Below are 68,493 nucleotides of genomic sequence, written 5' to 3'. Positions count from 1 at the left end.
TTCTTCCACCCCTGAAAGCCCAGAGGAGGGAGAGGAACACACATTAGGCCTGAAAGAGAAGGGACAAAGACAGGCCAGAGGGTGCCCAGTGCAGGAAAGGACATCAGACGCGAGTGCTGCGGGCCCGTCACCACCCTCTGGCCCTCCAGCACCCCCACCTCATCCTTCCCACCCCAGCAGTGCTTCCTGGTGTTCTAGACTGTTCTTGGATGGACAACAAGCCCAGGCCAGGGGCAGCAGGAGCCCTGCCAGGCCTGCGATGATGGGGCAGGGAGAGGGAAGGCCTGGACCCTGCCCTGGGGGAGACAGGCTCATGACTGAGCGCCCAGATTAGCCTGCAGGGAGGGAGGCAGGGAGCAGCCAAGACAAAGGCTGAGAGCGCTTTCTGAGACAGAAGGAGGGCAGGAACGCCCCTTCCTGGGGGAGTGGGGGTCAGAGGGAAGCTGGCAGGAGCCAAAGGGGCAGGAGCAGGCTCTGGGCGAGGCAGCCCCAGCTTCGGGGAACCTCAGCAGGAGTGGGGGATCCAGATGTGCTGCATGTGGCTTGGCACCGGCTCCAGGCAGAGGAATGCGGATGCAGAGGGGTGTAGGGAGAGGCCCTCGGGAGAAGGGTCCTCAGTCTCCCTTCTCCTGCAGGATTCAGACCTCCCAGGGAGGGAAAGTTTGCTGAGGCCTCCTGAGAGCTTGGTGAACGTGGCTGCTTCTGCCTCAGTCTCCCCGTCAGAAGCCACAGTGTTCTGTGGCTGAAACATCTTCATTGGGAAAGGCCCTTCGCTGGCTGCTTCCTTTTTCATGTGCTCATTCAGTCACTCAACAAGTGCTTGCTGAGCGCCTCCTGGAGGCCAGAGGCGAGCTGGGAGAGAGCAGACTTCGCGAAGGCTCCCGGGAGGAGGGGAAGCCGGTGCTACCTTGTGAGACACAGCGGACACCACAGAGCACGCGGAGCACACGTGTACAGCCGATGAGAGTGACCGAGGAACGCACGCATAAGCACCAGCATATTGGAGACCCCCTTGGTGGTCCTGTGCAGAGCATCCCTCCTCCCCACCAGAGGTATCCACTTTCCTGAATTGTGTGTTTGTCGCTCCCTTGCCTTTCTTTATAGCTTTACCACCTATTGATGCATCTCTAAATAATATATTGGGTTGTTTTTCCTCGTTTTCGACACATGGACGTACGGCTGGGCACCCCACTTTTTTCACTCACATTATAATTTCGAGGTTCACCCCTGTTGACATTGGAAGGTACAGTTCATTTACTCTCATTGCTGTATTTCCATCGTGTGCATATACCGAAACTGACATGTCACCGTGCAGCGGGCGTCTGGCTTCAGGCTCTGGCTGGGGTTGCCGCTGCGGGCATCTGCACGTTGCCAGGCGTTTCTCTGGGGATGCCCTGGGAGTAGAATTGCTGTTATGCTCGATCCACGCGTTCAGCTTCACTAGAAAATTGCTTTCCAAAACCACACTGCCAGTTGGCAGTCATGAGCGTTTGTGACAGTCCTGGTTGCCCCACGTCCTTGTCAGCCTTGGCACTGTGCAACTTGCAGGTTCTGAGGGTGAGATGGCATCTCCTGAGACTTCTTGACCAGTGCCTGGTCAAGTCTTTGGTTTATCTTGATCTTACTGACTAGCGGGCGCTCTGCGTATGTTCTGGACATTAGTGCTTTGGCAGTTCAGTCATGGAAGTTCTTCCTTAGTCCGGATATATCCGTTTTCTGCTTTATCATTTGCTCTTTCAGGATCATCTATGAGTCACCTACTCTGAGGTCTCAGAGACTGGCTCTTCTGCTGTTTTCTAAAGGCTTTGTGAGTTTGCTTCCTGCGAGCCTTTGATCCACCTGGAAGCGGTTTTGTGTGTAGGACGCAAGGAAAAGACTCCAATTCCCACTTTCTCATATGGAGAACTGGTGGTCCCAGCACTGCGTATCAGGTGGGCACATGGTGTAGCGAGTGCATGACCCCCCACCTCACCCCTGTGCCATCTCTACGTGGGGCTCTGCTTGGGGGTCTCCATTCAGGAGCCTGGCACCCACCGACACTCAGCATTCGTCCCCAGAGACGTAGGACAAATCTCGATCTCTGGGAAGAAAGCCCTCTCTGTGTCTTACCTTCTAGTTTCTGGACTATACTATACCCTTTGCTATTCCATGGAAATTTTAGAACCAGCCTGCCAAGTTCCTTGAAACACCTGATTGGAATTGCAGTTGGAATTACGTGGAGTCTGTACATCAGCTGAGGAGAACTGACCTCTTTAAAATTGAGTTTTAAGGGCCGGCCCGTGGCTCACTCGGGAGAGTGCGGTGCTGATAACACCAAGGCCCCGGGTTCGGATCCCATATAGAGATGGCCGGTTCGCTCACTGGCTGAGCGTGGTGCTGACAACACCACGTCAAGGGTTTAGATCCCCTTACCTGTCATCTTTTAAAAAAATAAAAGAGTTTTATCAAAAAACATGGTGTATTTCTACGTTTACTTAGGTTTTCTTTTAGGTCTGTCAAAATTTTTTAATAATTTTCTCCTTTAAAGGTTTTGCATATTTTTGCTTAGATTTAGTATTTGGTACATTATATTTTATTGTTGTAAATTAAATTTTCAAAGGATTTTTTGCTGTTTCATAGAAATTTAATGGACTTTTAAATACTGATTTTGTAATCACCACCTTGTTAAACTCTTAATAATTTCAATACTTTATCAGTAAAATTTTAAATAGAATTGAAGATAATAGACATTATTTTATTCCTGATTATAAAAGAGAGTGCTCCCAGCATTTCACTGTCAATCATGTTTGCTGAAGGTATTTTTGTAATTCTTAGTGTCCAAAAAAAATTCTTTTTTGCTGCTGGCAGGTACCAAAAAATTATTTTAAAAACAAGCAAACATGAATTCACGTTGAGTTTGTTGCTGTTGATGCTGTTGTTGTTGGGGGGTTTTCGGCGCTGGCAGGTACAGGGATCGAACCCCGGACCTTGGTGTTATCAGCATCACGCTCTAACCAACTAAGCTGACCATCCTGAATTTTGTTTTGTTTTTTTTTTAAGGCAATTTTTTAGAGCAGGGATAGAGTTTGGATGTGTTGTCCCTCAAAGCTCATGTCAGAATCTGCTCCCCACGTTGGCCCTGTTGGGAGCGGGTTGGGTCCTGGGGGAGGATCCGTCACGGGTAGATTAATGCCCCGGGGGGTGGGGCAGTGAGTAGCGCTCATGCTGCTAATTCCTAGGAGAGTTTAAAGGACCCCGGCACCTCCCCCATCTCTCTCTTGCTTCCTCTTGTCATGGGATCTGCTTGTACCCACAGGCTCCCTGCCACTTTCCACCATGAGTAGAAGCAGCCTGAGGCCCATGCCAGATGCAGCTGTCCCACAATCGTAAGCCAAATAAACCTCTTCTCTGTATAAATTACCCAGCCTCAGGTGTTCTGTTACAGCAACACAAAGCGGACTAGCACTAGCAGTTTCCTGTTCATAGCACAACAGAGGAAGGGACAGAGATTTCCCATATACCCCTGCTCCACACATTCACAGCCTTCCCATTGTCAATATGCCCCCCCAGAGGGGTGCACTTGTTACAACTGATGAAACTGCATTGACACGTCTTTGTCACCAAGAGTCCATCGTTTCCATAAGGGTTCACTCTTGGCGCTGTAAGTTCTGTGGGTCTGGACCAATGTATGATGGCGTGTATCCATCACTGCAATACCATGGAGTATTTGCACTGCCTCCGTCTTCCGCCTGCCCATCCCTTCCTCCCACCAGCCCCCGGCCACTGCTGATCTTATTACTGTCTCCCTAGTTTTATCCTTTCCAGGATGTCACACAGTTGGAATCACACAGTGTGCAGCCCTTTCAGACTGGCTTCTTTCACTTAGTAATGTGCATTTAAGGTTCCTCTGTGCCCTTCCATGGCTTGATAGCAATGAAAAATAGCAATGAAAAATATTAATATTAATATTAATAGCAATGAAAAATATTCCAGACACTGAATTTTATTTAATGCTTTTTTTTTTTTTTGCATTTCTTGAGAGAGCCATATGATTTTTCTCATTTAACCTGTTAATATAATGAATTACAGTACATTTAAAAATATTAAACTATCTTTGCATTCCTCAGGATTAATCCAAGTTGAACGTAGTGTGTTATCTCATTTCATACATCATTGGAATGTGATTAGGCTGTGTAAGGAAAATGGACAAATGGTCAGATTCCCTCAGCTGTTTGGACTCTTGCCGAGCATGAACTAGCCTGTTTAATGTAAATATGTTAACTGTGCATGTGCTTCCAGGTGTCCCTGGGTTATATGACTTAAGTTTAAAGGACAAACAGCTCTGATCCACAGGGCCCCCAGGATGTCACAGGAGGCCACCAGAGTGGCTGCAGCTGCTGCAGGGCTGCTGCTAGTTTCCTGAGCTCGCATCCGAATTAAGTCTATCAACTTTACCCATGGCTCCCAGGATCTTTTCCAGTTACCTAGCTCACAACCTGCATGTGAGTGGTCTGTGACCCAGTCTGTACAATGGGTATGAAGGGTCTGTGACCCAGCCCGACAGGCTGTATGTTTCCTCTCTTGTAATGTCCCTCTTTGGTTTTGATATCAAGGTTATGCTAGCTTCATAAACTTATTCTCTGGAAAAACTAGCATAGTATTTGAGTTATCTGTTCTTTGAATGTATGGTAGAACTTGCCTGTGAAAACATCTGGTGTTCTCCTGTGGTAAGATTTTTAAACTACTACTTTGATTTCTTTGACGGTTATAGGACTAGGTAGGTTTTCTATTTCTTCTTGAGTCAATTTTGTATTTTCCTAGGAATTTATCCACTTCAAATAGATGGGCATAATCTTGTGTAGAATGTCCACTCGGCATCTGTTTAATTTCTGTAGCATGTGTGGTTATCTCCCTCTTATTTATTCCTGGTGTATTTGTGCCTTATCTCTTTTTTTCTTGACTGATCTAGCCAGGTATTTATGTACTGTATTAGTTTTCTCAACCAAGTTTTTGCCTTTATCGATTTTTCTATAATGTTTGTTTGTTTTCTACTTCACTAATCTATACTTTAATCTTTATTATTCCTTCTAGAACATAAGCTTTATGTGAGCAGGAATTTTTGTACCTGTTTTGTTTGACTGTTCCCAGCACCAAAAAAACTGTCTGCTACACAGTATATGCTCAAAAAATATATTTCAATATAATTTGATATAATTTTTTTCCATATTCTTGGTATTTATTCTACTTCTTTTTCCACCTGCTGAAGCACAATGCTTAATTCATAACTTTTGAGTCTTTCTCCTTTCCTAATGTAAATATTTAAGTATCTATATAAACTTCCCTCCAGTCTCTAGTTTTGTTTTTGTTTTTTGTTTATGTAATTTTTTTTATCTCCATTCTGATTTGTTATTTGACACCTGAATTGTTCACAGGTGTGTGTTTTAATATCCAAAAGTCTGGGCTTTTCCTAATTCTCTCCATTGTGGTTAGATCATGTGGTCTGTATAAGAGCAATCTTCTGCATTTGTTAGATTGGCTTTTTGGCCTAGCACATAGTCATAAATAGTTACAAATGTTCCCTGTGTGCTTGGGAAAAAAAGTCTATTCTCCAATTAATGAGTGTATTGGTCTATATTTGTTCATTAGATCAACATTATTAATAATGTTTGGATACTATATTCTATCGATTATTAACAGATCTATGTTAAAATTTCCCACAGGGATGGTGGATTTGTCAGTTTTTTATTATAGTGCTGACAAGTCTTGCTATAAATATATATCAATATATATTTGTTTTTAATGAATTTATGTTTTACCTCACCTTTTCATTTGAAATAATTATGGGTTCATGGGAAGTTGCAAAGCACTGTAGACAGATGTCCCCGGTACTCTCCACCCAGCTTCTCCCAATGTTCACATCTTTTGTTTGTTTGTTTGTTTTGGTGGCTGGCCAATAGGAACAATGTTAACATTTTATGCATTAACATTTTATACAACTATAGTACGACAACAAAACCAAGAAATTGATGTCGGTGTAATCCAAAGAACTCATTTATATTTCACCAGTTTTACTCACGTACATGTTTGCAGTTCTGCAGCTGCATCTCATTGTGCAATCACCACCACAACCAAGACGCTCAGCTGCTCTGTCACCCCAGAACTCTCTCCCTACTACCTCTTTCTGGCCACACCCATTTTCAACCCCTGGCAGCCAGTAAGCAGTTTTCCTCTATGGTGATGTAATTTCACAACTGTTATATAAATGGGATCATGTGTAATATATCCTTTTGAGATTGGCTCTTATCACTCAGCATAATAACTTCCCTGAGGTTCTTCCAAGTTGTTGCAGTAGATGTATCACGAGTTTGCTCCTTTATAGTGTTCCTGGGTGTGGGTGCACCACAGTTTGTTTGATCTCCCCTAGAAAGACATTCAGGCAGTGTATTAGTGTATTAGTCAGGGTTCTCCAGAAAGAACCAACATATATAAGAGGGGTCCTCATAAAGTTCAAGGAAAGTGCATATTATGAAAAAATGATGCATCAATTTAAAAAATTTTTGCACCAAAATAAACTTGTACTAACTTGTTATGACATGTCTGAACGGGATCTAGCTTGAGGCACTAAGAAGGATAAGGCATCCCTTTGAAAATAGCCCCTATCAGAGCAACGTGAATTCTGCTAAAATTAAAGCAGAAACAGACATCAAATTTATGGTGAAGTTTGGGTGGAAGAACGTTGAAATCATTGATGCTTAATGAAAAGTTTATGGGGACAATGCCCCAAAGAAACCAGCAGTTGACAAATGCACAGCTCATTTTAAGAAATGCTGAGATGATGTTGAACACCAAGCCTGCAGCGGCAGACCAGCCACGTCAGTGTGTGAGGAACCGATTAATCCTGTCGGTGCCACAACTGAAGAGACCGACGATCACCAGCAGCAACAGCGGCCAGCACCACCGACATGTCAAGTGGCTCAGCTGACACACTTCTGACTGAAAGATCAGAGCTGAGCAAATTTCTGCTCATGGGGCCAACACTGTTGTGCCCGCATCAGCTGCAGACAAGGGCAGAGCTCTCAATGGAAATGTTAACCAAGCGGGATCGAGATCCCGAGGCATTTCTACGAAGAACTGCAACAGGGGATGAAACGTGCCTTTACCTGGACGGTCCTGAAGATAAAGCACAGTCAAAGCCATGGGCCACCAAGAGGTGGAAGTGGTCAGGTCCAAGCAGAAGTGGACCAGGCAAGAGCAAAGGTCACAGCAACAGTTGTTCGGGGATGCCCAAGGCATTCTGCTTGTTGACCACCTGGAGGTTCAAAGAATGATAATATCTGCTTATTAGGAGAATATTTTCAGGAAGTTAGCCAAGGCTTTAGCAGAAAAACGCCCGAGGAAGCTTCCCCAGAGGGGCCTTTTGCACAAGGCTCCTGCTCGTTCCTCTCATCACACAAGGGCAGTTTTGTGAGCGTTTCCGTGGGAAGTCATTAGGCATCCATGCCCCTTACAGTCCTGACGTGGCTCCTTCTGACTTCTTTTTGTTTCCTAATCTTAACAAAACCTTTAAAATCACCCATATTTTTTCCAGTTAATAATGTAAAAAAGACCGCACTGCCATGGTTAAGTTCCCAGGACCCTCAGTTCTTCAGGGATGGACCACATGGCTCGTATCGCTGCTTACAAAAGTGTCTAGAACTTGATGGGGCTTATGTCGAGAAATAAAGTTTATATTTTTAATCTTTATCTTTTAATTCCATCTTTCATGAACTTTTTGAAGTCCCGTATATGATATAAATATATGTGGGTGTATTTACATGTAGATGTATGAGAGATTTATTAGGGGAATTGACCCACACGGTTACGGAGGCTGAGACGTCACAAGAGGCCATTTCCAGTTTTAGGCTATAAAATAAGGAAGGCTTCTATGCACATTCATGTACATGTTCCTGCATGAAAATAACTTCTTTTCTCTGGGGTAGATGCCCAAAAGTGCAATTATAGGATGGATTAGTCAGAGTTCTCCAGAAAAATAGAACCCAGGTTTGGAGGGCGGGGAGTATTTATTTTAAGGAACTGATTCACACAACTGCGGAGGTTGCAATTCTGAAATCTGCAGGGCAGGTCGGCGGGCTGGGGACCCAGGGAAGCATTGGTGTCCCGGTCCTGAGTCCAGTGGCCGTCTGGGGACAGAATTCCTGTCTCTTAGGTGGAACTCAGTCTTTTCTCTTAAAGCTTTTAACTGATTGAATGAGGCCCACCCACGTTGTGGAAGGTATTTGGCTTTACTCAAAGTCTACTGATTGAAATATTAGCCCCATCCCAAGCAACATCTAACCTGCTGTTTGACCAAATGACCGTGCGCCAGCGCACAGCCACGTGAACACACACAATTAACCATCGCATGTGCTAAGTCGATTTTAGTTTTGAGAGGAATCACCAAACTATTTTCCACGGTGGCTGTACCATTAGCGTCTTTTCCACCAACAACATGCGAGTGATTCAGTTTCTCAACATCCTCACCAGAATATGGATTCGTCACTATATATATATATTTTTAAGATGACCGGTAAGGGGATCCTAACCCTTGGCTTGGTGTTGTCAGCACCACGCTCAGCCAGTGAGCAAACCGGCCATCCCTATATGGGATCCGAACCCGTGGCCTTGGTGTTATCAGCACCGCACTCTCCCGAGTGAGCCACGGGCTGGCCATCACCATATTTTATTTAGCCCTTCGACTGGGGTGTAGTGATAGCTCATTGTTGTCTTAATTTGAAGTTTTCTAATGGCCAGTGATGTTCAATCCCTTTTCGTGTGCTTATCTGCCACTGGTATATCCCATTCATAGGGCATCTGCATCTTCTGTGATTTATGCATTTTGAGGCTGTTATTGGGTGATTACAAGGTTAGGATTATTTTATCTCCCTGACGAATGGAGCTTTTGATTGTTAGGTAGTGACCTCTTTATAAATTTTATCCGTATCTCTTGCCTTAAAATCTATTGTTTTATATTAATACAACTGCTCAAGCTTTTTTGTTTCTTGGTGTCATATTTTAGGCGTTCTTAAAACAGCTTAATCTGAATTTCTAAAAATCCTATCTGACAACTTTCTTTTAATTAGTGAGTTTAACTCATTTACATAAATTATGATTACTAATGTATTTCTACCTTTTTATTATATATTTTCTTAATGTTTTACTTATTCTTCAGGTTGAATTTTTTTCCTTTCCTTTTCTTGCATTCTTCTGCCCGTCCTTTGGCAGGTATATACTGTTTTATTTTTCTTGGTTGTCCTAGTTGTTTTAACATACAAAATTAATAAAATCTGAAGTTAATACATTTTTCCTCCTTATGAACAATCAAAGTACCTTCAACGGCTTTAGCTTCAATCACTTCTTCCTACTTATAGGCCATGACTGGCATTATTTTAGTTCCATTCTGTTTTCCCCCCACAGATTAAGCGTTATTGTCACACAGAATGTTTGCTTAGATTTTTCTACATATTTAGTGTGTGTGTGTGTGTGGTTTTTTTGTTTGTTTGTTTGTTTTGCTTTTTTTAAAAGGTGACCAGTAAGGGGATCGTAACCCTTGACTTGGTGTTGTCAGCACCACGCTCTCCAAGTGAGCCATGGGCTGGCCCCTCTTGTGTGGGTTTAAAATATGTCCAGATGAGATGCTAAAGGCGGAGCCTAATCCATCCCACCCACCTTGAATAAGAACTGGACTCAGTGACTGCCTTCTTACGAAGAGAAGATTTCAGAAGTGACTGCTGAGACGAGGTCATAAAAGGCGTATGGCTTCCTTCTGACTGTTTCTCTTGAGTCTCTCCTTCTATGGAAGCCACTGCCATGCTGTGAGAACAGTCAAGCAGCTCCATGGAGACAGGAAATGGGTGTTGCCAACAGCCCTGTGAATGCACCATCGAGAAGGTGGGTCCTCCAGCCCCAACTGGGCCTTCAGCTGACAGCAGCCCCAGCCAGTACCTTGACTGCAGTTTCATGAGTTTCCAAGTCAGAACCACCTGATACAGCTGCTCCCAAACTCCTAACCCACAGTAACTGCAAGAAAATATTTGTGGCTTTAAGCCACTAAGTTTTAGGTTAATTTGTTATGCAGCAATAGATAACTTGTCTTTACTCATGATTCCTTCTGAATTTTACCTTCTTCCTGAAGTTCTTCTTCTGGAATTTCCTTTAGTGAAGTTCTGTTGGCGATAAACTCCCAATTTTTGTTTGCAAATATTTTTATTTTGCCCTCATTCTTAAAAGATGGCTTTCTAGGTATGGACTTCTAGGTTAATAATTATATTGTCTCGACCACTGAAGACATCATTTCACTATCTCTGGCCTCTGATGTTGTTAGGGCAGTTTCTTTGCATTATTATAATAATTTTTATATTTTACAATCTGTCTGAACTATTTTACAATCTCATAAAGGAAAGTGTGCATTTCTTTTTATTTATCCTGATATTTGTTGGGATTTGTGGTCTGAGAATTGACGTTTTTAGACAAATCTGGAGATTTCAGAGCCAGTTAATCCTCCTGTACCGCCCGTCCTTCCCTGTCCTATTAGCTCTTTCAGGAAATGCACCCAGACACGGCCCGGCCTCTCCAGCACCCCAGCCCCTGACCTCCCCTCCGCGCCCTCCGCGTCCTCCGCGTCAACTGTCTGGGAGGAGTTCTGGGTAATCTCGGTTCATTCATCTTTTGCCTGTGCTTAAAAATTTCATCTGATGTTTAGTCCATTTGTTGAGTTTTTTCAGTTTCATTATATTTTTTATTTCTACAAGTTCTTTTTCACACTAGACCAGTCTTCGTAGCATAAGATTATACTTTTTATGGAATAAGAGACTGCAAAGACTATTCCTTGTTCATATTTTCAAGGACCTCTTTTCTTTCTTTAGATGTTGGGAATGCCGCTACTTTATATTCTGTCTACAGTTCCAGTGGCCGAGTGTCCAGTCTGTCTGCGGGCCCCGTGATGTGGCTCTTCCTGTGATGTCGTGACATTTTTTTAAACTGGAGATGCTCACCTTCCTTGGAACTCGATGACACGAAATCTTTGAGGCCCAATGAAGTCATATTCCCTTAGAGCCATGATTCTCAACCAGGGGCAATTTTGTCCCCCTGGGGACCTTTAGCAATGTCTCAGGACACTCCTGGTTGTCTGTGTGCACGTGTGCAGGTGCTACTGTCCTCTGGTGGAGAGAGGCCGGGGCTGCCGCTCACACCGTGTGACAATGGGACGGCCTCCGCAGCGCAGACTGGCCACACTGGACGTCACACGGCCAAGGCTCTGGAGAAGGGCCAAAGGCTCTGAGACCTCACTCACTAGCTTCTGCCCCCTCGCCTGGGCCTGCCAACCTGGGACCACTTTCAATTCTCCCTCGAGGTCCCTAGGGCCGCACAGGAAGCTTGATTTCAGGCTGCAAACTCGGAGGACGTACTCTTTTCACCCAGCATGGAATCCCGAGGCCGGGAGAGGCCGCTTCTCCAGCTCGCCAGCTCACCTCACACCTCCCCTTCGGCTCGAGGGGCCAGCTTTATTCACGTGGGAGGTCTACTGACGAATGTCACCCTGGGGCTTCACAGGCCTCCACTGGTGAAGGCGTCAGAAGGGAGTGCAAACCCCCCAGGGTGTGGCAGACTGTGGGGGTGGGGGCTGCCAAGCTTGCTCACTGCTGAGACCCCACCTTCACCCTGTTCTGGCCTCTCCAGGACCCTCCCCTCTGTGGAGGGCTGGGTGGGACTTGGCCAGGTGAAGCAGAGAGGGGAGTTGCAAGGAAATGGAACAGCAGGTGCAAAGCCCAGAAGAGGGAGAGGCTGACTGCTCTGCCATAGCCTGGCTACCTGAAGGGCTTGGAGGGGCCTGGGGTCTGCCCTGAGTCGGATTTCAGAAGGGTTAGGAGTGCAGGAGGGTGCAGTCAGGTTCCAGTTCTGGAAACGTCGTGGGCTGTTTGTAGAATCTACTAGAGGGGCTGGTGAGTGTGGCCTCAGGGCCTGGGCGCATGTGAGGCTGGGTCAGAGGATGGAAGGGGTGAGGGGCAAACCCAAGAACCTTGAAAGAGACACACTTGGTGGGACTTGGGGAGGTCCTGGTGGGCAGGCCCCAGCCTGTTGACAGGGAGGATTTCTTCCTGGCTGGCACTAGTCCTCTGGACACTGGAAGTGTCCTTTCCCCACCCAAACCTGGGGCCATGATGGGTGTGGGGGTGTACGGTGAGAATAGGTCCCCAAGTCTTGGGAATCTTAAACTCTATAGGGCCGCCCCAGAGGGCTTGTCTGGAAGATCCAGGCTGACACCCCCCTGGGGGCAGGCACATTTGCCCCCCTGGTGGCCATGAGCCTGCCCTGAGTCACAGGTTGTTCTGTGGGACACAGTCTAAGGTAGAGCCCTGGCCCAAGTCACCTGAACGTCTGTGGTCTGCTGGGAGGGCGTAAACAGGCCAAGCTCTCTGTCCCACTCCAGGAACCTGCCCTCTTGTTCTGGCTGCAGCCCAAGTCCTTCTCAGCCTTGGTCCTGACACGAACCCTGACCCCATCCCTGGGCTCCCCCCCACAACAGGCACAGGCAGGAGCCCCACCCTTCACAGGCCATCCCCTACTCCCCTTCCTGTCTGAGTGACAGCCACCTTGTCTTGGGGCCCTCAGTTGAGGGAAGGAAGCTGCCCTTGGACCCCTGGGCCGAATCACCGGTCCCCAGGTCTCCCAGCCCGCCCCCGGCTCAGACCCCCATCTGAGACCCCCGGTGGAGCCCCGGGGCTTGCGGGACCAGCTCTTGCTGGGCGCCCTCTGCTGGTCGTTGTCGGAAGTGCAGCCAGTGCGACCAGTTCCTTTTACTAGAGACCAAGGGCTGGGGCTCAGGGAGGAGCGAGCAGACTGGACAGCTGAAAACGTGGGGGCGGGGCGCCCGAGACCTGGTAAACACGAGGAGGGGTCCCAGTCCGTCCACTGATAGGGACAGTAGCAGCTTCAAGCCGTGGCCGCGCGACGGAGCTTGGCCCCCAGTCAGCACCCGAGGCCAGAAGTCAGTGTCTGGGGCACGGGCCAGCCTGGGCCAGGCCTCGGGGTAGCACAGTTTCCTGGGAGGAGGGAGGGCACCCACTCAAAGACCGAGTCCAGGCCAGCGGGGTGGTCTTCGGCCAGAGAGGCTGGGCTCAGGCAGGTGCCCGCCCAGGGCTGAGGGCCGGCCAGGCCCGAGGGGCCCCTCTGTGCACACATCCGGCTAGATGAAGGTGGAGTCCAGAGGCCCAGCGTCCTGCTGGCTCAGAGCTCGGGCCTCAAACAGCTGCTTGATGAGGGCCGACTTCTCCTGCTCCAGCTGGGTGATGCGCTCGCTCTTGTTGGTCACCTCCTGGGCGGGCAGGCGGGCGGTCAGGGCCTGCCGGGCCTGCAGCCCCAGCCCACACCCCTCCCCGCACCTCACCTGGGTGAGAAGGCGGTTCTGCTCTTTGAGCATGAAGACAGTCTGCTGCTGCCAGCCGGGGGCTGAGGGCGAGGCAGGGGCCAAGGCAGGGCACAGGGGCCCCAAGGAGGAGGAGGGCGGAGCCTGCGGGAGGGCATGGTCATCGGGCACAGCCTCCAGGACAAGAGCAGAGGGTGGCACTGAGCTGTGCTTGGGCATGGGTGCCAGGGGCTTGAGGGCACTCACCCTGCCAGCGCAGGCTGCAGTTAGCAGCTCCCCCAGGCATCGGGCCACCTCCTGTACCTTGGGCAACAGGTGCCCTAGAGAGCGGGGGCTCCCTGCAGCCCCAAAGTCCTAGAATGAAAGCACGGGAGGGGTGGTCAGAGAGAAGGGCCAGCCTGGGTCCAGCACAACGCCTTGAGGGGGGTTCCCTTAGGTGGCACTCCTGCTCCCCAAGTTGCTGCTCATAGCCTAGAGGGAGCCCAGGGGTGTTGCTGATGGGGGAGGTCTGCCCCAGGGCACCTGAGATCCTTGGAGTGGGACAGCCACAGTAGGAGGAATGGGCGCAGTCGTAAAACCTGCGGGACGTCTGGTGGTGGTCACTGTGTATGGGGGAGGGGCACTCTGCCTCAGGACAGGGGCAGCTTAGAGCCTGGGCTGGCAGCACTCACGATGCTGGCTCTGCTCTGGCTCAGGCTGCGCTGACGCTCCTGCACGCGCTGCAGCTGCTGCTGGTACCAGTCGCGGCCCCGGGCCATCATGTCGAGACCCTGCAGCAGCACCTCCTTCTCCTGCTCCAGCTCCTTCATCTGCTTCAGCTGCAACACGTGTGCACATGGGAACACACAGGTGCCAGTAAGCACACACGCATACATGCATGCCTGCGTGTGAGCACCAGGAACCACAGCTGTGCAAGTTGAGATGCGTGCAGACCAGCACACATGGGCACAAGCACGTTGGCGCCCATGCAGGTTTGCAAGCACACATGGATGCACAGTGGCACACTTGTGAAGACACACCTGCAGGTGCCTGTGCACTAGGGAGGGCGGCCCATTCCTCCTCCTGTGGTGGGGCTGGCTGCTCTTGGCCCCTCTACAGAGGACTGACCAACCTTTGAGCTCAGCACCCTTTTGGGGGGTCTGCCTGTGGAAAGCACACCACTGGTGAGCCTCGGGGAGCAGGCCAGGCAGGGCCCACTCCCACTGCCACTCCACATCCCTGAAGGACCTTTTGACCTCCCTCTGCCAGACCTCGGACCATCCCTCCAGTGGATTCAAGCTCAGGTGGGGAGATAAATGTTTAGAACTGACTGATGCTCCCACCACAGGCTCCCCTAGATCCCAGGCCGGCTGCCCCTCCCAGCCTCCAGCCTCCAAGATGAGATGGAGAATCCCTCAGAGCCCCCAGCCCCCCCACTCACCAGGCCACAGTCCACGCCGTTGGTGATGGTGTGCCTCCGACGTTCCCCTCGGGCTCGGGGGGCCTGCCGGGCATCCCCCGCACCTACCTCTGGGGCCCTGCAGGCCACTGCACCTGTAGCAGGGAGGCACCAGCCAGGCTCACCTCCAGGTCTGCCTAGACAGCTTGGGGACCCAGCCCAGCTTCTGGTCCATCCTGGACCCCCCGCCCCCAACCAACCCCAGTGCAAACCTGTAGTCCAGGCCTGCATACCCTGGGAGCCTCTGCCAGGTGCCTCCCCAGCTTAATCCAGCCTCCAAGGTCTTAGGCTCCAGCCTGGCTGGTCCACTCGTCACCTTGTGGCTGGCTGGGGTCTGGCTCACTCCCCTCACACCCACCTGGGGAAGGCCACATGGGCCAACCCGGCATGTTTGCTCACACCTCCCCTCCCATGCCCCATGCCCCAGGCTGTGAGCTGCCCAGGGGCAGGGGCTTCGTTCTTCATTCAACCCCAGTGCCTAGAACACTGCAGGCACAACACGGGTGTCAAAGGCTGCTGGGTGGGAGATGAGCGGGTAGGGGCCTCTGGTCCTCTGTTCCTGTCTCATCTGCTCAGGGCCCTGTAAGGGGAAAGAGTTCGTGCAGGCAAGATGGGGACGTGGATGATGGAGACCTAGCTTTTCCCAGTAAGGGTGACTGCAGTGTGAAGTTAGTGCCATGCGTATGTGCACAGCAGTGCATTTAGTCGCCAAGCTACAATGTCCTCAGCACTCACCGACTTACCCTGACGTTTGCAGGGCTTCTGTGTGAGTGCCCTGAAGGCCTCCCCCAGGGCTGTAACAGCATGGCGCGGGTGCTTCCCTAGCCCAGCTTCCTTGGTGGGAATAAGCCCAACTCCCCCATCTACAGGAGAAGCAGGGTGCAGGCGTGGAGGAGGGTACCCTCCCTCGCCCCTCCAGCCTGTCCCCAGCAGCAGGTTCATCCTTAGAGGCCATGTCCCCGGCACCCAGGCCACAGAGAGTGGGTGATGCAAGAACTGGGCCCAGGTGTGCGCGGCAGGGCCTGTGTCCATGTTCTAGCCTGCTGTCCAAGTGGCTGCAGCCCCAGGGCAAGGTGGTGGGAGGGCGCACAGCCATGCCCCTGGGGGGTGGGGACAGAGAACATACAGGCAGAGGGAGACTGGGGAGGAACCTCCAGGGACACCTGGGCGTAGTATGCACAATCAAATCCATAAGGCGGCACGCAGGTCCCCGGATGATGACCGGTAGGTAGAAATAGCCCTGCCCCTCCTGGGCCCTGAGGTAGCCTGCACCACAGAGCTGGGCCAGCGTGGGGTTCACACCCAGCCCCAGCCTTGAATCTCTGGGCTGGGGGCTTGGGAGGCTGTGTGTGTTGGGAGGGCTTTACTGGGGAGTTGGAGTGGTCTTGGAGCTACAGGTTTGGCACCCCAAAAGCCAGCTGTCAGTCAAGCATGCCACACCCCTCACCTGGGCCTTGGTTTTCCTGTAAAAGGATATAGCTAGAGTCCTAACCTGAGGCCTGTGGAGTGCCCAGTGTGAACGCTGCCCATAGTGAGCATTGGCCACATGGCCTTCAGAGGGGTACAGAAGTGACACAGCACCACACAGGGCATCAGAGCGGAGCAGGGCTGGACCTCAGGCCTAAGGCCTCCAAACCCTGAGCCTGTCCATCGTACACAATCCCATGGCTGATTTCAAACCACGGCCACATGGATGACATTAACTCTGCATTTGGGGCCAGCTACACCCAGAAGCGTCCCCTACCATAGGGACAGGGAGGCTGGGCAGTGAAGCCGGGGGGGAGCCTGCAGCCAAGCAGGGGGCTGCTGGATCAGTTCACCAGGGAGGATGGGGGCCACTGCAGCTCCAAGTGCCAGTTATAAGACTGGAGAATATGGCTGAGGCACGGGGAGAGGGCCAGCGAGGCTGGCAGAGCAGTGGGCAGCATGAAAAGGGACTGGCAGCTGCCACTGATGGACAGGCCTGCACCTGGTGGGGCACGTGCACAGGCTGAATGGGCTGAGGGGCCTGGGAGGGACTTGGGCTCCTCTGGGAGCCTGGTCCCCACCTCCACCATAATGCAGGTCCTGTTCCCAATGCAGGCACTGGGGATGTAGACAGGGGGCCATTCAGCAGTCTCCTGTCCCTGCCAACTGAACCAGAAGCCAGAAGAGGAGCCTGCCGGTTGTCCCCAGAGACCATCGTCTGTGTCTCTCCATGGCCTCCACGGTGGCACAGCCCCATGGGTGGTGCAGGAGACCCCCCACCCCTCTGCTCCTCCTGGAATCAGGGTCAGAACCTCCTGGGTCATCTCCAGCAGCTCCTGCCTGCCCTGGCCCCGGTGGGGTGTAGTGGGTCCAACGCTCTCAGCTGAGCTGCCAGACTGAGAAGGAGCCTTGGGCCACTCAGCCAGTCTCGGGGACCCTCTCTTCTTGAGAAAAACGCCTCTGCCTGAGCAGCCACAGACATGTGGCTGAGGACTCAAGTGTCCTCAGGTGTGGGCAGGTAACGGAGGTGGACAGCCCTCCCTCTCAGACTAGGCAGTTGTCCCAGTGCCCAGCTCACGCTTGGTATAGGGTGGGTTCCCGATAGGTTTTGGCAGTCACCCACCGGTCCCGTGGCCCTGGTGGCCTCTCTGTGGCGGGGGAAGGGCTGGCCCGTCTCCTTAGGCCCCCGAGCGCTCCGGGACAGGCACGAAACCCCTTTCCCTCCGGGCCTGCGGACACGCGCTCCAGGCTCAGGTGCCACGAAGAGACGGCCCCGCCCGCGTCCTTCGAGCGAGACGCACGGGCCGCAGCCACCTCGGGGAGGCTGCGAGGCGGGGCCGGGGCCGCCGCGCACTCACCAGCGTCGGTGTTCGGGCCCCGCTCCAGCGTCGCCTCGGCCGGGCCGCACGACCGCTCCGGGCTCCGGGCCGCGCCGCCGGGGCCGGCCGGCGGGGGGCGCGCGCCCAGGGGCAGGGGCTTCCTCTCCAGGACGGTGCGCGGCTCGTCGGCCGGCGCGAACACCAGGCGCGGCGGCGGCGGCGGCGGGTCCCCGGGCCGAGCCGGGGCCTGTGCCGGGGCCCGCGGGCCGCCGTCGGCGCTCAGCAGCGAGGTGCGCAGGCCGGCCACGAAGCGCTCGAAGGTCAGGTAGCCGCTGGCCGGGGCCACCTGGCGCAGGCCCTCGAGCACGCCGCGGGGCAGCTCGCGCGCGTCGGCGCCGCGCCAGCGGGACTCGATCTCGCGCAGGTGCACGCAGCCGCGCCGCCGGTCGTCCAGGATGTCGAAGAGCGTGCGCAGGCTCTGCAGGAAGGCGCGCGGCGGCCCCTCGGCCATCGCGGCCCGGCCGTGCCGCCCGCCGCCACAATAGCGCCGCGGTTGAACGCGCCGGCCTCGCCGCGCCGGCCCTCATTAGCATCCGCGCCGGCCATTGGCCGAGGCTGGTCCGTCTGCTCCCCGATTGGCTGGGAGGCCGCCGCCCCGGTTTGATTTTCCGGCCCGCGGCTGGCGCCGGGCGCGCCCCCTCTCGGAGCGGCGGGGCCCGGTGCTGGCCAGGTAGCCTCGTGGGCTGAGGCTGGGGGTGCACCCCCGTCCAGGGACACCCCCCTTTCCCTCTACCTCCGGCCACAGGCACCGCCAACTCTGCGGCCCCCTTCTCTGGCAGCAGGGCCCCAAGAGGATCGTAGGCTCCAGCCAGCTGGGCGCTTCCGCTTACAGAGGCCTCTCTGTCCCTGCCGCTGCTGGCTCCTCCTCTGGCCCCTAGGGACAGTCTGGCCTGTCCTGCCGGCTGCAGGACAAAGCCACTCTCTCCTGTGCCCCCAGATCCCCTTAGCTCTCATGGTCCCCTGCTTCAGGCAGCCCCGTCCTCTGGCTGGACACCCTTCCAGCTGCTCTTCTGGCTCTCACAGCCCTGTGCCCCCTGGGCCTCTGCTACGTTTCCAGTTGGGATCCAGTCACTCTGTCTCCAGCTGGTCAGTCCGGATGGAGGTGGGCACTGGGGAGCGACCAGGCCTTAGACTGTGTTCCCACACTGCAAACCCATCTCAGGACTGACCGGTAGGACCCTCCAGAAGCCAGGCAGGTGCTCAGTGTACCGTCTGCCTGACCCCCTGCCTCCACCTTTTCTTTTCTTTTTTTTTTTTAAAAAGATGACCGGTAAGGGGATCTCAACCCTTGGCTTGGTGTTGTCAGCACCACGCTCAGCCAGTGAGCGAACCGGCCATCCCTATATAGGATCCGAACCCGGGGCCTTGGTGTTATCAGCACCGCACTCTCCCGAGTGAGCCACGGGCCGGCCTTGCTGCCTCTGCTTTCTAAGCAGACTGTCCATCTTCAGAGCTAAGTCAGCTGTTGCCAAACACCCTCCAGACACGCTGCTCACATGGGGGCCTGCCTTGGCCCTTGGCCGGCCTCCCTATAATCCCTCGTGGCTTAAGGTGGCTGTCTCCCCAGGAGTCTCAGTGCTGTTTGGGAGCAGGGTGGGGCCGCCCCTAGACCTAGCATTAGCCGGGCCCAGAGTGTGCCCAGTGGATGGCTAGTGCGCAGAAAATCTTACCTGGAGAGGTTACCTGGGCCTGTGTCCTTGGGCTTGAGGCACTGGTGCCTGAGTCTCAGCTGTAGGGGCAGCTGCCCTGGCCAGCGAGTGTCCTGGGTCCACTTCTCTGGAGTTACCCACTCAAATTCAAGGCTCCTTTGTGGTAAGGAATTTTGGTGGGGGAGACCTAAAAAGCAATAAGCTTGGTTTCACCCCACGGAGCTTGGTTACGGGGGCCCATCCCTGGCTTCCCCTTTAGTGGCAGGTCTGGTCAAAGACCCAGCACAACATGCAAGCGTTTGTTCTGGAGTCTCTTGTCCGTTCCACCCCATCCCCCGCCCCCTCATCCTACCCTGTTTCTGCCATACCTGCTCCCCAGCCCCAGTCCTAAGGTACTGGCATTCTCTCACCTCTGGGCCCTTGAACCTGGTGGCTCTTCTACCAGGAAGATCCCTTCTCCATCTGCTTCTGGCTAATTGCTGGGCATCCTTCAAAACTCTGCTCAGGTACCTGATCCCCCATCCCCTAGAAAGTCTGGCTAGATGCCCCCACCTTTAAAGCACCAGGTAGCTTTCATCCTGGCTAAGGTGGCTGTCTCCCCAGGAGTCCCCATGCTGTTTGGGAGCCAGGCTGGGCTGCCCCAAGACCTGGCATTGGCCTGACACACAGTGGTGCCTAGTGGATGGCCAGCACACAGGAAATTTTTTCTGGAGAGGAAACGCCATCTTATCTGGAGTGGGACACCAAGCCAGGGTGAGGCCTGTGGGATGGGGAGGCCTGAGGACAATTCTGTGGGACTGGGGTGGAGGCTAGTGTGGGTGTGGCAGTCAGCGGTTAGCAGTGATGGATGCTGCTGAAACTCAGAATAGCATAGCCAGCTGTGCCCTGGCCAGGTCAGGGCCACTTGTGAACCTGAGCCCACCGTGCAGAGAAAACAAGGGCTTGGCTTGTCAGACTGTCCAGAGCCCTGGGGGAGGCAGCCCCACTGGCCCTTAGTCTGTGTGCTTCCCTGTGGACCCTGCTGGGCACTGGAGGAAGAGGTACAGAAGAGACTGGAGTCAGTGCCTGGCTTTGGCTGTGGGACTGAGGTGTGGCCTGTGTCCTTCCTGTCCTGAGCTCTGACCACTTCCTCATTCCACTCTGCTTTCCGGCCTGGCCCGAAACCTTCCCCACCCTGTAGCTTTCAGTTTTGCTGTTACCCTGGGGGGTTTCTGGAGCCCAGACCAGGTCTGGAGGTCCCGTGCAGCCCCTGTACTTTTCGAGACACCTATCCCGGTTGTAATTATGTTCTTGCTGTGCCAGCCCGGAGCTCCTTGGGGAGAGGTGGGCAGGGGGACTGGGCCCCTCTGTCTCCTGAGGTACTCCCAGCACTGGGCGTGGAGTGAAGGACCAGCAACTGCTGCCAGTTTTTGAGCCTTTCCCAGGGTTCTCTGGTCTCCACTCCTGTCCTCTGGGCTCTGCTTCCCTGAACCCCTTGGACAAGGCCCTAAGGCACAAGGGAGGTGACTGCTTGGCCACAAGCCTGCCCACGGCAGGGGTCCAGGTGGTGTTGCTTCCTCGGCCTGGCTGACACCCCCACTGTCTACACCCCGTCTGCTCAGGTAGGGTGGTGGTGTCCCCCCAACCTGGCTGAAACCCCCACCTCTGCCTGGATAGGCTCACTCCTCTCCTGGTCCTGCACATGCCTCTGGCTGCACAAATCTTGATTTTCCAAACCCTGTTGTTAGCCCTGTCCCCACCTTGAGGTGGATTTAGGGGTCGCCCTGAACTAGAAGACTCAGAGTTCATGTCCTACCTTCAATGGACACATGCAGCCTCTGCTGCCCAGCCTTGCAGGGGTGATAAGGCTTCCTGTGGACTCTGGCCTGGGGCGTGGAGCCGCTCTGCTCACCTGATTCCCTACCTCCCATCCCTACCCTCACCTCCAAAGATTGCCCCAAACTGCCTTTTTAACACCACAAACTACTGGAGCAGACCGGACCACTCATTCATTCACTCATTCACTCATTCACTCATTCATTCAGCAAGCACTCTCTGATGTTTACTGTGGCCCAGTCACGGTGCTAGGCTTGTGACCCCACACTCTTTGTTCGATCAACAAACATTTACTGAGTGTCCACTGTGTGCTGGGCACTGATCTAGGTGATGGAGGAACCAGCAGACCCAACTACATCCTGCCTTTGTGCAGTTTACTTCTCATGGCAGAGTCAGGAAGCAGAGAATGCAGAAAGGCAGGAAGGAATCGAGGACAGTAGGGTGCTCTCTGAGCTGACATGACCTGAGAGGGTCTCCTGGAGGAGCTGGGACCTGATAAAGTGGGGCTGTGAGTCATGTGACTTTTTGGGGACAAGCTCCAGGCAGAAGGAGGCAAATGCAAAGACCCTGAGGCAGGCCTAAGCCTATCCTTGGAAAACAGTCCTTTCAGGTGGGGAGAGCCTGCAGTGGGCCTCACCCCTGCGGAGCTCCAGCTGCTAACTCAGTGGGAAGCGTGCGTGGAGGCGGCATCCGTGTGCAGAACCTGCCTGCAGGGAGACGCATCTGCCCTAACCGGGGTTAGCCAGGGGCGGACCTGAGGGGGATGTTCCTTTTCATTCGGGGTCCTAAAGTGCCATTTGAAAAAAATTTTTTTTAACCGTGTGCTTGTATTACTTCTAGACTTAAACTAGTTTCTAAAAGAAAGTTTTGTCCCAAAATGGCCAAAGCTACCCTTTCATATTTTTCACAAAGGAGTTTGTAAAAAGCAAGATACTTAAAACTTCATAGTAGGCCACTTCCAGCGTGGCCACAGCAGCAAACGCTACCACCAGCCCGTCACAGCTGCCGCCAGCAGGGCTTGTGAACGAATGTGTAAGACCCGGAATTCACACTGGGATGAAGTGATGAGAAAATCGTTATGAAGTCACCCCAGGAGGAAGGGTTACTCCATTGGGTCAGATTGTGCTAAGTGGAAATAATATGACAAGGCCGGTGCCTGGAGAAGGACCTGAGCTGTGACTGGGATCCCTTGAATGATGCTCGGTTCTGTTTTGTCTGATAAACCAACAACATAGAATTTGTTTCACCTTTTAACGTTTTAGATTCTCTAAAGCTGAATTTCCCTTTAAAGGGAAGCGCTTTAAAGCTGCAGGCCCATTTTTCTAAGTTAATCGTGATTATGTTGTAAGAAGAGTTTCTTCATTGAGGCCCCAAATAAACATGTTTTTGGTTAAAACGAACAAAAGCCTGACAGTTAAGGCAAGCGAGGGGCCTCGGAGCCGCGCTGGTCCCGCAGCAGCCGCGCCCACGCCGGCCCGCGCTCCCCACGCGCACAGCCGGGCCAGGCAGGGCCGCCGCCGCCCTCCGCCACCGCCCAGCGGCGCGGCTGCTCCGCGGCTCCCGCGGGCGCGACCCGGCCCGGGCCGCCTGGGGGGCGGGGACGGGGCGGGCCCGGAGAGGCCGGGGGCGGGGCGGGGGCGCACGGGTCCGAGGCGGGGCGCCCTGGGCCCGCCCCTCCGGGGTCAGCGCCGCCCGCAGGGTCCCGTGACGCTGGTCGGAGCGTGCGGGTCAAGGGTGCCAGCTTGGCCGGCGGCGGCGGCGACATGGCCTCGGAGCGGGACGTGCGCGCCCGGCTGCAGCGCGCCGGCCAGGAGCACCTCCTGCGCTTCTGGGCCGAGCTGGCGCCGGGACAGCGCTCCGCGCTGCTGGCCGAGCTGGCGCCGCTGGAGCCGGAGGCGCTGCGCGAGCACTGCCGGAGGGCGGCGGCGGCCTGCGCGCGCCCCCACGGCCCGCCGCCCGGTCTGGCCGCGCGCCTGCGACCCCTGCCCCGGGAGCGCGTGGGCAGCGGGAGCCGCTGCGACCCCGAGACGCGGCGGCGCTGGGAGGAGGAAGGTGGGCGGGCCGGGGGCCGGGTGACGCGCCGCCCCTTGCGGGCCGGAAGGGGTCGGGCGCAGAGTGGGGTGGGGAAGAGCTTGGGCTTGGAGCTCAGTTGGCCCTACCAGGCCCAGGTGTGGCTCGCTCTTGAGGGACGTGGCCGTTGGGTGGCAAGTCCAAGACGTCCCCTCATAGCGCCCCTTGCCCCAGGTTTCCGCCAGATTGCCCTGAACAAGGTGGCCGTCCTGCTGCTGGCCGGCGGGCAAGGCACTCGCCTGGGCGTGACCTACCCCAAGGGCATGTATCGTGTGGGGCTGCCCAGCCAGAAGACCCTGTACCAGCTGCAGGCGGAACGGATTCGGCGGGTGGAGCAACTGGCCAGCGAGCGCCACGGGACCAGCTGCACCGTGCCCTGGTGTGTGCTTCCTGCCCTACCTGGGCCTCAGAATGACCCCTCCTCATGTGGCCCCAGGCCTGCCCCACGCCAAGGCCTGAGCCCTAACCCCAGCCCTGGACAGAGGCCAGCATGCACCCAGACTGAGGCCTGACCCGGCCCGGTGGGTGGGACCACTCTGATCCCCACCTCCTGAGGTCCCAGGCCCCCTGGAGGCCGGCTCACCCCTGCCTCCCCGCAGGTACATCATGACCAGCGAGTTCACCCTGGGGCCCACAGCCGCCTTCTTCAAGGAGCACAACTTCTTCCACCTGGACCCCGCCAACGTGGTCATGTTTGAGCAGCGCATGCTGCCTGCGGTGACCTTCGATGGCAGGGCCATCCTGGAGAGGAAAGACAAAGTTGCCATGGCCCCAGGTAAGGCCCACCCCTGAGACAGGGAGGAACGGCCGAGCCTAGAAGCCGGAGTGGAGGTCAGGAGGCCTGGGTCAGAGTTCAGAGTGTGCTGCGGGGAAGCTGTGTGGTCCTAGGCAAGTTGCCTCCCCTCTCTGGGCCTTGATGCCCATCTGTCACCTGGCGCAACCATGGGATTTTTTTTTTTTTTTTAAAAAGATGACCGGTAAGGGGATTTTAACCCTTGACTTGGTGTTGTCAGCACCACGCTCACCCAGTGAGCAACCAGCCATCCCTATATGGGATCCGAACCCGTGGCCTTGGTGTTATCAGCACCACACTCTCCCGAGTGAGCCACGGGCCGGCCCAAACCATGGGATTTTTTGGATGTTGACCGAGAACTGCCTTAGGCAGGAGGTCGGGGCTTCCCTGGGACTAGCAGGCCGGGGCTGGTTCCTTTCTTCCTCCGCAGATGGCAACGGGGGCCTGTACTGCGCACTGGCGGACCACCAGATCCTGGAGGACATGGAGCACCGTGGAGTGGAATTTGTGCACGTGTATTGCGTGGATAATATCTTGGTGCGGCTGGCTGACCCCGTCTTCATAGGCTTCTGTGTGCTGCAGGGTGCTGACTGTGGCGCCAAGGTGAGCTCCCTGACCCGACTTGACCCACCCCCTCTGCCCAGCCCCACCATGCCCAGCCCTCCGTGCCCACCCCCTGTCGCGGCTGCAGGTGGTAGAAAAGGCATACCCGGAGGAGCCCGTGGGCGTGGTGTGCCAGGTGGACGGCGTGCCCCAGGTGGTGGAGTACAGCGAGATAAGCCCTGAGACGGCAGGGCTGCGCGCCCCCGACGGGGGCCTTCTCTACTGCACTGCCAACATCTGCAACCACTTCTTCACCAGAGGCTTCCTCCAGAGGGTCACCAGGTGTGGGCACAGGTGGCCCTGGAGCATAGCTAGAGCAATCTGCGCTGACTAAGGACTGCCAGGACCAGGCCAGGCTGAGGCCTCTGGGCTGCAGCATGGAGGCTGGGCTCGGCTGGGCTGCGGTGGCAAGTGGTTGATGGTTTGGGGTAGAGAAAGCTTCTCTTGTTTAAACAAGCCAGAGGCACTGGAGGTGCGATGTGAGCTGTGCCCTGTGAGCAGCTGGTGGAAGGCTCTGTAGTCAGGTCTGCCTGCCCTGTCTGTGGTACTGCCCTGTTGCCCACAGGTGCCACCTCTGCCCATGGCTTGCCAATTTCTGTTAACCGGGGCAGGGACTGATGGCATCTGGCCCACTGGGGGTGCAGGGAAAAGACCTGTGCTTCCCCAGGGGTCTGGCTCGGTTCCTGCTGCTTCTGTGCCCTGTGGTGTCCGTCTGCCAGCCTGCCCCCCCCCGGCTGGGTGTGCCCAGAGGTGGGGACATAGTTCCCAGGGGTGTCCTCTCTGAACTGTGACTTTCCCGCTTTTTGCCCTCCTGCCCCCCAGGGAGTTTGAGCCCTTGCTGGAGCTACATGTGGCTGTGAAGAAGGTCCCGTACGTGGATGAGGAGGGAAACCTGGTAAAGCCGCTAAAGCCGAATGGGATTAAGATGGAGAAGTTCGTGTTTGACGCGCTCCGGTTTGCTGAGTCAGTGGCAGAAGTCGTTTGTTTTTCCTTCTCTCTCCGTTTTGGTGGTGGCTTCTGAGGCCCAGCCGGGAAGGGAAGTGGCGGCTCGGTGAGGGCACCGAGGGGACTGGAGGGCTGCAGGCAGGTCTCGGGAGAAGCCAGAGGGTACTTGCCCCAAGAGGAAGCCCCCATGCCATGCGGGGCAGGGAGCGTAGGGACCGTCTGGGCAGTTAAAGGTCTCGGGGGACAGTGGTTCCACCTCCTGGGCCCTCCCTTCGTTGCCCTCACCCAGGGTTAGGTGTTTCCAGGCCAGGTTGCTGGGATGGCTCGCAGGGCATTTGGCCCTCAGTCTGGGGTCCCAGGGTCTGCGCCTTTGGCAGGTGGGATGGGAGGGAGAGCTTGAGGCATCCCTGGGATCTCCGGAGCAAAAACTCGGCCAGTGGGGCCTCTCCTCAGCCTGCTGCTCACGGGACAGACCCAGTCAGTCACGGTCAACTCCGCCCAGCCCTCGCCTGCCCACAGCAGGTCCTCTGGGCTGGGACATGGGATAACCAGCCCTTTTCCCCACCAGGAACTTTGTTGCTTTTGAAGTGCTACGGGAGGAGGAGTTTTCCCCGCTGAAGAACGCCGATTCGGCTGACAGGGACAACCCCTCCACCGCGCGGCGGGCGCTGCTGGCTCAGCACTACCAGTGGGCTCTGCAGGCTGGGGCCCGCTTCCTGGGTGCACGTGGGACCCAGCTGCCCGAGCTGCCCTGGTGAGCATGGGCCCTAGGGTGCAGCCCGAAGTGGGGAGTGGTGTCAGGGCCCAGTCCTTAGCCCCAGGGCCATGCTGGCTCTGCTGCTGTCTGAGCACCATACCAAGTGCAGGTGGCCATGTGCCAGCCAGCCCCAGGTGGCACAGTGACCACTGGTTCAGCCTCTTGGCCTAACTCCTCAATTTCTGCTCAGGGTTCTGGGGGATGCTGGGGATTTAGCCCTCCCCAGCTTATTCATAAGCTTTGAAACTGAGACCTGGGCATGCCGTTGAGAAGACAGCAGGGCAGTTTCTTTCAGGGCTGGGGAAAAAAGTACATTTGATTTTCGTCTTCCCAATTGTGTGTAGCCACCATACACAGATAGACACATAAGTCTATCTGCCCGGGCCCTGCACGCAATGCCTGTGAGGGTGCCTTCTGCCCTAAATCAGGATTTGTCACTCAGCAGGGGAAAGCTTGCTCAGGGTTTAGGGTGTCCAGAAAAAGGGGTTGCAGGAGCCAGGTGTGTGGAGCTAGGCCTGCTGGGCTGGGCACTGGGCCACCTCCTCTTAGGGGGCTGGGGGGACAGCCCGGGACATGCACCCCCAAGGCAGATGCTGACAAGTGGACTCCCTCTAGCTTGCCCCAAAATGGAGATCCTCCGGCCATCTGTGAGATATCACCCTTGGTATCTTACTCTGGAGAGGTAGGTGCCCAGCCCTGTCTGGGATTTTTCTGGGTCAGGCTTGCATGAATCACAGGAATACTGTCTGGGCTGGGGTGAGGAAGTCACAGCTCTGCCTCAGTTTACCAACAGGGTAAATGGTCCCTTAAGTTGCAGAGGATATTCCAGGATGTGGGGTGAGGTGGGGTGACGTGTCCAGAGGCCTTTGTAGGTTCTGGGAGGGTATGAGGTGGGGGCGAGTCAGGCTTCTGTGGGAGCCCTGTTAAGGGAGGAACACCAGCTCTCTGCTGACTCTCTGACTGGGGCTGGCTCTGTGCCGCTTGGGTCAGGTCAGGCCTGAGTTTGTTGGGACGGTCTCATGCTGGTTTGGGGTCTTGGGTGGCCTTAGGATGTGCATTCCGTCCTTACTCCTGGAAGCTTTCCTAAATGTGCCCGTCCCTGACTCCAGGCAGAACTGGGATCCTACCCTGGGCTGTGGTTCCTTGGTGCAGCTGGAAGGGCTGTGGGTAGCCCAGAGGTGGACACTTGGCTACAGTGACTTGCTCATTTCCAGGGCTTGGAAGTGCACCTGCAAGGCCAGGTGTTCCCATCCCCGCTTATCCTGGATGAGGACCAGGCCAGGGTGCTGCGGCCACAGGAGTCCTGACTCGCTCCCAGACCTGCCACCCTAGGGTCCTCTGCTTAGGAAAGCAGGGTGCTGTGCATTCCCAGCCTGTGGAACGGAGGGAAATGCTCAGGTTTACTCCACGAGGGCAGGACCTCTCCTGTCACCCATGGACACAAGAGACCGTTGGCCTGCTGCAGGATCCAGCTGGGAAGCAGAGGGACTTGGGAACTCGGAGAATGAGGCTGAGAGGAGGCTTTAGGGTGGGGCCTGAGGGACTTGGGGCATCGTCTGGGGAGAGCAGCAGAGGGGACTTCCCTGTGGAAGCCAGCGCTGGCCAACAGATGTCCACTGTATTCTCAGCCGAGGATGAGCAGGCGCCACTGCCACAGCCAGGACGCCGTTCTGCAGACCACAGAGGAAACAGAATGAGGTGAACAGGTCTCATTCCTTCACAGGGGTCATGTTCAAAGGTCCTGGTTGGCAGCCGAACCAGTAACTGGGGGGTCACAGCTAATCCCTCCACCCATCCTGCATGCCCAGCTAAGGCCAACAGTAGGGACCCACAGTCCACGATAAAGGCTGGCTCCGTGAGCAGCTGGGCGCACGCCTGAGACGCCTGCCGCCTTCTGTCTCTCCCCAAGGCCTCGGCCTCTCAGCCACATCTGTGGTGGGTTTCTATTGCTGAGTTGTATGCGCTTCCCCCAAGAACCAGGGGACCTGTACCAGTGGCTCCTGTGGTGGCTGATGATTGATCTGGGAGGCAGCTGGTTCAGGAGCTCCAGCCCCACCCTGGCCCACCTGGAGCTTGTCACAGATCTTGGTGCTCAGGCTCCTCCCATGCTCTTGGGATGGGGCCTTCATATCTGGTGCCCTGGTCCCTCCTGCACTCCCGTGAAGCTGGGGTGGACCAGCCAGTCCCCGGTCGCTTCCCCTGCGTTGCTGCTCTACAGCACAGAGCTTCTGTTGATTGGCACCTGCGTTCCCACCTGCTGAAGTGAAGAGCAGCATTGAAGTGCAGTCTGCTGCCAAATCGTTGTGTCCCCTCTGCCACAGCCCCCAGCCCTGGACTGGAGGGGCTCCACTCATCCCCATATGCTTCCTCAGGGGAGGGGTGTTATCTGCAAGGCTGGGTTCGGATGCACCCGATTGTACAGTGGCACACAGTGACTTGGCAGAACGGCGTTCAGGCCCACACTTGCCTCCATTGGGAATGAAGCCAGAGGACGACTTCTGCTTCCACCCAGGCTCTGCCAGTCTGCTCGCTGCAAACCTCATGCCTTAGGGCCCTTCTCTGAGCTGCTCCACAGGCAAGCAGAGGACCCAGCCGGGGTCCTGCCCACAGCCACTCCTCAGGCCATAAGTGGAACAGTTAGTGACCTGTTTGCCACACAGTGCCATTAGTTGGGTAAATTCTTGAAACAGCTCACTTTTTAAAAAAGTTATTAATTATATTTCACAGAGAGTCGCAGAGAAAGCCTTGAGTTCCTGTAAACATTTCACCCAGATTCCCCCTGTGGTTGCATCTCACATGATGACAGGCCGATATCAAACTCCAGAATGTGACACTGGTCCTATGTGAAGTCACCACATGTAGTGATTAGTGCACCCCCCTCGGCAATCGAGATGCACCCCTGTGCCAACACCACAAAGATCACACGACCCACCAGCCCTAACCCAGGGGTCCACCAGTGGGACAACTGAGTTTTAAAAGACTGTTGACTTCTTGGTTTTCTGTGTGACTTTCTATGGGCCATCTCCGGTAGATAAGATGCTGCGGTTGACCGCCACCACGGCGAGGACAGTTTTTGACTAGCGCACAGTGGTGGGGACAGAGACCAGGTGTCCAGGACTCTGTGGCCGGGGGGTGGTGCCCGCCAGCGTCCACGCAGGAAGCCGGGGACCACTCCGGGGTGCCCAGGAATCCTCGTGCTGGCGTCCAGCTCCTCTCCAGGGTCTCGGGGGCCTGGCAGGGGTGGGCGTCTGCGCCCTCAGCACCGACAGCTGGTGAGTCGCCTTCCTGCACTGCATCCTTGAGATGCCACCGTTTCGCTGGTGACCGAGAGCCGCGGGGAGGCCGTGAACCAGGAGCCCTGGCACGCACGTGCGCGTAGCAGGACTACACGCGAGCTCTCCGGCCGCCGTCTTCCAGACGAGCGCTGGCAGGGTCGGCTCGCGCCAGCCCCCGCAGAGCCCTTGCTTTCGGAGCAGCTGAGGTGGAAGAAGACCCCCCCGTCCGCGACCCCCGGATATGCCTGTGGCCCGCGCCCGCTCGCGTGCCCGAGTCGCAGTCCTCTGCCATGCCTCAGTGCATTCGCTGGTTCTGCAGCGCCCGGCCCTGGGTGTCTTTTCGGGCCACACCACCGTGCGGGAGGGATGCTCGGGGGCCCTGCGGGTCTTCCGGGGCAGACTCGGGCGAGCCGGGCGCCGGGTGGGGTCCGCAGGGCGGAGGTGGAGACCCGGCGGCCGCAGGCGCTGCTGCGACGCGTGGGTGCTTCCCCCGGGGCGCTCCCCGCAGCCACCCGGAGACGGCGGCGGACCCAGGCAGGCGGCGGCAGCAGCAACCACGCGAGGCGCGTGGGCAGGGGGGCAGGGCAGGTGGAGGCCACGGCCCACGGTCCGCGCCGTTGCCATGGCCACGGCGGCGCGGATGGGCGGGCACCGAGAGCTCAGCGCAGGCGCCGAGGGCCGGCCTCAGGAAGCGCATGCGCGCTGCGCTGGCGACCGCGGCCGCCGGCGGGAGAGACCCGGCTGTTGCCTCCGCCGCGACCTCCGTCCCCTCTTCCCGCAGCAGGTACATGTCCGCCTGGAAAGACACGCAGGGAGACGGGCTCCCGGGAACACAGATGCTCACGTCGCGAAGACAGATCGGAGAGCCGGCCACGGGGCCAGGGCAGAGCGCGGGCCCGCCGTGAGCTCGGCGCGTCGCCACCCCACGTCCTCCGCCAGGGCGGCAGCGCTCCGGCCAGCTCGACGCCAGCTCACCTGTGCACGCCGCGCACCTGCCGCTCAGACTTTCGGTCTCGGCCCGTCCGCCGAGCGCTGGCCCGGGCGGGCCCGCGGAATGCGGTGACACCGGCGTCGGGTCTGAAAGGGTTTCCGTGTGGGACAGACCGTGTACGCTCCGTTTTCATTAAGCTTTGATTTCAGAATCAGACTTTAAAAACTGGCGGCCAGAGCTGAGTTAGGCGGATGACCCCCCATGACGTGCAGTGACGGCCTGGGCAGGGCCATTCTTAATGCCTGGGAGGGGCGGACGCGGGAGGCGAGGGTCTGAGCACGGGGAGCAGGGCTGGGGCCTTCCTGCGACTACAGCCGTGGAGGCAGACGGCTGGCTGTCCGGCCTGCCCCTTTCCCGAGCCACCCTGTCGGGCCGGCAGCAGAGTGAGGGGACTGTCCCCGTGCCGGGCTCCCGGAACAGCAGCAACAGGACACTCCGCAGCACTTGCCTGCTGCCTCGAAGGCCGTGGCTCGCTGCGCTGTTCCCGTGGCCTGTGGGAGTGCTGCCCCCGTCCCCTTTGACCAGAGGCCTCCAAGGCCTGAGAGGGACAATGCCTGCCCGGGCCCCAGGGGCTGTCATGTGGCGCCCTGGACGAGCGTGTGCTCCCCACAATTCCCACTATGGCTTCTGTGCCCCCAACCTTCCCTGCGCTCCATTGCTGCCCTTCCCACCCCCTTTATTCTATCCATGGCACTGGCCAGTGTCCATCCCCCCACTCCACCCACTGTCAGCTTCACTCACGTGGGGTCAGAGAGGACCCTGCCCAGACGGTCTCCCTCTGTGTCCTGACACCAGGGCAGTGGACATATTCCCAGAAACACATCAGTTACCTAAACTAACTCAAGTAGATACAGAAATCTCAGCAGATCTATATGGAGAGATTGACACAATAATAATAAACCTCCCACAAGGAAAATACCACATCCTGATGGTTTCACTGGTGAAATCTACCGAACATTAAAGAAGAATTAACACCAATCTTTCTCAAAGTTTTCCAGAAAGTTGAAGACGAAACTTCAACTAGCTTCATTGTGGAGGGTACTAACATTTCTAAAGCAAATGTACTTCACAGGGCCTGGCTTCCAAAGCCCTGTAGTTTCAGGTTTAACCTAACTTTTTAAAACTTACATATAGAAATGTTAAGCTTGCAAAAGACAGGAAACTTTCCCCAGGCTAAAGTCTCTGTTGTAGATAAAGAATTGTAACACAGCAAATTGCTGGCTCAAAGACAGACGTCCTCGGTGCAGGTTAACCTAAAGTTACTTAATTGTTATGTAAACATACTGAGGAAATTGCTGTAGGAAAATACAGTATTTGCTAAGAACAAGCTTTTGTTGGTGGATTGACTTCACCTTTTGCCAATTGCATTATGGAATGTCACTTTGTTATCTCACTGATGTTACCAGCATCTATTGTTAAACTATACTTAGCCATAACTCCACCTATGTTCCTTTTCTGTAACTTTCTGGCCTGGAGAATAAATACTGGGAAAAGACCCCAGTCCAGTATTATATTTCCAAGGAGGAATGCCTCTCTCTTGAAGGTTCCTGGAAAATTAACCCCTTCAGGGCTTCTCACTGCTCAGAAAAAAACGGGCTTTGAGCAATCCTTTGCATCTCCATCACCCAAGAGGAGAGAGGTGACAAAGAGACAGTAACACTTCATAGCTCACTCGGAGGATAGCATGATCCTGATACCAAAGCCAGATAAAGACATCATTATAAAAGAAAGCTACAGAACAATATTCCTTATGAATATTGTTGCAAAACCCTTAGTAAAAACTGGCATGTCAAATCCAACAGCATATGGAAAGATCTATGCACTGTGACCAAGTGGAATTTATCCCAGGGTGCAAGCATGGCTCCATTTAAGAAAATTAATGTAATAAGCCTCATAACTGAACAAAGGGCAGAAAAATACACAAGCATCTCAGCTGACATGGGAGAGGCATATTATAAAATCCAACACCCTTCATTTTTGAAAAAATCATAAAATTAGGAATAGAAGGTGTAGTGGATTGGATTATGTCCCCCCAAAACTCACTGAAGCTTGAATTGTGCCCCAAGTTTCATATATTAGAAGCTTAATCCCTACTGTGACTGTTGAAGGTGGGAAATCCTATTATGGTAATCGAAAGGTGGAGCCTTAAAGTGGTGATTGGATTGTAGGACCATGCTGTAGCGAATGAATTAAAAATAGTGGTCGCGGGTGTAGTTCTGAGGGCTTTAAAAGAAGAGAAGAGTCTGTCTTTCTCTCTCTCTTTCTCTCTCCTTCCACCATTTTCCAATATGAGACACCTGGGTAACTGTCACCACCACCAGATGGACTTTGGATTTCCCAGCCTGAGAAATTGTAAGCAGTAAGTGTCATTTTCTTTATAAATTACCCAGTCTCAGGTGTTCTGTTATAGCAACACAAAACAGACTAATACAGAAGGGAACTTGCTCAACATGATAAAGGGCATTTATGAAAAACCCACAGCTAACTTCATACTCAGTGGAAAAGCCTGAAAACTTTTCTTCTTCTTTTTTTTTTTTTTTTTAAAGATGACCGGTAAGGGGATCTTAACCCTTGACTTGGTGTGGTCAGCACCACGCTCACCCAGCGAGCGAACCGGCCATCCGTATATGGGATCCGAACCCGGGGCCTTGGTGTTATTAGCACCGCACTCTCCCGAGTGAGCCACGGGCCGGCCCTGAAAACTTTTCTTCTAAGATCAGGAACAAGGTGAGGATGTCCCCTTTCACTACTGCTCTTCAACATAGTTCTAGCCAGAGCAATTAGACAAGAAAAAGAAATGAAGCATGCAGACTGGACAGAAAGACGTAAAACTATTTCTATTTACAGATAATATGATCCTGTATATAGAAAATCCCAATGAATCCACAAGAAAGCTACTAGAGCTAGTAAACAAATTCAGCAAATCTGCAGTCTACAAGATCAACAAACAAAATCAGTTGTGTTTCTATGCACCCGCAATGAACAATCCAATAAGGAAATTAAGAAAACAATTCAATTCATAGTAGCATCTAAAAGAATCAAATACCTAGATATAAACTTAATCAGGGACATGAAATACTTGTACACTGACAATTACAAAACACTGCTAAAAGAAATTAAAGAAAATCTAAATAAGTGGATAGATACCCTTTCTTCATGGGTAGGAAGACTTAATATTTATTGTTAAGATGTTAATACTTCCCAAAACAATCTACAAATTTGACAGAATCCCTATCAAAATTCCAACAGAAAATTTTTTCAGAAATGGAAAAGCTAAACCTCAAATTCATGTGAAATTGCAAGGGACTGCAAACAACCAAAACAGTCTGGAAAAAGAGGAACAAAGTTGAAGTCACACTTCCCAATTAAAAACTAACTACAAACTACAGTATTCAAAACAGTATGGCTGGCTAGCCACCAAAAACAAAAACAAACTTACAAACACAGTATGGTGTTGGCATATGGGCAGACAAATAGACCAATGGAATAGAAGTGAGTGTCCAGACAGAAACCCACATCTCTGGCCAGTTGATCCTTGCAAGGGTGCTAAGTCTATCCAATGGAAGAAAAAGAACAATGTCTTCAACACATGGTGTTGGGACAACTGGATGTACACACACAAAAGAATGAGGTTGGACCCTTACCCAACACCATATACAAAAATTAACTCAAAATGGATCAATGACCTAAGTATAATAGCTAAAACCATAAAACCTGGAAAGAAACATAGAGGTAAATCTTCATAACCTTGAATTTTGCAATAGATTCTTAGATATGACACAAAAGCACAAGCAACAAAAGAAGAAATAGATAGGCTCCAATCAAGATGGTGGAATAGACGGTCCGCAGCGTCACTCTCTCCCACAAATCAACCAAATTTACAACTATAAAAATGTAACATCACCCAAGCCAGGGCCACTGGAGCTCAGGGGAAGAGGAGGAGAGACCTATGGAGTTCATGAAGGTGGGAGAAACTACGATGAGAGAAAGAAAAAGCTGCTCTGAGCATTTCAGGCTGCAGCTGCTTTAAGACTGGAGCTGCTGAGCACACGGAGCAGGAGCCAGCAGAAGCCGCAGCTGTGCCCTTCAGATGGAGTTGCTTGGAGGCAGCAGGAGAGAAGAGGGCCTTGGTGGCCTCCAGGACAGCAAGACCACTAATAGGGTTCATGTGGACCCATGCAGGAGCAAGGAGCCAGAACAGCTCAAAAAGAGGAGCCATTCAGAGGCTGGTGAGTCATTGCAAGGGACTGGGGCAGGGCCTGTCCCATGGGAAGTGTTTACAGCACGGACGGTGGGGGAGACAGGCCCAACAGGGGACACTGAGACACAGCAAGAACAGCTGATCTGCCCCCCAATCAGCACAGGACCACTCAGAGGAGACTGGTCAGGAATGCAGAATTGCATGGGGTGCAGTTTGATGAAAAAACTCAGGCCCAGATCAGAGATTCTACAGAACACAGATCCACCCGGTCTCTGGAGAGCCGGAAGTACCTATAAGGTCAACCATTAAACCCTGAGCTGCACAAAAAGCCTTCCCTAGGGAAACAGCAGCAAAGCAGCAATTTAAACAACCACACAGCCCAAGTACAGGTTCCCACAGGAAGTTTCCCTGTGTTAGAAGCAAAGGACAAAAAATTAGTTCCGGCCCAGGCACACTACCAGCACCTTGGGGCCTGCCTGGGAACCAGAGGCTTGGATCTGGGGACCAGACACCACTCCCACCTCCAGGCAAACTGCACCAGTGCGTCAGGGCCAGCCTGGGGACCTGAAGCATGGAGAAGGGGACTGGACCCCCCTCCCACAACCAGGCACAACATGCCAGCACCTTGGGTCCTGCCCAGGGACCTGAGGCAAGGAGAAGGGGAACGGACCTCTCTCCCACAACCAGGCACACTGAGCCAGCACTTCAGGGCCCACCTGGGGACCTGAGGCAAGGAGAGGGTGACTGGACCTCTCTCCCACAACCAGGCACACCATGCCAGCACCTTGGGGCCCTCCCAGGGACCTAGGACATGGAGAAGGGGACTAGGCCTCTATCCCACAATCAGGCACATTGAACCAGTGCCTTGGGGCCCAGCCGGTGAACTAGGGTATAGAGTTGGGGACCGGACCTCTCTCGCACAGCCAGGCACAACATGCCAGCAACTCAGAGCCCACCCAGGGAACTGGGGCAAGGAGAAAGGGACTGGTCCTCTCTCCCACACCAGGCACACCATGCCAGTGCTTCAGGGCCTGCCCAGGGACCTGAGGCATGGAGAAGGGGACTGGACCACCCTCCCACAACCAGACACACCACGCCAGCACCTTGGGCCCTGCCCAGAGACCCAGGGCATGGAGAAGGGGACCAGACCACCCTTCCACAACCAGGCACACTGAGCCAGTGCCTTGGGGCCCACCCAGGGGCCTAGGGTATGGAGTCAGGGACCAGACCACCCTCCCACAACCAGGCACAACATGCCATCACCTCGGAGGCCACACAGGGACCAGGGGCATGGAGAAGGGGACCGGACCTCTCTCCCACAACCAGGCACACAACGCCAGCACCTCGGGGCCCACCCACAGTCCTGAGGCATGGAGAAGGGGACCGGACCACCCTACCACAACAAGGCACACGGAGCCAGCACCTTGGGGCCTGCCCGGGGACCCGAGGCAAGAAGGGGAATGGACCCCTCTCCCACAACCAGGCACACTGAGCCAGCACTTCAGGGCCCACCCGGGGACCGAAGGCATGGAAAAGGGGACCAAACACACCCCACAACCAGGCATACTGCCAGTGCCAAGGAGCATGCCAAAAGCAGCAACTCCATGTGGGTGGCCCACTACAGCCACCATAATAACCGTGACTGCTGCAAAAGCGGCTAGATGCCACAGCTACCACGCAGATGGTCCGCCAACCACTGGAGTGCATTCACACAAGAAGAGTCACCAGCAGAGACAAAGACAAAAAGAGGATGTCTCATTCCACAAAACTCATTTCAGAGTGACAGAAGAAGCATCTGCTGTGTGATAATATTGGGGGACCTGATCACAGCCCTCAGCACTGGACACATCATCTAGGCAACAAGTTAACAGTAACCATTATTCTTTTAGAAGGAGAGAAGAAATCTAGGGCACTTAGAGGGGGAAGGGGAGAGGTTGGACAAGGGGCATAAAGAACAATTACAATTTGTAACAATATATATGCTAGTAATATTGATTTAATCAACATATCTCAATGTTCAACCCCCAAAATATGTACAATCGATTTTGATTCAATAAATAAAATAAAATATTTTTAAAAATAAATAAATAAATTATATTCAGGAAACAGGCAAGCTAAAACATTTGCAAGTGCAATTAGGAAAAGATTGTTTCTGGAACAGATTTTGAGATTTAAAGAGTTTATGTTTAGCTATTAACTTTCAAAATAGTTTGGCAAATTTTTCTAGTAAATAAAAAGTAAATGTAATGTAAAGGCCAAAACAAAGTGGATGGTGAGTAAAATAGAAGTTTCGAGGTAAAGTTAACTGAAGTAAAAATACTCAGTCTCAAAATATGTACATTTACAGCAATCTATTTTGGAAGCCAAATAATTTCAAATGATATCTTACAGACTGAAAAAAAAAAAAAAGAAATAGATAAATTGGACTTCATCAAAATAACTTTTGTGCATCAAAGGACACTATCCACAGAGCAAAAAGGCAACACAGAGAAAATATTTGCAAATCACATCTATGATAAGGGATTTGATATTCAGAATATTAAAGAAACTCATAGGGGCTGGCTGGTTCGCTCAGTTGGTTGGAGCGTGCTGCTAGTAACGCCAAGGTCCATGGTTTGATTCCGGTGCTGGCCAGCCACCAAACAAACAAACAAACCCCAAACAAAACAAAACTCATAAAACTCAGCAACAACAAAAAAACAATTCAAAATGGGCAAAGGACTTAAAAGGACATCTTTCCAAAGAAGATATACAAATGGCCAATAAGCTCATGAAAAGATGTTCAACATCACTAATCATTAGGCAAATGCATATCAAAGCCACAATTAGATACCACTTCACACCCATTAGCATGGCTACCATCAAAAGAAAAAAAAAAAAGAAAATTACAGGTGCTGGTGAGGATGTGGGGAAACTGGAGCCTACGCACTGTTGGTGGGCCTGGGAAGTGGTGCATCCACGTGCAGACCAGTGTGGTGGTTCTTCAAACAATGCAACATCAAATGACTCTGCCATCCAGCAAATCAACTGCCAGGGATATACGAGGGTACTTCAAAAAATTAATAGAAAAATAGAATTAAAAGATAACACAAATCTTTCCAGGAACATTATGAAGACCTCTTGTACATAAAGAATTGAAAGCAGGAACTCAAACAGATACTTGTACACCCATGTTCATAGCAGCAGTATCACAATAGCTAAAAACATGGAAGTAACTCAAGTGCTGGGGCTGACTGGTCAGCTCAGCTGGTTAGAGCACAGCCTTATAACACCATGGTCGTGGGTTCAGAGCCCCGTACCAGACAACCGCCAAAAACAAATGCTGGGAAAGTAGAATAATTTAATCAGGCCCCCTCGCCTCGGGGCAGGTTGGGGGTGGTGCAGCATTCTTTGTGCAGGTTGTGTGTGGGTGGAGTTAGTGCACCTGCACAGCGCCACCACCTTGACAGGAGTTTACTGCCACAGGTGGCCACTGCTGCAAACAGCTATGATCTCCAACCTGTGGCTTCCAAGGACCTGTTTGCCGGTCACCTAGCTCACAGACCTGCATGCAAGGGGTCTCGGGACCCAGCCTGGTGTGTGAAGGGTTTGTGACCCAGTCTGTGAACAGACTTGAGGAGTCTGTGAGCTCCAGACCCAGCCCTAGCTCGACAATTGGCCCAGTCGGCAGGACTCCAGACATTAGTCCAAGTGCCACAACAAACAAACAAACAAAAAACCCCAAGCGTGTCCGTGGATGGATGAACAGATAAACAAACTGTGGTCTGTCCAGACAATGCATCAACCATAAAAAGGAACTGAAATTCTGACACACGCTACAGCCTGGATGAACACCTTACAGGCGTCATGTAGAGGAAATGAGCCAGACAGAAAAGGACAGATATTGGATCATTTTACTTTATATGACATACCCAGAATAGGTAAATTCATGGTGGCAAATGTCGAATGGGGGGTTATTGTTTAATGGCTACAGTTTCTGTTTGGGGTGATGCAATAGTTTAGGAACTAGATAGTTGGTGACGTACACAGCACTGAGGTCTGAGGGGCAGAGCAGGTGGCTGTCGGGGGCTGGGCAAGGCCCCCAAGTCCATGAGTTGTGGAGAGTGGGGGAGGGCTCCAGGACCCACAGACGTACCCCCATGCTCGGGGCCACCAGGTGTAGCTGGAGGAGCCACGTGGATGGTTTGGAGGGAACAGGTGTTGTGCGGGGGGAGGGCTTGGGCTCAGGTTCTTGCCTCCCACAGGCCAGACCCCCCGGATTCCCCTCCTGGGGCCCCCCCTCGTTCTCTAGCCAGCATCTCTGTCCAGCCCTGGGGGATGGGGGAGGCCCTGGAGAAGCTCTGCATCTGCAGCAGGTGTGGGCCTGGCCTCTGGGTGACGTGTGGAGCCCCTCACAGGCTGACAGTGGCCCAGGCAGTGGTGACATGGATGGGAGGTGGGGCCCCTGCCACAATGGCCATGCTGGGGGTCTGCTGATCTGCCAGCCCCTGCCTGCTGAGCTGGGGGTGGGAGGAGTGGGGTGGGAACTGGGCCCGGGGTCAGAGGCCACTTTCCTGAAGGCGCCTGGCCTCTGTGTGCCATGAAGGGTCAGTGAGAGGCTCCAGCCCCACCGAGGGATGTGGGCATGGTGGCCATGCCCAGCCCTCAGCTCTCAGGCAGAACCGAGCCCACTGGCCCCGAGCACAGCCCCCTGGGCTGTGCCCACCCCTCCAAGGCTCAGAGACCCTGTTTGCTGCCCAGAAGGGGCACCAAGTCCTGGGCCACAGACAAGAGAAGGCCCCCGCCCCCCCAGGAACCGTCCCTTGTCCTCTGGCCTGTTCTGTGGGCAGAGCCGAGCATGCACGGCCCACGGTGGGGCTCCCACTTGTGGGGCACCTGCAGGGGCCCTGGGTGTGGCTGGGCCTGCGGTCCTGCCTCCAGCTTCTGGCCGAGGATCCCTGGGGCTTGTCATTGCCCCCATCCAGCGGAGGGTCTGCAAGGTCAGCCCCTTCCACTGGACACCAGCCAGGCTGGAGCCTGCAGCCTGGCACGCAATCCCAGGCACCATGGTGGGGACTGTGAGGGGGACAGTGTTGTGGCACTGGATGACCGCGAGGTGATTACACCCATGTGCTTTGCCATGACAGGGACAGTCACTGTCACCATACTGGTAGCCACAGCCACAGTCGTGGGACATTGTGAGGGGCAGCAGAAGGGCCAACCCAAGTGGCCGGTCCTCCCTGCTCAGCCCCAGACGGGCCAGGGACAGTCTTGGGAGTAGCGATAGGGTGACTCCCTTTCTTTCGGCAGCCTGGGACCAGGCCACCCCCTCCCTGCTCTGGACCTGGCTCTTGGCCTGTGGCTGGACTGGATGGACACGGCCCCACAGGTGGCTGAGCTGTCCCGTTGCCTGGCCCTGGACTGGACGCCAGGGAGAAAGGCGACCCCTTCCCTCCTCTGGCGCTCCCTGGGGAGGAGGGGCTCCAAGCTCCCAGCAGAGGCCTCTGGTTGTCCTTGTCCCCTGGTCCTTGCAGGGCTGTATGAGCCCAGTAGGCACAAATTGAAGGAGCGGGTGGAGGTTCCCCAGCTTTCCTGCCCCGCCCACGCCCTCTGGGGGCTCCCAGCCCACCCGCATGCCCAGCCCCTGCCCAGCCCCTGCCCAGCGTCCATCTCTCCAGCACTGTCCCTCTGCAAAGGGACCTGCCTGCCCCCACACCTGTCTTCCCACAGCCCTCTACTCCCTCCTTCTATGGTGGCAGCCAGGACTGTCCCCCTCGTCGTCAGGGCGCTTGGGAGGGGCTGGGAGGCAGGGGTGACACCCCCAGCCAGTGGCGGCCGCCCGAGGTGCAGGGTGAGCCTGAGTGTGGCCGCAAGCAACATCCGGGAGTGAGAGGGCGACCACCGGTGAGCGCGGAGGAGGCTCTCAGCCCTGTCGCAGTGTCCTCGCCTCCCTGGGGCCCCCGGCGCGGCCACGGCAGGACCCACGTGGCATGCGTTCCTCCCTCCCCCGGCCCCCGCGCGCCTTCGGCCTGCTTCACGTGTCCCCATGGCCACCGTCTCCATGGGGACGCACTGGGTGCCCAGGAACCTCTGGGACCTGGACACAAAAGAGCCAGGAACTGGGCCCGCGGGGACGGAAAAGCCACCCTGCTCTGGGCTCCAGACCTTCCCACGGAGGCACCGCCCCGCCCAGGTGGCCACGTGACTCTGCCCCCGTCACGTGACGCCGCTCACGTGGCCGCCCGCGACTACCGGCCAAGCCAGACATGAGTCCCCAGCATCGGAAGCCCGTGGCGCGGCCGGCCCCTCGCTGGGCCCCGGTCCTGCTGCTGGCGCTGGGGCTGCACGGCCTGCAGGCTGGGGGTGAGTGTGGCCCGGCAGCCCCCCAGGCCCCTCCGGCCCGCCCGGCCCTGAGCATCCCCCTCCCCAGCCCGCAGACCCGCGGAGCCCGGCTTCCGGGAGGGCTATTTCGAGCAGTTTCTGGACCACTTCAACTACGAGAGGTTCGGCAACAAGACCTTCCGCCAGCGCTTCCTGCTGTCAGGTGAGTCGCCCGGCCCGTCGCCCGGCCCCGCGTGCCTGGCCTCATCCCGCGCCCCTCCACCCCGCAGACCAGTTCTGGACCCGGGGCGAGGGGCCCATCTTCTTGTACACGGGGAATGAGGGGGACGTGTGGAGCTTCGCCAACAACTCGGGCTTCCTCGTGGAGCTGGCGGCCCAGCAGGCGGCCCTGCTCATCTTCGCGGAGCACGTGGGTACCCGGCCCCACCGGTTCCTGGGCCGTCCGTCGGGGCTGGGTGGGGCCCGGGGCCGCTGGAGCGGCGGGGTCAGCTGTGCGTCCCTGCCGCCCGCAGCGGTACTACGGGAAGTCACTCCCGTTCGGCCAGCAGTCCACGCAGCGCGGGCACACGGAGCTGCTGACCGTGGAGCAGGCCCTGGCCGACTTCGCTGTGCTGCTGCAGGCGCTGCAGCGGGACCTCGGGGCCGAGGACGCCCCTGCCATCGCCTTTGGTGGGAGGTGGGTCCCTCAGGCAGGCCGAGCTGCTTGCTGTTCTCGGGACAAAGGTGTTCAGCCTGTACCAGGGCCCCCTCACTGGGACGCTTTCAACGTTCCTCGTTGGAGACTTGAAGGAGCGTTGCCTCCTCCAGGAAGCCCTCCTTGCCCTTCCTCTGAGCCGACCCCATGGGCTGGATGGAATGTGCAGGCCACACTAGTGGGAGTCTTGGCTGTGTCCCCAGGGCTGGGCCAGGGTGGGACCTCACCAGATGCCTTTTCCCAGGGAAAGCTGAACCTGCACGGGGCCTAGGGTCAGAATCTGCGGGCCTTGGAAAGTTTAGGTTCCTCTTGTGGCACTCGTGGGCCTCTGAGGGAAAAGAGGAAGTGGGATATTGGGGGTGGGGGTGAGGACCAGCCCCACAACCTCAGCCCAGAGGCCAGGGTGGGGCTGCAGCCTGCACGCAGGCAGCTTCTGGAGCAGGGCCCATGGTCGTAACCCTGTGCCCCACACCAGTTATGGGGGGATGCTCAGCGCCTACATGAGGATGAAGTACCCCCATTTGGTGGCGGGGGCGCTGGCAGCCAGTGCGCCTGTCATCGCAGTGGCAGGCCTCGGCGACTCCTACCAGTTCTTCCGGGATGTCACGGCGGTGAGTGAAGATCCGGGGCCCCTCAGGCTGGTCCATGTGTGGTGGCTGCAGCGACAACAGTCTGCTTTTTCCAGGACTTTGACCGCCAGGGTCCCAAATGTGCCCAGGGTGTGCGGGACGCCTTCAGGCAGATCAAGGAGTTGTTCCTACAGGGAGGTGAGGATCTGCCCGCCCTCCCTGCTGCCAGGCCTGCCCCTGCACGCAGCCTGGTAGCCTCCTCTGCCTTCCTGCAGCCTATGACATGGTCAGCCAGGAGTTCGGCACCTGCCAGCCCCTCTCGGGACCAAGAGACCTGACCCAGCTCTTCGTGTTTGCCCGCAACGCCTTCACTGTGTTGGCCATGATGGACTACCCGTACCCCACCAACTTCATGGGGCCCCTTCCTGCCAACCCTGTCAAGGCGAGGCACCCCCAGGGGAGGTCGAGGGCCCAGCTCCCCTGGGGTGGTCGGTGCTGGCCTGGCTCGAGGGCTTCGCACCCACTGTGAGGCTGGGGGATGCTCTACGTGCATCCTCATAGGCTGGCAGCCCTGACCCTCGTTCTGGTAGCAGAGGAGGTTGAGTCAGGCAAGGGGCTGAAGGCTCTGCTGCCCCCACCCCAGGTCGGCTGTGAGCGGCTGCTGGGAGAGGCCCGGAGGATCTCGGGGCTGCGAGCACTGGCAGGTGCGTGCCCCCTCAGCCCCAGAATGAGCAAGTGTGGAGACCCTTATGTGGGTGTGGGGCAGGGTGGGGGTGGGGTGAGGATCTGCAGTGCTGGCCTGGGCCCCAGGGATGAGTGGGGGTGGGGAGCATGGGCTCCAGCATCCCTGAGGACCCTTTCTGGTACTGCCTGGGGCTGGGCCTGGCTTGGGGGTTGCTGCTCACCATGGTCTCTGGGGGTTCCCAGGCAGCATGCCCCACCCACCCCACTAGGAGCAGGAACATCAGGTGGGCCACTGGGCACCCTCAACGGCCAGGGCTAAGAGCAGAGACCCCATGGATCTTCAAGCAGGTGGCCCAGGCGGGCATTCCCCACGGACCCCCAGACCCCCCGTGTGACCATTCTGAGAGAATGGGTTGGTGGCCTGAATGAGTGGTGCATCCCCTCCAGGACTAGTCTACAACTCCTCAGGCACACGGCACTGCTATGACATCTACCAGCTGTACCACAGCTGTGCTGACCCCACTGGCTGTGGCACCGGCCCTGACGCCAAGGCCTGGGACTACCAGGTGTGGGGGTGTGGACTGCCAGGGCGGGGGTGTGGGCATGCACCCTGCCCGCCTGACCACAGCATGGGGTCTGCAGGCCTGCACCGAGATCAACCTGACGTTTGCCAGCAACAACATGACTGACATGTTCCCCGACCTCCCGTTCACTGATGCTGTCCGCCAGCAGTACTGTCTGGACACCTGGGGCGTGTGGCCCCGACAGGACTGGCTGCAGACCAGCTTCTGGGGGAACAGTAAGGATAGGGGCAGGGGCAGTAGGTAGGGTTCTGCTCTCTGCACCCCTGCCCATGGCTCCAGCACTGGGGGCTGTGCTGAGGCCCTCCCTACCACTTGTGTCCCTTCCAGACCTCAAAGCTGCCAGCAACATCATCTTCTCCAACGGTGATCTGGACCCCTGGGCAGGGGGTGGGGTGAGTCCTGGCCTGGGCAGCTGCTGACCCCCAGGCTGTGTCTGCAGCTGTAACCCCATTAGTTTTTACATGAGACCCTGTGCAGGGTTTCCCTAGTTGGTTTGCCAGGATGGCTCCTTTGCAAACCACAGCTGGGTTCTATCATCCATTTTTGCTCCAAGCCCCACTACTTCCTCCTCTCCCCTTCTCAGTTTCTTTCCCTGGTTGCTTATAGTGGATTCACAGCTGGCTCATTCACCTTCGCCTTCCTTTCCAATGGGACCATGTAAGGCTGTGCTGTGGCCTCAAATTACTGTTTTAACTACATCTCACAGCTACCTAGAGGGCTGAGGTGGGGCTGCTTGTAGCCCAAAGCCTGACAGGAATTCCTTCTAACAACAGATACAGAAGAACCTGAGCACATCCATCGTTGCTGTCACCATCCAGGGGGGAGCACATCACCTAGACCTCAGGTGCAGTGGGAGGCGGCCTTACCTGGCTCCCTCTCTTCCTGAGCCTGGGCCAATTGCTGGACGTGGGCTGGGAGGGGCCGTGAGGCTCACCCTAGGGGCTGGGGCTCTGCCTGCCTGGCTGAGCAGCCCTCCCCTCTGTGCCTGCCCCTCAGAGCATCCCACCCAGAAGACCCTGCATCCGTCATAGAAGCGCGCAGGCTGGAGGCCGCGCTCATCGGTGAGTGGGTAAAGGCAGCCAGACGTGAGCAGCAGCCAGCACTGCGTGGGGGGCCCCGAGGCTGAGGGCAGCCCCTATCCAGCTAGGGCCAGAGAGGACTCCTGGGAGTGTCCCAGAGAAGATTCCTCGAGTGAAGAGCCGTGGCCAGGCTGCCCACCTGCCCTGCACCTGGGTGGACGTCAGGACCCTGAAGCCTGGCTGCAGCCCAGTGTGGGGTCCTCATGCAAGTGAGGCTTTGGTGGCAAAGGGAAGGGGCTGAATAAAGCAGTTTGGCCAAGCAGCCTGTCCCGTCCTGTGGGGGCCACGTGGGGAGGGGAGGGGAGGGCACCCGCACACACCTCCCGCGACCTCATCAAGCATGGACTCCTCCACTCTCAGGCCTGACATTTCAGGGCAAAAGGGAGGGAAAGGCCATTCCCAGGGACCAGCCTCCCCATCCCAGGAAGCAGTCTCTGGTGGCAGCTGCAGCACGCTGTGCCTGCCCCCCACTGCCTACACCGCTCAGGGGTGTCACTTTCCACTCACAGCCCGTGACCTGCAGCATCCCCACCCCCAGAGCCACAGGACAGTGCTCTGGCCCTGGGGGGGGTGGGGGGGGGAAGCTGCCATCCCCTTGTCCCTCCACACTGGCTACCCCCGCAGAGCCCGTTTGTTTGATGGTCTGCGGGGAGATGCTGGACCAACAGCGTCAGCCCCACCCGCAGTCCAGTTTCTGAAGGGCAGCATGGGCCAGAGTTCAGGCGGTGGTGGGGGCATGGCCCACCTCCTTGCTGTAGGGAAGGTGCCAGGGTCCTTGGTAGAGACGGTCACCACGAGGCTGAGGCATGAGGCCAAGTCACAGCACAGCAGTGTGTGCAGTGTAGCCAGCTTCAAGCGCAGAGTGAGAGCAAGCCCCCAGGGTGCCTGCTGTACCCAGGAGGGCACGGGTGGCTGTGAAGGGCAGGGAAAGGCAGGGGCCATGGCACAGCGGCCCTGAGGCCCCCCTGTGCAGGTGGACCCACATGGTGCGGCCACAGGGAACGGGCATCTTCCAGAAATGGTGAAGTTGAGATCGACTCCTCACACTTGACAAGGGAAGGTGGGGCCAGGTTCAATTAAGAGGTTATCCTGGCCACGGTCCAGGGTCAGCCCTGTGGCAGGGACAAGGAGGACTCTGCCATCCATATTCTGGAGCTCGGGCACCCGAGGCGCAGACACCCCACAGCAAGAAGAGAAGCACAGGCAGATGCTGACTGTGCCTGGCCACTGGGTGCTGCATGACCCCCGAGGGCCTGTGTCCCTTGCCTGTGCACACCCATCCTCCAGCTTGGTAGGAAGGCGGCCCTTGTGAGATGCAGGAGGAAGAGGACCCTCCCTGCTGGCCCGGGCCCTCCTGACCCCCACGTTGTGACACCTGGTTCCACGGGGGCTGAAGCTGGCCATCTCTCTGACTCTCCTGCTACGGGGACTGAACTTTGATGCTTCTCACAGAAGTGCTTCTCCCAGCGCCCACCCGGACTCTCCAACCACAGCAACACCCGAGTACACACACTGGTTACAGCGAATGGACTTTATCTCGATTGGGGAGAGCCACTCCTTGGGAGTGGGCTGGGAGGAGGGGGAATGTGCCACCCCAGCCCGCGGAGCCACTGCAGGGCAGCCAGGGGAGTCCCTGAGTCCAACATGTAAACCTGACAGCCGTGGCCCCAGGGCCACGCTGTGTCTGGCCACCCCTTGCTCCTCTCTGAACACAGCATGGGCTCTGGGGTTCCAAGTGGCCCCAGGAGGCAGCCAGAGGCCCCGGGACCACCACAAAGCTCCCTGCAGTTGGCCGGTGGGGACATTCGGCTTTGGGAATCGTGAGCCGATTCGAGTTTCACAGGGAAGAAGGCAGAGGCTCCCAGAGGATGGGCTCACCCTGAATCACCCCTGATTTTCTTCCCACCTGTTTCTTGACAGTGTCCTGATTAGAAGCAGAGACAAGGTGGACCCAGAGCCGGCCCAGCAGCACGTGCACTCAGCACGTGCACTCACACGTGCACGGCCCAGCAGCACGTGCAGCACCCTGCACCACATTGGCCCTGGGAAAATGCTGAGACCCCACACAGCCACCTCTGTCCACCCAGCAGTCCCCACACCGGGAGCTGTCCCACTAGGCGGGGGTCCAGATGGGCAAGGGGTGAGCCTCAGTGTTGAACACGTAGGTGTCCAGGCTGAGCAGGTTCAGGTCATCAGAAAACAGCAGATACAGGTACTTTAGTGTCTCCCCCAGGAAGAAACTCTCCATCTTGTCCCTGGGCTTGGGCTTGTGGGGATCCCGGACGTTGTTGATAGAGGAAAAGCCTCCTGAGGGGACCTGCACACGAGCCAAGGCTTGCTGACACGGATCGGGCACCCCCAAACCCCCACACCCAAGGCCAGCCCTTGGGAAGAGCTGCCAGCCCCCGGCCTTCCCATCCCCTTCGTGGTGTACACGGCCCTGTGGGCAGGCTCGGGGGTGGAGGGTGCCTCTGTGACGGCTGCCCCGAGGTCAGCTATGACTCCACCAGACTCCTGGAAAATGCCAACAACCCTCCTGTGACTGGGACACAAACTGCCTCACAGAGAACCTGGGCCAGGGGCGACAAGGCAGGAATCACCAGGCCAAAGGGCAGGCACAGGTGACGGAGGCAGCTGAGGTGTCAGGCCCCAGACCACACCAACAGGACGCAGAGAGCCAGGGGCTCGGGCCACATATGGCTACACCATGGTGGGCAGTGGGGCTGGGCAGGGCGTGACCTTCCCTGACATAGGATCCTCGTGGTTTAGACAGGGTGTCAGGCAGCACCCTGGTCACTGGCACAGCACACATGCCTCACAAATGGGGGGAGGGGGAGCCACGTCGGGGCTACAGCTGCACCCTCCCCAACCCGTGGCTGGCGGCTCACCCGTGTGAAAGTATTGAAGCTCTGCAGGATCTCCCAGCCCCAGTCCTGGTACTTGTGGTCCCCTGTCAAGCGGTACAGGTAGAACAGGCTCTCCACGGTCTCGGGACGAAGCAAATTGTGCCTGTCTGCCGGCTGGGATGGGACAGAGGCTGAGGACAAGGCCCGTCTCCAGGTGCCCTCCACCCATGCTGACCCTGGCCCCAGCGCACCTTGACCTCCACATCCTGGTGGCCCTCCTTGGGATAGAGGTTGAAGTGCACAATCTCGGGACTCAGCCCTGTCTCCATCTGGCGGTTCATCTGGTAACAGGTCTCCATCAGCTCCTGGGCCAGCTCCATGTGGTCAGCAGGCAGGCCATGGTGGACACCCAGAGCCAGAGTCCCTGGCAGGAAGCACACGAGGTGGTCCTGGAATCAGAGGGTCTCCTCAGCACTGGATCCCAGACCCACACCGCTCAGCCTGAAGCTGCATGGGGGACTGACACTGGGAGCCAGACATGTTCTCAGCCATCAGCACCCCCAGGAATGAATATCACCCCAACCTGTAGCACACCTGGTGACCCACATCATGGCCAGAACGGCAGCACATGATGGCTCACCACAAGCCGAACACTTCCTGCTCCACGTGGGCAGGGTAGAGGCAGGAGGGAGGCTCCCTGGGGCCATGCCGGCCTCTCTCACCAGCCCCACACTTTTGAAGAACATGCTGCACATCAGGCACCACAGGGAGGACTGCAATGGGGGGAGCTGGCCTGGGGGGCACGTGTCTACCTGCAGGCACATAAGGCCGCAGCGTGCTGAGTTGTCATGGGGACAGGCCAGGTCAGGTAGCAAAGGTCACATTCCTTGCCCAGGATTTTGTGATTTTCTCCAACACCCAGACCCAGGAGGCTTACAAGCCACGGAAAAAGGGGCAGCCTCCCACAGGCCCAGCACAGCCCACGCACACACTCACCATCTTGGCAACAAAGCGGCCATGGGCGAGCTCCCCAACGAAGGTGAGCTTACTGGGCTCAGAACGCCGCAGCAAGTGTGTTTTCACTCCCTCGATAGCCTCAACATAGTCTTCCAGTAATCTGTGAACACAGCAGGTTGGATCGTTAGGGCAAGGCAGGAGCACCCGCCCCCCAGGCTGCAGGAACAGGTGCAGGACTGAGCTGGGACCCCCACCAAGGCCGTGATGAGAAGTAAACATATTCCCCATGGAAAAGCCTAGACTGTGCCTGGCAGAGCTGCTGCTTCCTGACAAAGAACTGGCACAAGTGGAGCTTCGGGAGCCCTGCGTCCAAGGGGGGCAGGAACAGGGCTCACCGCGTCTCCGTCTTGCCACCCTGGATCCACTGCTTCAGCAGGTACTCGTAGTAACTGTCGGCCCTGGCGCCCAGGGTGAACACGCCCAGGTGGGTAAACAGGCCGCTGTGTGTGTTGATGAACATTGGCACCAGCCCGTCCTTCTTCCCTGACAGGGAGTGGATGTGCCTTGTCACCTCCTCCACGGCCTCCTGCAGCAGGAAGGGGGACAGCGGCAAAGGGGCTCTCTGGGCTCTGCCTCCTCCTTTCCCTATCCCTGACTTTCTCCCAGCAGAGGAGACGGTGCTCCAGCTCCCGGCCTGTAGCATTCCCAGCCCATACCACTCACTGCCAGAACGACATGCTCAGACGCCACAGGCCCTGACAACCAGGCAGACCTTGTCCTCTGGATGGCTTTCAGCGTCTATTCGATGGCACATGTCTGATGGTCATACACATCACCCTCATGACCACCAGCCGAGGCCTGGCCCGCAGCTCCTATGCCTGGAGGGACGGCAGGCACGTCTGCTTTCTGAGCCAGCACTGCTGAAGACATCAGATCCCCAGCTCCTTGCCCTCTTGGTGAACTCCTGTTCATCCATCAAGACCCAACCAACCTCAGCTCCTCTGAACTCATGGGTGTGACGCAGCAGCATGAGGTGCCCTGTCCTCCTACAGTTCAAGCACGTGTTACCTGAATGCTTAGGACCGTACGTGGTGAGGATTTTCCTGGCCTCTACTCAGCACACACCCAAACCAACTGTAAGTTCCTCTGAGCCTGGCTTATTTCTCCCTCTGTTTATCTGCAGCAACCACACAGGCCCAGGTGACATGCGGGCATTTGTGCATGTCTCAGGGACACGTGGCAATAATTCCCTCTATGTGTCTGTGAGGCAACCGCACACAGTGTGTTTCACTTTGCACCAGAAGTGCACACGTCTCTCCAAAGAGGCGCATGTCCTGTCCAGCCTTAAGAACAGGCACTCGGACACAAGGTTAAAGGCACAAGCAGCAGAAGCAAAAATGAAACCAGCTGCACTTCACAAAAAGGAGAAAGACAACCCACGAAATGGAAAAAAACATTTGCAAATCACATATCTGATCTGGGGTTGACACACAGAATAAATAAAGCACCCCTACAATTCAAGAGAACAAGCCAATTAAAAATTTGCCAAGGACATGAAGAGACATTTCTCCAAAGACACAGAGATGGCTGATAAGCCCCTGAAAAGATGCTCAACGCCCTGTCAGGAAACGCACGTCAAAGCCACAGTGAGACACACCTCACTGCCATTAGGACAGCTGCTACCACAAAACACACGATAACCAGGGTTGGGGAGGGTGCCCTGAGGGTGGGAGTGCAAAACGGTGCGGCCACTGTGAAAACACGATGGTGGCTCCTCTAAACAGCAAACACTGAATTACCGCATTATCCAGCAGTCTCCCTCTGGGCGCATTCCTAAAAGAATCTCATGCAGAGACTCAGATAGGGATCTGCACACCCACATTTAGTGCACCATTATCCACAATAGCCAGAAGAGGGAACCCCACCGTCCACTGACAGGGAAATGGACAAACAAAATGTGGTCCATGCACACCATGGAGCACTCAGCCCTGAGGAAGAGCGAAGCTCTGACATGTACTGCGACACACACGGAGCTTGAGGACGTCGTGCGAGTGAAATGAGCCAGATGTGGAGGACAAACACTGTGATTCCACACACACGAGTACAGATCAGCACAGTCAAATTCACAGGGACAGAGAGCAGCGTGGTGTCAGCCAGGGGCTGGAGGAGGCTGGGGATGGACAGAGGGTTTCGGTTTCAGGAGAACAAGTTCTGGATCTGGATGGAGGTGGTGGCTGCACAGCAATGTGAACGCATTTAATGCCACAGAACCACACACTTAAAAATTATGGAAATGGTAAATCTGACGTTAAGTGTGTTTTACTACAACTAAGAAATCTTTTAAACAATGTTGGTGAAGGACTTCCGGATTTGAAAATTCTTTACACTCATTTTATTAATAAATATTGATACTGGAAAGAAAAAACAAAAACAAACACTGGCCAAGTTTGTATTCCCAATCTGCCTCAAAACTCCGTGATCTTGAACAAATCCCTTACCATCTCCGTGCCTCAGTCTCCCCATCTGTCAAACGGGGAGAGCAACCGTATAATTGCTACATGGACAAAATGAGCAGTACCTGGTAGAGAATGGTTTAAATGTGAGTGCCAGCGGGAGAGGAGCATGCATGTGCCAGTCAGGCAGAGGGCACGAAGGTGTCAGCTGGAGCACTAAGTGCACCCGCGCCGAGCGCTGAGTGCGAGCATGAGCAGGGTGGGAGGCGGATGAGTGCCAGCCGGAGTGGGGCAGGAGGTACAAAAGCTCCAGTCCAGGCAGTGAGACAAACCTGGAGTTGCCGAACCCTGCACAGCAAGCGTCCTCTTCACACACGCACGGTGGTGGTCTGGAGTGTGTGTGGAAGGGTGAAACACTGGCACCAAAATGGCCTCTTTTGAACAAGAGGGCACTGGGGCCCTGCAGGACTGCCTGCAGAACCTCTCAGAGCACTCTGATGGCCACTGAAGGCAGTCAGACTCCATGCGCAACCCCAGGTTTGGATTTAAATGCTGGGATCAAACATGGTATCAGCTCCAGGAGGACCCTGTGGCGGACCCCATTCACGCCAATCACACATGGCATCATGTGCGGGCAGCGCCACTCCTAGCAATTCACCAGGGACAAACTCCCCTCAAAAGAGGGTGTCGGGCAGCAGCTCCACACGACGAGGATGGTAAAGTTGACTGAGATTTCACCAGCACAGAGCTGCCTGTGAAAACTCTAGCACCTCAACACGTCAGACACCACACGGTCATTACGGAGCAAGGCCTCCGTGCACTGACACGAGGGAGGGTCCAGGACATTTTGCCAAGTGGAAACATGCCAGCTCTACACACCCTGCTGATGGCTCACCCGAGGAAGTAAGGACAGCGTCTATAACCAGCAGTGGCAAACTGAATGGGCGGGACCAGGGTGGAACCAGCTTTCTAGTCAATGCCTTTCTTGCCTGAGACGTTCATGCCCAAGCGTCTCTTATCAACGAGGACACAAAATTCTTCAGGAAAAGCAAGATAATGAAAAATCAGGGGTCATCAAGCACACGATTTAAGTACAAGCAAAACTGTACTTGCTTACAATTACCAAAATCAGAAATGTAAGTGGGGACATTACCACTGGTCGTACAGAAATAAACAAGATTATAAAAGAATACTATGTACACCAACAAATAGGCTAAACTAGACAAAATGAACAAAGTCACAAAACTTGCCAAGACTGAGTCACGACGAAATACCAATTCTGAATAGACCTACTCTAGGAAGCGGACTACATTGGTAATAAAACGTCCCAAAGAAGCAAAACCCTGGGCCTGATGGTTCCATTGGCGAATTCTACCAAACATTTAAGAACTGATAACAGTACTTCCCAAACTTCCAAAAAATTTGAAGAGGAAGGAACATTTCCTATCTCATTCTATGAAGCCAACATTACCCTGGTACCAAATCCAGACAAAGATACCACAAGAAAGAAAACTGAAAACCAACATGCCTTATGAACACTGATGAAATCCTCAACAAAGTACTAGCAAACCAAATCCAGCAGCATATTAACAGGACTATACACCACGATCAAGCGAGATTTATACCTAGAATCCAAGAATGGTTCAACATACAAAAATCAATCAAGGTAATACATCACACTAACACAATTAAGGGAAAAACCGCACAATCATCACAACTGATAAAAAGCATTTGACAAAAATCAACTCCCCTTCATGATAAAAACTCTCAACAAACTAGGAATTAAAGGGAACTACCTCAACATAAAAGCCATATATGAAAACCATAGTGAATATCATAAGCAATAAAACAAAATACCTGGGAATTAAATAAAGAAGTGTAAGAATTGTATAATGAACACTACAAAACATTGCTGAGTGAAATTAAAGACACAAATAAAGGAAAATGCATCTCATGTTCACGGACTGGAAGACAATGTTTCTAAGATATCCACAGCCCGACGAAGGCAAGGCCAAAAAAAAAAAAAAAAAAAAAAAAAAAAAAGATGCCCAAACTCTCCAAAGCGATCTGCAAGTCAGTACAATCCTTATCAAAATCCCAGTGACATTTTCGCAGAATAGAAAAGCCCATCCTAAAATTCATATGGAACCTCAAGGAACCCCAGACAGATAAAACTATTTTGAAGAGGATGAAGAAATTGAAGGATTCACACTTCCTGGTGTCAAATCTTACTCTAAAGCACGGCACTGGCATAAACACAGACATACAGACCAACGGAACAGAACAGGGAGCCCAGGAAGAAACCCGTGCACATATGGTCAAATATTTTTACCAGAGTACCAAGACCATTCAATGGGAAAAGGACAGTCTTTTGAACAAATGGTTCTGAACAGTCACATGCAAAAGAATGAAATTCAACTCTTACCTAACACCATACACAAAAACTAATTCAAAATGATTCAAAGGCTTAAATATGAGACCTAAAACAATACAACTCTTAGAAAAACTATAGGGCGAAAGATTTGCAACTCTGGATTTGGCAGTGATTTCTTGCATATGACACCAAAGGCACAAGCAAGAAAAGAAAAAATTAACAAACTGGCCTGCATGAAAATTTTTAAATTGTACATCAAAAGACAGACCAACAGTGTAAAAAGGCAGCCCAGAGAACAAGAGAAATACTCACAGGCCATACATCCGATAAAGGGTTAACATCCAGAATATACACGAAAATCCTAAAACTCAACAAGAAACAAATAACCCAATTCAAAAATGGGCCAAGGACTTAAACAGACATTTCTCCAGAGAAGGTATACAGATGGCTGATGAGCACATGAAAAGACACTCAACGTCACTAACAGGGAAATGCAAATCAAAAGCACACCCACTAGGATGGCTACTGTCAAAAAAACCAGAAAACAATGAGTGTTGACGAGGATGTGGAGAAACTGGACCCTCCAACTGTTGGCAGGAATGTGAAACAGTGAAGCTGCTGTGGAAAACAGTGTGATGGTTCCTCAAAAAATTAAACATGCAATTACCACATGATCCAGCAATTCTACTTCTGAGTGTTTACCCCAAAGGAATGAAAGCAGGGTCTCAAACAGCTGTCTGTATTCCCATGTTCACAGCAGCAGCATTGTTCACAATTACTAAAATGCAGCTGTGCAACCCAAGGATCCATCGATGGATGAATGAATAAGGAAAATGTGGTATACAGACACAGGGGAGAATTACTCAGCCCTAGAAAGGAAGGAAATTCTGTGATATGCTACAGCATGGATAAAACCGGAAGATATGCTAAGTGAAATAAGCCAGTCATTAAAGGACAAATACTACACTGTTCTACTTACCTGAGGGAACTAGTACAGGCAAATGAACAGAAAGTAGGACGGTGGCTGCCAGGAGCTGGGGGAAAGTGGGGAATGGGGACTTGTGGTGCATATGCAGTCTCCATTTTACAAGATGACGACGGTTCTGGAGATGGATGGTGCTGATGGCTGTACAACATTATGAATGTACTTAATACCACTGAACTATACAGATGAAAACAGATAAAAGGGAACATCTGAGGTGCGTTTTATGATTTAAAAAGTGGAGAGAGAGAGAGAAGCACGCGCACACGGCACCTGCTGCGAGGAGGGAAGTTTGGCTCCAGTGGGAAGCCGCGTCCAACTGGAAAGCCAGCCCTCCTACCTGAAACTTCTTAACTCCTGTGAGACGCGAGAGCTCCCGGAACTCCAGCTGAATGCTTGTCACCTCGGCCACCGTGCTGTCTGAGGTCCAGCGGGGCGGGTGGGCCACTCCCGTGCCTATGTTCACATCAGAGTATGGGATCTTGGAGGGCGTGTTGAAGGCAGGCATTAGCCGATTTCCAAAATCTTCCTAGTACAAGAGCACAGCAGAGAATCAACACTTCAGGCCACACAGAGGCCTCCTCTGCATTCCACACTAACGCACTGTGAGTTTTCATTGCACTGAGTGGGAGACACGCACTTAATGACTCTCCAATGCCCACAACACAGCAGCAAAAAGAAGCTGGGGTCAGCTAGCATGGAGAACTGGAGATCAGCTCCCACAAACCCTTTGGTTAAAGGCACAACTGCGTGAATGCTCATCCTGCATCTACCCGAAGGGGCGTGTACCCTCAGGGCTGAGTGCCTGAGCCAGGAGAACTCACAGCTTTCCTCAGGAAGAGGCTGTCCCCGGACAGGTGGTAGGCACTCAGGAGCCCCCCGAGGATCCGGATTGTGCTCTCAAACAGGTTAACATCCACGTCTTTCTGAAAGTGTAACTTCTTTGACACCCAGTTTCTGGCTTCCTCAAACTCTATAATATAAAACAGTAAAGGACACTGGAATAAAAGAATGGCTCTATCATTCTCCTAGGGCCTACCAACCTTCGAGATGTCCTGGAGTGTGCTGTGCTCATGCAGGGTTTCAATGTCACCTCCCATCTCAAGGGGCTAAACCTTGAGGTCAACACATGCAGATAAAACAGAGCCAGCAGTGCAGCCATGCAAGCACAGATGCTCCACAGTCAAAGGCTGTGATACAGAAGACCACGAGAGTAATTTACTGCTGGTCTCCCACCTACTCAAAAAAAAACTAACCAAATGTTTAAACTATCAATTTAGAAATGACTAAAGAAAGGTCAACGGTTCAGATCCCCATACTGGACAGCAACCAAAAAAAAAAAAAAGAAAGAAAGAAATGACTAAAGACACATACTCCCAATTTAAACCAAATATGTATGGTCTAAAAAGGACATGACAGAGATTCGGAGCCAGGATGGGTCCACGGCACACCTCGAGTTCCCCACCCTAAGTCCCCCACCGCAACAGAAACAGACTGGAAACAGCCCTTGGATGCCTCTAGAGTGCACTCACAGCTCTCACAGGGGTGAGGGGACAGCTACGCTCAGTGCGCCCTGGGAGTCTGGACTCAAGAGCAACAGGAACCCACCACACCGGACCAGTCCACTCCCGCACTCAGAGGGCAAACCCCGCCTCGGGTGGACACAGCAGCGCCCACAGCGTGCAGCCTCACACACTGCTTCAGCCCACGTGTCACGCAGGGAGGACCTGCCCACACTCTGAAGATAAGACAATACCTTTTTTCAGACCCAAAATCCACATGGTGTCCAGGGCATCGATCAGAGTGAGGCCAAGGCCGAACCACTCGCCGAAGGACCTGGACACGGGCTTCAGCTCGTCGTGGCCCCAGGCGAACTTGCAGTATCCTTTCCATGCGTGGAGGAAAATGTCAATCACCCCCTTCTGGCGGAAGTTTGGGGGCACTACAAGAAGCAAGAGAGCACAGGGTGTGGGTGCCATGGTCCTGGTGACTGGGCAGGGTCCCTCTGTGACCCCCGTAAGTGAAGCTGACAGTGGGCGGGGATGGGGGAACATTGGCTGGTGCCATGGGTAGAATAAAGGGGGTGGGAAGGGCAGTAGTGGAGCGCAGGGAAGGTTGGGGACACAGAAGCCACAGTGGGAATTGTGGGGAGCACACGCCCGTCAAGGGCGCCAGGCCCCCATGGGCCACACACAACCACCCCTGGTCCCCGACCACCTGCCTGGGGCCCCGGCAGGCATTGTCCCTCTCGGGCCATGGATGCCTCTGGTCAAAGGGGACAGGGGCAGCATTCCCACAGGCCACAGGGACAGCACAGCAAGCCAAGGCCTTTGAAGCAGCAGGCAAGTGCTGCAGAGTGTCCTGTTGCTGCTGTGGGCAATTTGGATTTAGAAATATTAAATACTGACTGGTGCAGATGCTGTGACAAGAACATCCGAAACTTACAAATACTAACACTCTGCCATGTCAGTCTCAGGTGTTTAACCAGGAAATGACATGGTGCAGATACACCGAAGTCCCCTCTGTAGCCGTTTCCAGAGGCGCCCTCATCTCAAATTTGGGGAGTTTTCTTTTCCCGTGTTGGACGGGACCACACACAGCACACAACCTCGTGTGTGGATCTTATTGCACAGGGTTCACGACGTGTCCCTCACAGCCTAGGGGCTGCGAGTCCTGGCAAAACATTCAGAGCAGGGCCTCATGTGTGGGCTCCAGACTCAGCGGCCTGGCCTGACTCTCAACTCACAATGCAAATAGCCCTGGCAGTGACTGACCTAAGCCTCAGTTTTCTTATCTGCAGGATGGGGACGTGAAGGCACTTACTGCCTCAGAGCCAACACACACAAAGCTTAGTGAAAGGCCAGCACCTTGTGGGCCTCAACAAATGGTACTGAGAGCCAAGTAACCCACTGAGGTGCCAAGGATCCATGAGGCCAGAGGTGACAGGACACACCAAGGGCCCCTATGTCTCCACCCACCCCACAGTGCAACCTGCCCACATGTGTACCTTCTGCTAAGTTCTCAGACACGGGGACACCCAGCCATCAAGAGGCCACACACTATCACCAAGGTTGCACAGAGTGAGCGAGCCTGAGCACCTGTGGCAGCACGTGGGGTCCAGGACAAGCTGTAGCCACAGGCCAAGCAGGAGGGCTGCACGCCATGGCCTCGACTTGGTGCACCTCTCTCTTGGTCAGAATGCCCAAGTGAGAGGCCTCACCTGTTTGGTTCTGAGTCCTGGCTGCCAGCGAGGAAGGCTTGGTGGGGGCTTCTGCTTTTCTTGAAGGGAGTTCGCTGCCCTGCTCAGGCTCAATCATTGCCCCCCTCCAGCTGCAGAGAGGGAAGGAAGCGCAATCAACCAGTGCCACAAACAGCTCCTTGCCCGCTGGCCCCTGCACTAGACACCTATGGAGAAAGCAGGCCCTGCACCCACAGGCGCATCTCCCTGCAGCAGGCGCACAGGCTGCTGAGTGGAAGGGAACCAACAGAGCTCAGAACCGAAGCCAGGAAGTCAGGATCAGGGTACCGTGCCAGGCTCGGGCAGTCAGGGTCGTGCTGGGATGTGGAAAACAAAGCCAGGGATGGCCTGGAAAGGGGAGCTGCCTGAGGTCAGAGACTGAGGCGTGGGGTGTCTGTGAGGCCAGTGGGGAATCATGAGAAACCACGCCGCAGAGGGAAGCAGTGGCCAGAGGCTGAGGGCCTCTGAGGTGGATGGCCGAATGACTTACGACCAAACTGGGGCACTAGTGAAAGTGAGATAAACTTAGGACACGTGGATGGCCACACAGGCTGGGACTGTCCTTATACACGGGACACACGGCCACCCCGAACTTCCCTGTCTATAGTCGGCAGATCGCAAAAGGGGCAGAGAGTCTTCCACACAGCCTCCTAATGGTGGCTGGACCCAAAATTCTCTTTAAGGACCCATGATGAGTCTGCCTCAGGTTTAGCTAAATGCCTCTTGAATGCACAAGTGGCTCACATCTTGGGAGGACAAGTGCAGTACATTCACAAGCTGAATTCAAATGCTCTTACTCTGAGAGTAAAGCCTCCTTCACTCATGCAGACATTAACAAGAGCTCCCAAGGGCTGTATTTGTTCTCTTGGGTGAACACATCAACACCTGTTCCTGTCTTGTTCTCATACGTTTAAGACCCCCTATCCCATTTCCCCACAGCCCATCTCTCCAGGCTGAGAGCGCCTCCGACCTTCCTGTAGGGCAGCACCTTGCCTGGCCACTGCCTGTATTCCACACTGCTTAGGCACAGAGCTCAGGGCAGACTTACTGTCATTGTGCCAGGGGAGGGTGAGAGGGCACCTGCAGGGAGTCCCCCTGCCCTGGACTTAACTACATCAACAATGTTTTTAAAAGTGCATCGTTGAACAGGAACTGAGGGTGAAACCCCTCCAGCATCAAGGCTTCATCAGGATCCTGGGACCTGGACGCTGAACAGGCAGGGACAGTGGCAGGAGACAGTGTCCTGGGAGCCTGGCACACGGAAAGCCCCCTCTCACTCTGCTGATGGCCTGACGGGGGGGTTCGGGAAAGGGGGAAGGCTGGACAGCCAGCTATCTGCCTCCACGGCTGTTACTGCAGGAGGGAAGGCCTGAGCCCTGCTCCCCATCCTCAGACCCTCCCCTCCCGCACACCCCCCCACACACCCCTCACAGGCATTAAAAATGGCCCTGCCCCAGGACGTCACTACATATAAGTGGGGTCATCCTAATTTGGCTCTGACCTCCACTTTAAAAAATTTGATTCTGGGCCAGCCTGTGGCTCACTTGGGAGAGTGTGCTGCTGATAACACCAAGGCTGCAGGTTCCGATCTCTATATAGGGATGGCCTGTGGCTCACTTGGGAGAGCGCGGTGCTGATAACACCAAGTCAAGGGTTAGGATCCCCTTACCAGTCATCTTTTTAAAAAATAAACAAATAAAATAAAATAAAAAATGATTCTGAAATCAATTGTTAATGAAGACAGATTACAGAACAGGTACTGTCTGTTTCACATGGAAAACGTATTTCAGACATGATGCTGGTTCTTGTGAGCTCTGTTGTCAGAACACAGAAAAACACCCATTCACATTCAGCCCTATCCCGATGCCCTTCGTACCTGATGACCGTCCTCTGTGTGTTTTCCTCCTGGTGTGGGTCTCCAGCGGCTTCTTCCCTCTTAGCAACCCCCTGGGTCCCATCTTTCCAGTCTTTACCGGGGGCTCTAATCTGCAGGTTGGGTGGTCCCCGTCGGAAATGCTTTCGAGGCTTCTGGACAAAAATCAGAGTCACATGTGAAAATAACTCAATTGCCTGCGAACTGCTCTTTATTATGCCTCTGGGACACTCCCTGATGTGCAGACAATGCACCACGCAGTGCTGTGGACAGGCTGTGTGGTGCTCACCCTCACTTTCAAACAGGACATGCAGACCTGGGACACGAGCTCCTCACAAGCTATAGGGACACTGGCAGCTGGCTAGCACAGCCCTGGACAAAGGCGTTACACTGCTGTGGAATATTTCAAAGCTGTCATAGATCCTAGAGGGTTAACAAGAGAGGCTGGAACAAAGACCCTAGGGATGGGAGCCAGGAAGAACAACAGTTCCAGGCCTGCTCCCCAAACATCCTGCTCTTCATCCTCACAGATGAGTAGAAGAAGCCACGTCCTCATGACCAAGACTAAGAGACTGAGACGACACAGAATTGGGCTCCCCCTTGCCGAGGTCATCACCCCTCACACCTGGGGCGCCCTGTCCAGGTTGACATGGGCCTTATGTGCAGGCACAGGGTCCCGTCCTCTGCCTCTTCCCTACATACATGGCATCATAGGAAAAGTACAGCTCTGTAATGCACCTTCTCCTTTGCTGATGAGTCTTAGAGCCCTCCACGTTAATTTAGAGGCTAATTCATTCTTTTCTATGGCTGCAGTTTTCCATAGCATTAACAAACCATGACTCTGTACACACTTACTTACTGATGGATATTTAGACTTTTTTTTTTTTTTTTTTTTTTTTGTGGCTGCTGGTACAGGGATCTGTAGACTTTTTCCAATGTCTTTTTTTGTCTTTGGTGGTTGGCTGGTATGGGGATCCAAACCCTTGACCTTGTGTTATCAGCACTGTGCTCTAACCAAGTGTGCTAACCGGCCAGCCCCTTTTTTTAAAAGAAAGTAATGTTTGCTAAAAAACTATGCAACTATTTTTTAAAAATCTGGTTCATATCTAGTGACCTAAAAGGATGTTTACTATGTGTCGTAAAGAAATAAAGCAAATAGCAGAGTACCCAGTATAGCGGTGTCCTATTTTTTTTATACATAACCCCAAACCCCTTCTCTGTGAAAGGATTTCAAGCGGCTGTTAACAGGGCCACCTCAAAGGTCTGGGTTCAAATGGGGAGTGAGACCTGATCTCTCCCACTGTACAGTACTGTACTGTTTCACTCGTTAACAAGAATGTATTTTACAACTAAAACAAAATAAAAGCAGGGAAAATATGAAGCAACAACATTCTTTCATATACATTTTTATGCTTATATGCAAATAATTCTTTACAAAAGATACCAAGAGGGAGAAAATGCTCTGGTGAAATGCACGTTTGTTTAAAATTCATCAACTTATTTTCCCAGCAACACAACATAAGACCTAATTACTCAGTACCCTAATCCACACGTAACATTAGCACTCTTTCTCATGTCTGCTTGTAGAAATTTTGATTCCTATTTGATTATTAAATAGGGTTTTTAGGTAATACACGTATGGGACAAAAGTCCTTGGATAGGAGGCAAGAGCCTACAGCTAGGGGGCAAGAGCCCACCGAATCAATTCCAATCACTGTTTAGGTAAGGGATTATATACACTGATTGGTTTTTTGTTTTTGTTTTTTTTAGGATGACCTGTAAAGGGATCTTAATCCTTGACTTGGTGTTGTCAGCACCACACTCTCCCAAGTGAGCAACCAGCCATCCCTATAAAGGGATCCAAACCCGTAGCCTTGGTGTTATCAGCACCACGCTCTCCTGAGTGAGCCACGGGCCGGCCCAACACTGATTGTTAATATAATGGGGGAAGATTTTGTGAGAAGGAAACTCACACAGGTTTAAAGCCTTTAATGTGAACAAAAGAACTAAAACTAAACAGGGATTGTTCTGAGGGCAATAACCCTTAATACAACAAAGCTTAACTGATGGGAAAATATGTGAGTTAGGATTTCCAAGGACGTTCTGCTAGATTAGTTAGTACGTGGGAGATTTTCCCACATTTTGCTTTAAGCCGTTTGAGTTTCTCAAGAAGTCAGGCACTTTAATGATTGCCCTATTGTTTCTTTTGTATGTCACCTAGCTTAGATTTACGACTCTTTTGATGGTATATTGTTTACACTATTTTGAACCATGCATGCTAGGATGAAGATTGTTACATAGCCCATTTCTTTATTTTCTTACTATGGTTGATTAACCATCTGTTCTTTTCCTGTAATTTCCTTGTCTTTTTAATAAAAACTGAAACGAAAACCAACTCAGGGCTGTACCCAGTTTCTCCTTCTAACAGAGGAGTTGCTGAGGTGCAGTCCCTTTGGGCTTCTCATCACATTCATGTTGCTTTGAGTAATCTTTTTGCGTCTCCGTTACACAGAAAGAGGTGTAACATCTGCTGATGGGCTAAAAGAAAAAAAAAAGTTAAATTACGCTGTCTATAAAAGACTCACTTTAGATCCAGAAACAAAATAGTCAGGAAAAAAAAGGATAGAAGTCATTCCATGCAAATAGCAACCAAAAGAAAGATGTGCAGCTGTATTACTATTAGACAAAAGACTTCAAACCAAAAAAGGTTAGAAGGTACAAAGGACTGTATCCATTGAATAAAGGATCAATTCACCAAGTAGATATAATAATCATACACATATACACGCCCAACCACGGACCCCAAAATATATTAAAAAAATGGACAGAACTGAAAAGAGATATGGACAGTTCTACAGTAACTTGAAGACTTCAATACCCCACTTTCAAAAATGGATGAAAACCAAACAGAGATCAATAAGGAAAAAGAGGACTTGAACAGCAGTATAAAGCGATCAGCCCAACACACACATGGAACTCTCCACCTGTTGAGGACACAGCACACGAACTTCTCTGAGAGCACAGGTGTTCAGCCTTCACAAAGGTATAGCCATCCATCTCTCCCTTCATGGCTTCTCAGCTTTGTATCTCCCTCCATCAAGATTGTTAGATACTGTCCAGTGTTCCCTGATATACTTTTCCAATTTCTTATATTTGGCTCTTTGTGGTGTTTATTTTTGTGTCTGTTGGATGCTACAGATCTACCTTACTTTTTCCCAAATAGACAGCCAACTGTCCCAATACCATTTATTGAGGAGTCTACCCTTTGCCCACAATCTGGAAGGCCACACACTAAGCCCTTGTGAGTTCCTTATCTCTTTCTAGACTCTTCATTCAGTTCAATCATGTACTGGTCTAGACTTGAATCACCACCACATGTTTAGTGATCATGGTTTTATGATATTGTAGGGAAATTTGAGTTTTCTTACCCTGACATTTTCTAAGTGAATTTTAGAATAATCTCTTCAAATGTCATTTAAAAATAGAAGTTGGAATTCTGATGGGGATTTGAACGGACTTATAGATTAATTCAGAAAGAATTTATACCTTTATAGTAAAAAACACAGTATTTGCAATCACTTACGTCTTTTTGAATGTCTTTTGAGTTTAGTAGTTTTCTTCATACAGATCTTGTACATCTCAGTACCAGGATTATTCATATGAACTTGGTGGTATCGTGAAGGAGATCTCTTTTCAATGATATTTTATGATTGGTTATTGCTGATACATAGCAAAGTTCTCTGAAACTCTAAGTTCTAAGCCTAACAGAGTCATGAAGGCATGCATGGTGAACGATGAAATCTCCTAACTCAGTAAACATTTGTACAAATGATAAAGACATGAAATTCCTAAAAATGAATAATCAAAAGACATGGACAATTTACAAAAGGGGAAAGTTCACGTGACTATTCATACCTTGAAGATGGCCAACTTCTAGGTGGAAACAGAAGAGTGCGGGGAAAGCAAACTCCATCTTTTGACTGTCACACTGGAAAACCCCTCCAGCACTGATAGTGCCCAGTGCTGGCAGGACACTGCTGAGCCAATGCTCCTGCACTGCAGGCGGGGACAAGCTCTGAAGCTATTTAAATCAGCACTACAGACCAGATCACAAGACTTCCAAATATTCTCCATCTTTGACCCAATAATGGTTTACGTACAAAGGAAGTAATTACAGCACTACTTATAAATGAAGATGATATCCTCAACAGAGAAACGATCTAACAAATTGCAGCGTATCAATGCAACGGAAGATGGACCCATAAAAATTTATAAGAAAAGTAATATTCTCATAACATGAACGAAAAAAGCACAATACAAGTCCACACAGACACTAAGCCCTCAGTTATTTAGACATATGTGTACCCAAATGAAATTAGTAAAAGAAACACACCGGGTATTTCAATACCTGGGTAGAGTGGTAATGAATGGTTGTTTTTCCCCACTGTACCTTTCTGAACATCCCAATTTTCTCTTCTAAGCACCTATAACATTTGAATCAGTCAAAAAAACACAAACAGTAACAGAGAAGGGTCTGGCAAAAACAAAGCTCCATCCCTGATGAGGCCTTCCAGCGAGTGAAGTGTGAGCAGGAGAGGTTCCCACAGCTCTCAGAGGGCTGTGTGGCCCCGAGTCCACACAAGAGAAACATGCAGAATATGCACCACACACCAGACACTGGCGTATGGGATGCTTACAAGCAGTAGAAACACATCTTTCAATGAGAGAAATGCTACAATCTGCTTTCACAGAGTTATGACATTCCATGTGCAAAAGAGAAGCCCAAAGAAGTACTAGAAATGCCTGTCAGCTTTAAACTGGAGAAAGTCAGCTCTTACACTAGACCCTTGTCTAAGATGGAAACTCTCACATCCCAGATTTATGCAGCAGCCCATCACCCTTCAGGAGCAAGACAGTCCCAGGAGGATGGCCTTGTCCAGTGGCCATCCCTGACCACACGCCCTCAGCCCTGTCACGTCTCCTGTGGAGCAGCCACTTTTCAGAAGAGCAGGACACAGACTCAGTACGCAGGCAGCTTGCTTCTGCTCTGCTGTACTCCCATCCCTCCCTAGTAAGTCCAGCAGCTTTGTAAGACTTTCTTATGTGAAAACAAAACACCCCCATCACAGAGTGAAGGTGCTCCTGTAGGGTAAATGCTGGACACAGCCCTATTCTCCCTACCCCCTGCCAAGGTAATTACCCAAGGAAAGGCACATCCTCTCTAAGAAAAATGGAAGACTAGAGGAAGCAGGGACCCTCAGTAAATGAATTAGCACTCTGGTGCTAAAGCACTCTGGCACCAGGAGAGTAGCGAGTAGATTAACTCATCTACTCAGCCAGGTCTCCCACGTGCTCTGAGTTATGTGAGCTGGCTGAGGGTCTGCATGTAAGCCTGCAAATAACTTACACCCCTACTTGATCTGTTCACTATATACCTGTTGTACGTATCCCATGGCGGTGGAGATATCCAGCTGACCGGCCCCCATCAGCAACTTCCAAGTCCCGTAAGGCTAATAAACCTATGTCTCTACCCACTGGACCACAGGGTGAGTTCTTTGGGATAGGCCAACACTACACAAGTGCCCTCTCAGATGTGAAGCTCCCACGATGCAGCCCTCAAACTCACTGCCCCCCAACCCCACTGCTTTTAGAAAGGGCTTTCTGACTCTCTCCCCATGACAGCCCTGCAGGGAAGGAAACCTCCACCTGGCCCCAAGGACTTGGGCCACAGAGGAAGCCCCCAAGGCGATGCGCCACACCAACAACAGTAACTAACACCCAAAGGGCCTCCCCAGGGTTTGGAGCAGCCATGCCCACCGCAGGCTCTCCTGCCTGAGCCATCTGTCTCACGACAGAGAAGCCTTCCTGTTCTCTCCCTGCCATCTGACCCATCTCTAGACTCCACTGCCCTGACCTCCTCCCCCACTCCAAAATTCCCAGTGTCGGGGGGCCCCAGGACTAAGCCTGGCCCCCTCTTCCACCTTTTCCTGAGGACTTGCACCATCTGTACTTGGGGACTCCTGAGACCTGTCTCCCCTGCCCAGACTCTGAACATGGCACCATGGGCCAATTACGTCTCCACGGTGCCTCCCAAGCACCTCAAACTGGGCAGATCCAAAACAGAGCACCTCAGAGGCCCCAAACCAGTTCCTGCTCGGCCTTTGCCAGACCCTCCACCCAGGAGTCCCTCGCTCCCCCTCATACAGCCCAGTCCTGTGGAGGCAGCCTTCCTGCAACCACACAGCTGTCCCCACGAGCCAGGCAGCATCACTCTTCCTGCCTCCTGCCCCCCACCTGACCATTCTGCACCCCGTCTTCACAGAGCAGCCAGAGCAGGGTCAGAGTAAGCTTCTCAGACCTCCTGTTCCAGCTAAAACAGTCCCATGCATGTCAACTGAAACCTCCAAGGCTGCCTACACCCATGAGGACCTGCAGGACAAAGGACTGACCCAAGCCCCCCTCCTCCCTCGCCCAGCCTTTGGGGAATCTCATTTCCGGAATATGCAGTTTCACTCTGCTCTAGGCCTGCTCTCCCCACCCTCCCCTGGGGCTTCCCGGCCCTTAGATTCAGACAGGCTGTCCTGAGTCCTCTGGATCAGTCCCCATCTCAGCCTCATGTCAGTGCTGCCTGTTATCCTGCACCCAGTGCCACCTGCTCCTGGTAGTTGTTGGCTTCTCACCTGCCTCTCCTCCCAGCTTGTGGCCCCTCGAGAAAAAGGACAGGGCTGTTCTGCACATCACTGTGTGGCTACCATCTAACACAACAGCAACCTGCAGCAGGAAGACTATGCCTCCTTCTTTCCCCAAGTATCATCCAACCAGCCCAGAATGAGGGAGTGTGAGGTAGAAATACAGAACACGCGGTAGGGAAAATAATTCTCCATCTTTTTGAAATGTTATTTACTATTTTTAAATGTCTCTGGAATAAACTCCACTTACAACCCCACACGTAATTTACTCAAAGTACCTTAGGTAAAATCTCCAGGGAGTTTTCTGGATTAGCTTCTGCCTTCTGAGGAGCTGGTAAGACGGGTGGATTTGCTGGTTTCAACCCAGAGATCTCTCGGCTCATCTTCTGCTCTTCTGGCGTCCGGCCATTCAGGGCTGAACAAGACAATCTATTTTACCTCAAATATGCCACAAGGCCTAGAAGAAATTTAAACTGTTTCATAAACACATCAAGACAGGCATTATTCATTATAAAAGGACATTCTGAGACCCTCAAAAAGTCACTGAAATGAATTCAAAAATGTCCTAAGGGAATCATATCTTTCTCAAAACACTTGGCAGTTTGCGTCATCTACAACACTCAATTAAAAATACTTCACCTTAATATTTTCCATTCCAGAAAGCACAACGTGGTTGAGCAACCTGCAGCAGCTCTTTACCCTTCTGCCTAAAAGAAGCAATCTTACAGAAATTCAGGAGATAGCTCTAAGTCCTCACCAGGGCCTGCTCTTTTTCAAGGACACAGTAACGAGTCCTATGAAGTTAATGTAAGTGTTCAGACTGAACGTTCAAGCTCATGCCTGATTTTCTCTATGAGAAAGAGAAGCTGGAAATACCAAATACCTAGAAAGGAGTCAGACAGCATCAAACTAACATCTGTGTTCTAGCCAGGTGGTTAAACGCAGCTCTATCTTTCTCTTTACCTCCATGTCTCGCTGACTTGTTGTGATATGTGCCTCCCTGGAGCCGTTTTAAGGAGGAATGCAAGATTACTTCTGCCCAGTCAACCCTGGACACAAACACCATTCTCAGCACAGGTGTTTCTGATACCTTTCCACTGGTCAGCCAAGCTGATGCAGGACAGGAGTCCACAGAGAATCAGAAAGGCCAAGAGGAAGAGAATCACGTTCCGCTGTAATCTCGACAGCTGCTTCCACTTCTAAGAGGGGACAGAAGATGACGTTTCTTACTGAAAACACCACAACTGAAAGTCCCTTCACTGGAGAAAATCCAGTGAAGATACAGCGCTCAGTTCCACTTGCTATGAACGGGGAGACGTTCCTCTCAGCAGCGGTTACACTGCTGGGACGCCACCATCACAGAAGACAGAATGCACTGGCTCACGTGAGATGGGGATGACAACGCACGGAGAAGCATTTCCGTGCTACCGCAGCAACAGTGGAGGGAGACTCCGGCGCCGACCCGGGCAGGCACCTGCAGGGCTCCGGTCAGTGCCGAGGCCGCTCAGCCCAGGACCAGCACGCACACCCGGGCAGCTGAGCAGGTGGGGCCACACCCCGCCAGGACCCTCGAGCCCCCGCTCCGAGAGGGGTCCGGCGCGCGGCACGAGCGCGCACACACGGACCCAGACCCTAGCGGGGGCCTGCGGCGCTGCACCACGACCCCCATCCCGCAGGGCCCGGCGGAGCCCGCGGCCCCGAGAACGGCCGCCCACCCCTCTCCGCGGGGAGGGGCCGGGGCCGCGACGAGACGCCGAACGACCCTCACCCTCCAGCACGAACGCCGCCGCCAGCTCTTGCTGTTGTCGTATCTCTCGCCCAGGCTCAGCGTCACCGAGATGAACTCCCGAGGCGGCGGCGGCGGCGGCGGCGGATACATAGCTGCGGGGGCGACGGCCCAGGGCACGCCGCGCACTGGCGGCGTCAGGAAGCGCAGCTCCGCGAGGGGCACAAAGCTCCGCTGCTCCGACCCTCACAGGCAGCCATCGCGGCGCCGTCACCTCCCCGCCCATCGCGCTGCACCGCCAATGCGCATGGGCCTCGTCCCTCGTCGCGTCACTGCGCCTGCGCATGGGCCCGTTGCCGCCAGCGCGCGTGTTTGTCTTATGGTGCCTGCGCCAGAGGACTCCCGCGCTTGCGCCGTGACGTCAAGTCCACCGCGCTTGCGCCAATCCGCGCCTGCGCAGATCTCGACGGAGCGCAGCCGTGGCCAAGGCAACTGCGCGGGCTGCGGGGCGCGGTCCACTCGGATCTGCCGGCGGTCGAGAGCGCAGCGCGCATGCGCTTTTTGAGGACCGCCCTTGGAGCCTGCCCCGCCTGCGCCGATCGCTCACGGCCCGCACATCGCGCCGCCGTGGCCATGGCAACGGCGCGGACCGTGGGCCGT

General features: G+C 54.0%; 4 protein-coding genes across 5 annotated transcripts; 2 read left to right on the top strand and 2 right to left on the bottom strand.

Moving 5' to 3' along the window:
* Positions 1-12,831: 12,831 nt before the first annotated feature.
* On the bottom strand, positions 12,832-18,140 carry SAPCD2 (suppressor APC domain containing 2). Its single transcript, XM_063082538.1, has 6 exons — positions 17,564-18,140; positions 14,802-14,914; positions 14,053-14,199; positions 13,628-13,735; positions 13,403-13,525; positions 12,832-13,330 (listed from the first exon to the last, which is right to left on the bottom strand). Exons 1-6 carry the CDS (start codon positions 18,114-18,116, stop codon positions 13,202-13,204), a joined length of 1,173 nt encoding a protein of 390 aa, XP_062938608.1. The 5' UTR covers positions 18,117-18,140; the 3' UTR covers positions 12,832-13,201.
* A 4,742-nt stretch (positions 18,141-22,882) lies between these two features.
* Positions 22,883-29,284, top strand: UAP1L1 (UDP-N-acetylglucosamine pyrophosphorylase 1 like 1). Of its 2 annotated transcripts, XM_063082119.1 has the most exons (9): positions 22,883-23,181; positions 23,374-23,578; positions 23,799-23,974; positions 24,423-24,595; positions 24,684-24,877; positions 25,418-25,558; positions 26,109-26,294; positions 26,913-26,979; positions 27,512-29,284. In XM_063082119.1, the coding sequence occupies exons 1-9, from the start codon at positions 22,893-22,895 to the stop codon at positions 27,602-27,604; spliced, it is 1,524 nt and encodes a 507-aa protein (XP_062938189.1). In that variant the 5' UTR covers positions 22,883-22,892; the 3' UTR covers positions 27,605-29,284. The 2 variants fall into 2 exon arrangements, with proteins under 2 accessions (XP_062938189.1, XP_062938190.1); XM_063082120.1 differs by lacking the exon at positions 26,913-26,979.
* An 11,716-nt stretch (positions 29,285-41,000) lies between these two features.
* On the top strand, positions 41,001-44,954 carry DPP7 (dipeptidyl peptidase 7). Its single transcript, XM_063082236.1, has 13 exons — positions 41,001-41,106; positions 41,174-41,287; positions 41,355-41,494; positions 41,598-41,761; positions 42,255-42,390; positions 42,465-42,546; positions 42,624-42,790; positions 42,992-43,052; positions 43,480-43,598; positions 43,675-43,831; positions 43,944-44,008; positions 44,390-44,460; positions 44,613-44,954. The coding sequence occupies exons 1-13, from the start codon at positions 41,010-41,012 to the stop codon at positions 44,740-44,742; spliced, it is 1,503 nt and encodes a 500-aa protein (XP_062938306.1). The 5' UTR covers positions 41,001-41,009; the 3' UTR covers positions 44,743-44,954.
* Positions 44,955-46,211: 1,257 nt separating this feature from the next.
* Positions 46,212-68,093, bottom strand: MAN1B1 (mannosidase alpha class 1B member 1). The gene is given in 14 exon segments (XM_063082143.1): positions 46,212-47,012; positions 47,584-47,715; positions 47,793-47,990; positions 48,538-48,658; positions 48,894-49,084; positions 54,648-54,836; positions 55,132-55,280; positions 56,064-56,249; positions 57,528-57,637; positions 59,422-59,573; positions 66,386-66,522; positions 67,198-67,306; positions 67,876-68,040; positions 68,043-68,093. Coding segments are annotated over 14 exon segments (2,094 nt in total). The 3' UTR covers positions 46,212-46,808.
* Between the last annotated feature and the right edge of the window lie 400 nt (positions 68,094-68,493).

The sequence above is a fragment of the Cynocephalus volans genome, chromosome 17 (genome assembly GCF_027409185.1).
Source record: "Cynocephalus volans isolate mCynVol1 chromosome 17, mCynVol1.pri, whole genome shotgun sequence".
NCBI classification, from domain to species: domain Eukaryota; kingdom Metazoa; phylum Chordata; class Mammalia; order Dermoptera; family Cynocephalidae; genus Cynocephalus; species Cynocephalus volans.
The sequence above is the reverse complement of the archived record's forward strand: the minus strand, read 5'-3'. Positions and strand labels throughout refer to the sequence as shown.

Bases quoted from the DNA above. Each gene is read 5' to 3' on its own strand.
- SAPCD2 (XM_063082538.1), bottom strand. From the start codon at position 18,116: ATGGCCGAGGGGCCGCCGCGCGCCTTCCTGCAGAGCCTGCGCACGCTC. The intron at 14,200-14,801 runs GTGAGTGGGGGG...CACGTGTTGCAG, and splicing joins ACGGCGTGGACTGTGGCCTG to CTGAAGCAGATGAAGGAGCT. The intron at 13,526-13,627 runs GTGAGTGCCCTC...GCCCTCCCGCAG, and splicing joins CTGCAGCCTGCGCTGGCAGG to GCTCCGCCCTCCTCCTCCTT.
- UAP1L1 (XM_063082119.1), top strand. From the start codon at position 22,893: ATGGCCTCGGAGCGGGACGTGCGCGCCCGGCTGCAGCGCGCCGGCCAG. The intron at 23,579-23,798 runs GTGTGTGCTTCC...GCCTCCCCGCAG, and splicing joins ACCAGCTGCACCGTGCCCTG to GTACATCATGACCAGCGAGT. The intron at 26,980-27,511 runs GTAGGTGCCCAG...GCTCATTTCCAG, and splicing joins TGGTATCTTACTCTGGAGAG to GGCTTGGAAGTGCACCTGCA.
- DPP7 (XM_063082236.1), top strand. From the start codon at position 41,010: ATGAGTCCCCAGCATCGGAAGCCCGTGGCGCGGCCGGCCCCTCGCTGG. The intron at 41,495-41,597 runs GTGGGTACCCGG...TGCCGCCCGCAG, and splicing joins TGCTCATCTTCGCGGAGCAC to CGGTACTACGGGAAGTCACT. The intron at 43,053-43,479 runs GTGCGTGCCCCC...CATCCCCTCCAG, and splicing joins GGGGCTGCGAGCACTGGCAG to GACTAGTCTACAACTCCTCA.